At 42.2% G+C, this 58,755-nt stretch overlaps 1 non-coding gene across 1 annotated transcript; it reads left to right on the forward strand.

Annotated features, from left to right (window-relative positions):
- Positions 1–16,323: 16,323 nt before the first annotated feature.
- On the forward strand, positions 16,324–16,395 carry TRNAC-ACA (transfer RNA cysteine (anticodon ACA)). Its single transcript has one exon. It is a non-coding gene; the product is annotated as a tRNA-Cys (tRNA).
- The last annotated feature ends 42,360 nt before the right edge of the window (positions 16,396–58,755 follow it).

Here is a 58,755-nt window from a genome sequence, read left to right on the forward strand (position 1 = left end):
CCCGGCCAGTAGAATACACAGTAGACTAAAACATTTATGTAGAGGGGTCTATCTTTCAGTGCATAGAAGCACAATAAAAGAGGTTAAAAATTTCACCTATAAAACACTTTTGCAAATCATTCCTCACTTAATAGATGCAAAATCCTCCAGTGAAAATAGAAAAGTGTTACCCTACCTCCATATTATATGTATATATATATATATACAGCTCGTTTTTCTTTAAAATGCAATCTCTCTATTGCAAAACTACATTGCCAACGGGTTAAACAATTCACTGTTAACATGAAATTATAACAGAAGTAGGACAAATTATAGGTGAGATTTTTACAGCGTTGAGTTTAAGGATTTCTTTAAATAACCACTGTTATCTACTGACATGCAAAGATTTCTCCAAATCTTATTAGCCAGAATCAATAAGCGGGCACCATCTCCGTTTCTGTGGATTAGGAGCCCGGCGTGGCTTAGTTTGGGGGTTCTGACACATTGCACTGGACGCTACAGTCAGGGTGCCGGCCAGGATGTTGTTATCTCAAAACTCAGTTTGGAAAGAAAAAGTTCCAAATTTGCTCACATGGACCTCCCAGCCTCTCCACAGAGCTTCCTCCTGGGTTTTCCTCCAAGGATAGGGGAGGGGTGACAAAAATCCACAACCCATTTTGTCCTGTAAACTTGGAAATGACATCTCACCATTTTCTCCACATTCTGTTCATCGGAAGTCCCTGCGTTCAGCCTGGGTTCATGGTAACGGCTTACACGGGGCAGGGAGTGGGTTTAGAAAACGTGGGCTGCTTAACAATCTGCAAAAATTGAGCAGCTGGTAAAGAGCTTATTCAGTTCAGTTCATTTCAGTTCAGTTCAGTCGCTCAGTTGTGTCCGACTCACTTATTAAGGGTCTAAATATACAAAGAACTCTTAAAAATAATTATTAATAAGTAACAAAATAATTAATTTTTTAAAAGTTCCCAGAAAACCAAAAGGCAGTTCAGAAAAGAAAGAATTCATACTCCTGTCTGACATATAGGGAAAAAGCATTCAACCATGCTAGCAACGAAAAGGAAAATACTCGTTTAAAAGTGAAATTATGCTTTCCAACATCAGATAGGTGAAAAGGAAAAAAATGTCTAGAGAAAACACATGACTAATGGTAGTACAAACTGGTGTAGCTTTTCTTGAGGAAGCAAGTTACCTATGAGTACGATAAGCTTTTGCTTCCCAGTGGTACAGTGGTAAAGCATCTGCCTGCTAATGCAGCGATATGATTTTGATCCCCTGGAGAAGGAAATGGCAACCTGCCCCAGTATTTTGGGCCTGGGAAATCCCATGGACAAAGGAGCCTGATGGGCTACAGTCCATTGTAGTCGCAGAGTCAGGCACTTTGGAGCCTGTGCGTGCGCGCGCGCGCATGCGCACACACACACAGGGTAAGTTTTTAAAAGTGCTTGCACATGTTATACAGAAATTCTCATTCCAGGCCTTTGGAAGAAGAAAGAAAATGTAGAGGCAGATTCAGCAGAAAGATATTTATCAGATGATGACCCGTATTGGAAGAAAGTGAAAACATTTAAACATTCAACATGAGAAAAATCGATCCTGCAAATGGAAAAGTGACACTCACACCCCTCATCACAATAGGAAGTAAAACAGTGGAGGCACTTGTAAATAAGAGTCTAAGTAAGAAGTCCAAGTGGAGGGAGCCCCTTCTAAGTCAGAGAATATTCCAAGAAGTTGCCCCAGCTCGAATCAAGGAACGACATCGTCCCGAAGATGAACTGTTTCCTAAAGTACGAAGGAGACACTCTGCTTTGCTTCTCACAGAATAGGGACACAGAGTAGGTGAGCATGCAGAAACGCAAGAAAAGGGAAGAGAGATAAATGCTGAAATGCTGAAAAGTAAAGTCTGAAACTGGAGCCTCATATAAACTTCCTCACCCAGGACTTTATTTATGAGCAGTGATATCTGTTGTCAGCCTTGAGGTTGCCTGCATTGTCCACGGGGGACCCCTCCAGCTCCCCAAATCCCCCATCAGTCACACATACAGATGCCTTCCTGGCATTTTTATTAAGGAAAATACCTGAAATTCATATCTGGGTCCGTGTGGCACTGAGGATATCTTATGTGAGATGGTGAGAAGATTCTCAGGGTGATCTGATTTAATTGAAAAGCCTGAACATCCAGTTAGGATGGATGGTGAGAAAATAACACCTCTAGTAATTTACAGAAATCCTGGTGAGGGCACTGAACTTCCTCCCGTCTATCATATGGGGATTTTGGGCCAATCTCTGAGACAGCTTTGAAAGCAGGGTGACTATGATTGCATTTCAATTGCCCAAATCATAGAATTCTACCCAGCCCTTATAAACAAAGCTTTAGAGGGATGTGTAGTGGCAGAGAGGGTGTCTAATATTTATTATTTAGTGAATAAGCCAGTGCAGAATAGAATAGCTAGTATTGTTATTTAATCATACATATACAGAGAGACCGAATATATAAACTGTGCCCAAAGTGCCTATCTGTGGACAGTGGGGTTGAAGTGAATTTTATCATCTCTGTTTATCTGTATTTTATACAATAAAAAGCAGTGCTTGCTATCTGAGATAATCAGATATCCAAGCCCTTGGAAAGGCTGTCTGTGTGTTTATACCTCTTAGGTCAGGCTCCCAAAGAGCAGAGTCTGAAATGGGAGTCCTTTTTTAAGTAATTTACAATGTTTCAGTAGGACACAGTCTAGGACAGGTGGAAAAACTAAGCAAGAAGGCTTAGGCATCTCTGGCATTCCACAATATTCCCATTTCCCTTAAAAACTGATTCTTATATGGTATTAAACTCTGGCATTAGAGGATTTTAATTTACAAAATGAATACATGCTCATGGGTAGTTCAAACTGTTTTGAATTTTTCCTGTGAATTTTCTGTAAGTGGTAACTTAAAGATATGAAAGATACACCCATCTGAATTCAGAGTTTCAAAGAACAGCAAGGAGAGATAAGAAAGCCTTCCTCAGTGATCAATGCAAAGAAATAGAGGAAAACAGTAGAATGGGAAAGACCAGAAATCTCATCAAGAAAATCAGAGATACCAAGGGAATATTTCAGGCAAAGATGGGCACAATAAAGGACAGAAATCGTTTAGACCTGACAGAAGCAGAAGATATTAAGAAGAGGTGGCAAGAATATACAGAAGAACTGTACAAAAAAGATATTCACAACCCAGACAATCACAATAGTGTGATCACTCACCTAGAGCCAGATATCCTGGAGTGTGAAGTCAAGTGGGCCTTAGGAAGCATCACTACGAACAAAGCTAGTGGAGGTGATGGAATTCCAGTTGAGCTATTTCAAATCCTAAAAGATGATGCTGTGAAAGTGCTGCACTCAATATGCCAGCAAATTTGGAAAACTCAGCAGTGGCCACAGACTGGAAAAGGTCAGTCTTCATTCCCATCCCAAAGAAAGGCAATGCCAAAGAATGCTCAAACTACCTCACAATTGCACTCATCTCACATGCTAGCAAAGTAATGCTCAAAATTCCCCAAGCCAGGCTTCAACAGTATGTGAACCATGAAATTCCAGATGTTCAAGCTGGATTTAGAAAAGGCAGAGAAACCAGAGATCAAATTGCCAACATCCGCTGGATCATGGAGAAAGCAAGAGAATTCCAGAAAAACATCTACTTCTGCTTTATTGAATATGCCAAAGCCTTTGACTGTGTGGATCACAATAAACTGTGAAAAATTCTGAAAGAGATGGGAATCCCAGACCATCTTATCTGCCTCCTGAGAAACCTGTATGCGGTCAAGAAGCAACAGTTAGAACAGGACATGCAACAATGGACTGGTTCCAAATGGGGAAAGGAGTACGTCAAGGCTGTATATTGTCACCCTGCTTATTTAACTTATATGCAGAGTACATCATGAGAAATGCTGGGCTGCATGAAGCACAAACTGGAATGTAGATTGCTGGGAGAAATATCAATAGCCTCAGATATGCAGATGACACCACCTTTATGGCTGAAACAGAAAAGGAACCAAAGAGCCTTTTGGTGAAAGTAAAAGAGGAGAGTGAAAAAGCTTGCTTTAAACTCCGGAGTTGACCCAGACTCAGGTCCACTAAGTCGGTGATGCTGCTGTCCTCTTCTCCTTCTGCCCTCGGTCTTTCCCAGCATCAGGGTCACTTCATGGCAAATAGATGGGGCAACAATGGAAACAGTGACAGACTTTATTCCCTTGGGCTCCAAAATCACTGCAGATGGTGACTGAAGCCATGAAATTAAAAGACATTTGCTCCTTGAAAGAAAAGCTATGACCAACCGGGACAGCATATTAAAAAGCAGAGACATACTCTACAAATAAAGGTCTGTCTAGTCAAAGCTATGGTTTTTCCAGTAGTCATTATGGATATGAGAGTTGGACCATAAAGAAAGCTGAGCAGTGAAGAATTGGTGCTTTTGAACTGTGGTGCTGGAGAAGACTCTTGAGAGTCCCTTGGACTTCAAGGAGATCCAACCAGTCCATCCTAAAGGAGATCAGTCCTGAATATTCATTGGAAGGACTGATGCTGAAGCTGAAACTCCAATACTTTGGCCACCTGATGTGAAGAACTGACTCACTGGAAAAGCCCCTGATGCTGGGAAAGATTGAAGGCAGGAGGAGAAGGGGATAACAGAGGATGAGATGGTTGGATGGCATCACTGACTGGATGGACATGAGTTTGAGCAAGCTCCGGGAGTTGCTGATAGACAGGAAGGACTGGCGCGCTTCAGTCCTTGGGGTCACAAAGAGTCAGACATGATTGAGTGACTAAACTGAACTAATTGGTAATTTAAAGACCTATAGCAACTTGTACAGCAGGAATCGTTCAAGACTGACCTCTTGTTCAATGATGTGTGTTGTCCAACACTGAAGGCAGGGTCCAAGCTGATCAGATATTAGGTCTAATGAAGTACACATATTTTCCTGCAAGAATGAAAATGCCATGATCCACGTCTACCTTGGGTGCTAAGTGAGTTTCTCAAACCTTCTCCTCTCTACCCGACTTGTCCAAGCTTGGCAACAGAGGATGAGATAGTTGGATGGTATCGTCAACTCAGTGGACATGAGTTTGAGAAAATTCTGGGAGATAGCAAAGGACAGGGAAGTCTGGCATCCTGCAGCCCATGGGGTCACAAAGAGTCAGACACAACTTAGTGACTGAACAACAGCAACAGCTACACACTGTCCTTTAGTCTTAGCCACCGAAGCACGGGGTGGCTCTTTTTCCCATCTGCTTGGGCCAATTCCTGAGAGTAGACCTGGGTCTCCTTTTTTTGCACGTGTAATTCGGGAGCTGGTTCTACTGACTCTTCCTTCAAATTGCAGGCACGGTCTCCTGTGCTACTCATGTCTCACCACTTGGTTGAAGGCATCCTGGTTTGTGACTTGGGCTGTTGCATTAACCTCCACACTGTTCTCCTCACCACTTGTGGCTCAGCTGGTAAAGAATCTGCCTGCACTGCGGGAGACCTGGGTTCGATCCCTGGGTTGGGAAGATCCCCTGGAGAAGGGAAAGGCTACCCACTCCAGTGTTCTGGCTGGAGAATTCCATGCACTGTGTAGTCCGTGGGGTCGCAAAGAGTCGGACACGACTGAGCGGCTTTCATTGGTCTCCTCACACCGTCACAACGGGCATTCGGTCTCCATAGGCTAATCTTCAAAGAACACAAACATTCAGACCTTCAGTTCAGTCGCTCAGTCGTGTCCAACTCTTTGGGACCCCATGGACCGCAGCACACCAGGCCTCCCTGTCCACCATCAACTCCCGGAGTTTACCAAACTCATGTCCATCGAGTCGGTGATGCCATCCAACCGTCTCACCCTCTGTCGTCCTTTCTCCTGCCCCCAAACTTTCCCAGCACCGTGGTTTGTGTATTACTAATTGTTCTGCACCCTGTCCACAATGTACTTTGGGTCTAGCCTTCATTAACTGGAATATACTTGTGCACACCTTTTAGCAGGAAATTACTCCAGCTTCTGTCCCCTCTTCAGTTCCTATGAATGCTATTACAATGAACACATTTAACATTGAAGCAAATCCAGTGTTAAAAACTAAATTCAGTTGAAACCCATGCAAGAGCATATTTGAATTTTGTTTTAACAAAACACAATTAATGTAGCTAAGCTTTTCTCTTGCTCTTTAATTCCAATGAATTTTTAATATTTCTAGTATCAACTTATATAGACACACAATTACAACATTCAGGTGCAGATGTGTATTTACACTGATACTAGCCTGGTGTTCAGCCTCAGATACAACATTATTCTGGTCTTCATTATACATGAGCTTGATTTTAACCTCCTATTTCTATAAAACAGTGAAAACCATACACGCACTAGAAGTGTACTGTTTGGGCTTTTGTCCTTGGTTGTGAAAGAGGCAGGGCAGTTACAATTGTTATAGACTGAATTGTGCCTCTCTCCTCCAAATTCATATGTTGAAGCCCTAAACACCAGTGTGAACATCTTTGGAGATAATTAATGTTAAATGAAGTCATAAGGGTGGGGATCTGATGTGGTAGAATTGATGTCCTTATAAGAAGAGAAAGAGACACCAAGACTCTCTCTCTCTCCGTCATGTAAGGACACAAGCAGAAAGAAAGTGAACATCTGTAAGAGAAGAAAGTTCTCACCAGAAATAAAAATTTCTAACACCTTGATCCTGGACTTCCAACCTCTAGGGCTGTAGAAAATCACTTTCTATTTTTTAAGCCCCTCAACATGTGCTATTTCGAGATGGCAGCCTAATACCATGACATAAACCTGCTGAGAAAAGTAAGCTGCAGTCTAACTGCAACCCTTGCTATATACCCATGGTGAGGGTGGATGGCATTTTCAGCTTTCCTCGGGAATCCCCTCGGTGGGCATTTGCAGAAGGTGTGGGGTGAAAGGGTTAAGTAATGTTTAACCAGGATGTATACTTAGTTCCCTTTATCTCCCTGAGACTTATTAGCACTCTGAGTATCAATTCACTAGGGATGACTAATACCTTGAATGACATCAGCTTCCGCCAACATGTAGAGGTTACTATGGCAATGGAGAAAGTTTGTCAGAGCACAAAACAAGGACCATGCTTGATATATTAGTCAGCCAGGGAGAGCAGTCACATATAAGCTCCAGCATTCATTCAATGAATAGTCATTTATACAGCAGGCATGTCAGCAATTCCGCTGTGTTTTTCTGAACATCAAAACTTTGGCAGTTGAATTGAGAATCTTGGCGGATTTACAAAAGTGGTAGCACTCATTTTCTGAGCCTAGTTTGTTGGGTTTTGTCTTTTTTTTCATTCTTTATTTCTTGAAACCCATATTTTCTAAAGGTTCACAGGGTTTCAAATCCAAGCGCCAAAGTGAATATTTTCTGCTAGGGTTCGCACCACTGTCCATGACAAAATCAGCACTGCTTTTCCTTCCAGTCATTCAGAAATTACTTTCATTTTATTAATTATATGTGGCCTTGTTTTTTAGTACAATGTTTTATGACACTGCATCTAGTTCTATCAATCATTATTAAACTCCTCTTAATTGGTCTTTTCAAAAAAGGCTATAGAGAAGGAATGAATGACAAAAGTACAACACTACTATAAATAAAATATTAATAAGTAACCAATAAAGACCTCCTGTGTAGTTGAAGGAACTCCACTCAGCACTCTGTAACGGCCTTCATCGGACGAGAATCGAGAAAAGAGTGGATTTGTGTGTGTGTGTAACTGATTCACTCTGCTGTGTAACTGATTCACTCTGCTGCACACCTGAAACTAGCACAGCATGGTAAAGCAACAATTCTCCAATAAAAGTTTTTAAAATAAAATTTAAAAATTAATGACCAATCTAACCTCATCGGGTAAGGTGTAGATCTGATTTCAGTATGTGGATAAGAACTACTTCCTTCCCCGTGAACAGATTGCTTGAAAAAGAAAGTAACCATTAAACCCAGAACCAAAGCAAGTTCTCTAAAACCAAGGTGTACAAGTGAAAGTGTTAGTCGTTCAGTCGTGTCTGACTCTTTGGGACCCCATGGACTGCAACCCGCCAGGCTCCTCTGTCCATGGAATTTCCCAGGCAAGAATACTGGAATGGGTAGCCATTCTCTTCTCTAGAGGATCTTCCCAACCCAGGGATCAAACCCAGCTCTACCACACTGAGGGCAGATTCTTTCCATCTGAGCCACCAGGGAAGACCACAAGGTGTAAAAAACTAACATCATTCATTTTCCTACTAACATTGTTATACAGGAAGGAAAAATCAAAATCATATAGTATATCTTGATTTTAGGGCACTCAATAGTCTCTCAAGGGATTATTTTCCATGAAACTCCCAAATCCTAGTCCCAGTAGGAATTTCTATGCTGAGAAATCTGCAGCAAGCTGAAGCCAAGGTTGGCAAGGTCCAGGCCATGTACTGAATCTGTGGCAAGAAGGCCAGAAAGTTGGTGATACTGGTGGTATGGACAATAACACTTGTTATCAGACGGGCAGGTGTGCAGAGCAGAGCTTGATCTGCCAGTCACTCCATGATCACCCCACTCCCCTGATCTGGACTTGGTGATTATCCAAAACCTGGGGGGACAGGGAGCCTTCTGTCTCCCCACTGTGCTGTAGCTAATGGTTTGGTGAGGGAATGGCCCTAGAAAACTAGAAATGAGTGTTTCTGAGGAGTCTCAGAGGGACCCCCATTGAGATGGATTAGAGAGGGATCAAGCAGTGACTTTTTCCCCTTACACATTTGTTTATTTTGCAATTAACCAATTCCAGCATTTTTGTCAGGAATGATTAAGGGCCACCATCTTTAGACTTGAGTCATCAAAAGAAAGGTGATCTTCAAGAAAGAATTCATACAATTATGCATTTGACTTCCTCTGAACTTTTTTTAATCAAAATATAAGGAATGGCTCTTCAAAAGCAATGATGTACTTGCTGGAGTCATCAGACTCTTCCTTCTTTTTGACTGTACCCAAAGGCAACTCAGCTTTGCTTTTCCTGATCATTTAAGTTTTTAATGTGAGACAATTTAAAACAGCTTTGGTGACCCAATTATTCTAATTTTAATTCCGCAGTGATAGAGCCCATTATTCTACATTTATGCGCATAAGTCATTTGGGAGATTTGCAACTTGTTTTTCTCCAAGAAGGAAACAAATGCAGCAGAGTGATATTTTAAACAGATCATCAATAATGTCTATTAAAGACCCATCTGACAGTTTTGGTTTCAGAACACATCATTATATTCAACTCAGAGTAGAAATAAGTAGAAAAGGCCAAACCACAAAGTCTGGTTTCAGTTCCAGGGCTCACCACAAGAACAACTCCGATGCAGCTGAGGTTACTTTCACTTAGTGTTACGATCAAATGGGTGGATGTACAAAGGCTCCCGAGAGATCCTGAAAACGCAAGTTGTGCGTGAGCTACCTGTGCCCCCTATCTTCCTGACAAATTCTTACCTTATGCAAGACCTGGAGTCCACAGGGCATCGGAGAGCCCTCAGCTCTTTGTTACCTGGAATCTCAGGACAGCCTGGGGATCACGGGCAACGCTGCCTTTTAAACGCTGCAGCTGCAGTAACAGGGAGGGCGTGGGGCGGTACTTGGGGGCCTTCCTTGCTGTGCGCACACCGGCTTTCTTTGTGTTTCAGTTCTTCACTGAGTCCTTAGGGCTGTCCTCCCGGTCAGAGAAAAAGGTCTGGAAGTCGCCTGCCTTATGCATAACACTCAGAAATACTTCCAACCACTATTTATTTAAAAACTGAGAAATAAGTTAAACTAGTAGTCATGAAGCTGTCAGGCTATAGGGAAGAGGCAGACATTATAAACGTGGGACAGAGGAAAAGCACAGCTGAGATTTCTAACTTTCAGAAGAAAAATAAGCAGCACGAGAGTCTAATAAACTTCATGATGCCCCTGAGTTAACCTGTGTAAGAACGGTGTTTGCAAATGCACACCTGAGCTGCAGGACAGGGTCAGGGCACGCTCTGTGCTCTGTGGCCCCAAGGTTCTGCTCCTTAAAATCAAAGTGTCCATGTGCAAGGATCTTCAAATACTCCATGCCTTGGTTTGCTCATCTATATTATGAGCATGACAATGGCAACTGTCTTGAATGTTAAGAGAACAAATGAATGAATACCTGTACAGCCCTCCCAGCATGTCTGGTACAAATTAAGTTTCTAAACTGGTATCATGATTCCTGCAGGATCCCTGGACTCTACATAATGACCTCTAACCTCTCCAAATTCAGGTTGAATTCCTTTGCTGCTTATTCATCCACTACCGAAGACCATTCATTTCCACTGGGAAAGTCTCACTTTTCTTAGCTCTTCCTTTTATGAAATACCGTTTGGATGAAAAGGACCATTTGTTTCCTGTCGAGTCTTGACTGCCAACATCTCTGCTGTTAGAAGAGGTGAAATTAATGAGCAGGTGCAGGTATGAGAATTTCTGGAGGTGAGAGAACGGAACTCAGACATGAGATGGGAAATCCTGAATGTAGACGCAGAGGAATGGCCTTGGTCACGATTTCCTCGACCATCTAGGCAGCCCTCAAGGTCAATGGCAACTTCCCGAAGAATCAAATAGTGGTAAAGATGGTAATCCTAAGAGCAATCACAGAAGCAACCACGTCACCAGGCACTGTTCTAACAGTACCAACAAATGTGCCCACGTTTAATCCTCACATTAGCAGCCGCTATCGTTAATCTTCATTTTATGATAGAAACCAGACCCAGAACCATGCAACTTGCCCAGGGTCACACAGCTTCAGACAGGGCTGGTCAGATGTCAAGTCCACAGCCCAAACTGACTCCCAGTAAGTACTTGAAACTGAGACACACAGCAGGAATTTTATTAGAAACCCTAGAGTCATTGATGAAAAACATCTCCACGTGTAGCCCTTCTATAGATCTGTCTTAGCTTTCTACACAAGATACCATTTGAAAGTACACGTAGCCCTGCTTAGAAGCAATAATTTCGCTGTCACACTTTAGCATTAGCTTCATCAAAAGAAACAAAAACAACTAGTAGAGAAGTTTAGAATAGACTTTCTGTTTCAAAATCAGATTAATGCAATTGCATACTACTGCTTTTTTTCTGCCATTATCACTCTCAAAATATATTATAAAAAGTACTGCTACTTTCAGGTGTCTAAAAGAAGCTGTTTGTCTCTGAATCATGAACAATCCTCCCCTAGGACTTTACTCATAATTCCGCTTCCACAGAAATGCAAGGCCTCTATCTCAGATTGACTGCTTTTGTTGTGACAAAAATAGAACAAGATTTGTGCTGTCCAAGTCACATACTTCAAAGCCAGTTTTCTTTTTCTTGTTATTGAAATTACTCTTCTAGTGAAAGGATTGAAATAATTCAGTAATGCAAGGGATTATCAGGACAGATTTTAAATATCATTTCTTTTTTCATTACATTGCTATGTAATGGTTTTATAAGCACTTGTACGGCCACCTCATGCAATGAGTTGACTCACTGGAAAAGACTCTGATGCTGGGAAAGGTTGGGGGCGGGAGGAGAAGGGGACGACAGAGAATGAGATGGCTGGATGGCATCACCGACTCTGTGGACATGAGTTTGAGTGAACTCCGGGAGTTGGTGATGGACAGGGAGGCCTGGCATGCTCTGATTCATGGGGTCGCAGGGAGTCGGACACAATTGAGCGACTGAACTGAACTGATACAAAGTAGATGGCAACCCACTCTAGTACTCTTGCCTGGAGAATGCTGTGGACAGAGGAGCATGGAGGGCTGCTGTCATGGGGTCGCACAGAGTCAGACACAACTGAAGTGACTTAGCAACAGCAGCAGCATTCGAGGTAGATGGCTTCCTAAGTGGTGCCAGTGGTAAAGAATCCAGCTGACCATGTGGGAGACATGAGGCTTGGGGGTTCGATCCCTGGGTCAGGAAGATCCCCTGGAGAAGGAAATGGCAACCCACTCCAGTCAAGAAAACCGTCCGTATTCTTGATGGAGAATCCCATGGAGAGAGGAGCCCGGCGGACTACAGTCCATGGGGTTGCAAAGAGTCGGACATGACTGAGCACGCATGATGTAAGAGGTAGAAAAGTTGCCTTCACAGAATAAGCATCTTAGTGGAGGAGAGAAGTGAAAGAAAAAAGGAAAGAGAGAAAATGGGGGGTGGGGGTGGGGAGGAAGGAAGGAACGTTAACTTTTTTAGGACTGAGAAAGAAGGCAGTTATAATGAATTGATCAGCACAGATCTACTTGAAAAAAGTTAGTTAGGAAACACCACCTTTAACTGTGAATTAGATTTTGAAAAAAAAATTACATTTTTCAGTGAGAAAGAGAAATTTCATTCATGTGGTCTAGTTCTGATTTACAAAAAAGATATTTTTAAAACATCAGTAATTTCCAGATAGTCTCCAAAAACAAGATTCAGACATGCTTTAGAATATTCCCTCTGGTCCTTTTTTTTTCCTACTCAGAATGGCTTCTGACAAGAGAGCTTAGAGAAACCCTGTCCATCCATTCAGATCCTGAAGAAGCACTGAACTGCTCTTCTTTGGTTTATTTTGTGCATAGTTTTCATGAGAGCAGCTTTGATTCAACGTTGAGTACTTTTCCGTTTTATTTCAATAAAAATTCAAAGAAAATGTTAAGACAGAGCTTTTAAAAATCAAGCGTGCTCACTTGAAATTCGTTTCATAGCTTTTATCTGATGAAGAGCGTCTCCCTTCTAACACAGGCCCGTGGTTCTGACCTTACATATCAATCATTCAGATCCCTGAATAATATCAATGAATATTTTAGAGACAAGCTAATCGTCAGAAGAAATGGTACTTCCTTCTCTGCTGCCTGAAACATGGACCTGTTTTTGTTTTTATCAAACATGAGCTCGGAAATCTTCTATTTACCTGGTTTGCTTTCATTTACAGTCTACTGACTGCCTCTAACATTTCAACTAACAATTAATCGTGCGTGCTGAGGAATGATTTTGATAGTTAAATATTTGGTCACTACCGGAGGCCTGGGAGGTTTAAAGATTCTATGCTCTAAAACAAACCAGCTCCAGCAGCAGATAATTTTACATAGTGAGCTGTGTGCCCAGGTTGTTTCCGAAACTGGGCCTCTTTATTCCCACATGTTATGAAAAATGTTCATTATTATTCTGTTTTATTATAAAAGCAAGAAAGGAATAATGTGGGGGATTTTGGGCAAAGTTAAAGTATCATTTACGTATATCTCCATCACCGGTAAATAATCACATGTACTTTACAAATGATTCTCTTACAAAGTGGAAGATACACTGCTCTTACAAGTTACAATCTCTTGTTTCACTTTAAAATATAAGATTTTTCTTTCGATGTATTTTTAATTTTAAATACCCTCTACGACGATAACTTTTAGTGATTTAGTGAACATTTTTAGAATAAAAATACTAGATTGTGGAATACCCCATAGCATAAATGTACCAAAACTTAAGCGTATTGTTCCATTGTTTGACATTTTTTAAAATTTAAAATTTCCAACACCAAAAACCATTGTTTGACATGTTTGCTGTTTCCAAATTCTGTAAACAGAACTGGGATTGACATCCATGTTATAGAAAGCCCTTAGTGTATGTCTAATCATCTCCTTGGATAAATGACAAATGTGATTAATGAATTAAAAGACATAAAATTTATAGCACATTTTATGTGCACAATCAAATCTTAAAACATGTCCAAACTCACATTCTCCTTAGCACAGGATGACCACGCTTACCCTCACCCTTTTTACAGTGACTGGTTTTAGTTTGCTGAAATCTGGAGAACATGTAGTCTTAGTAGGAAGAAAATACCTATTTGACACGTAACAGAAATTTAAGATGTGGGTTAGGCAGTGCTTACATGAAATTTACTGACCTAAACATTGATGTATGGATGTGAGAGTTGGACTGTGAAGAAAGCCGATCGCCAAAGAATTAATGCTTTTGAACTGTGGTGCTGGAGAAGACTCTTGAGAGTCCCTTGGACTGCAAGGAGATCCAACCCGTCCATCCTAAAGGAGATCAATCCTGGGTGTTCATTGGAAGGACTGATGTTAAAGCTGAAACTCCAATACTTTGGCCACCTCATGCGACGAGTTGACTCACTGGAAAAGACTCGGATGCTGGGAGGGATTGGGGGCGGGAGGAGAAGGGGATGACAGAGAATGAGATGGCTGGATGGCATCACCGACTCGCTGGACATGAGTTTGAGTGAACTCTAGGAATTGGTGATGGACAGGGAGGCCTGGCATTCTGTGATTCATGGGGTTGCAAAGAGTCGGACACGACTGAGAGACTGAATTGAACTGAACTGAAACATTAATGTCATTAGACAAGAATGAATTCAATTAAAATCCACATTTGGAGTAGATCCTGCCAGTCAGCTCTCACGTTGCCGCCCAAGTGTCTTTCTAAACGCAAATTTCATTCTGTCTTATCTGAAATCCTGACTTCATTTCCTGTTCCGAGAGGATAAAATCCTAATTCCTTAGCTTAACGTATAAGGCCCTCACTCATCCATTCGCTGCTTGTCTTTTCAGCCTTAAATCTTAACAGCGCCCGTTCTCACTTGACTCTTAGACAGTACACAAAAGATAATACCTGCTGTTCTCTGTTCCCATGCCTCCAGACTTGTACGCATCCACTCTCAGCTATAAACGACCCCTCAGACCTTCAGTTCAGTTCAGTTGCTCAGTCATGCCCAACTCTTGAGACCCCATGGACTGCAGCATGCCAGGCTTCCCTGTCCATCACCAACTCCCGAAACTTACTCAAACCCATGTCCATTGAATCCGTGATGCCATCCAAACATCTCATCCTCTGTCGTCCCCTTCTCCTCCTGCCTTCAATCTTTCCCAGCATCAGAGTCTTTTCCAATGAGTCAGTTCTTCACATCAGGTGGCCAAAATATTGGAGTTTCAGCTTCAGCCTCAGTCCTTCCAATAATATTTAGGACTGATCTCCTTTAGAATGGGCTGGTTGGATCTCCTTGCAGTCCAAGGGACTCTCAAGAGTCTTCTCCAACGCCAGAGTCAAAAACTTTACTTCTTCAGTGCTCAGACTTCTTTCTGGTCCAGCTTTCACATCCGCACATGACTTCAGTTTGGTTCAGTCGCTCAGTCCTCTCCGACTCTTGGTGACCCCATGAACCACAGCATGCCAGGCTTCCCTGTCCATCACCAACTCCCAGAGTTCACTCAAACTCATGTCCATTGAGTCGGTGATGCCATCCAGCCATCTCATTCTCTGTCGTCCCCTTCTCCTCCTGCCCTCAATCCCTCCCAGCGTCAGTCTTTTCCAGTGAGTCAACTCGTCGCATGAGGTGGCCAAAGTATTGGAGTTTCAGCTTTAACATCAGTCCTTCCAATGAACACCCAGGATTGATCTCCTTTAGAATGGATTGGTTGGATCTCCTTGCAGTTCAAGGGACTCTCAAGAGTCTTCTCCAACACCACAGTTCAAAAGCATCAGTTCTTCGGCGATCAGCTTTCTTCACAGTCCAACTCTCACATCCATACATGACCACGGGAAAAACCAGAGCCTTGACTAGATGGACCTTGGTTGGCAAAGTAATGTCTCTGCTTTTTAATATGCTGTCTAGGTTGGTCATAACTTTCCTTCCAAGGAGTAAATGTCTTTTAATTTCATGGCTGCAATCAGCATCTGCAGTGATTTTGGAGCCCAAAAAAATAAAGTCTGACACTGTTTCCACTGTTTTTCCATCTATTTCCCATGAAGTGATGGGACCAGATGCCATGATCTTTGTTTTCTGAATGTTGAGCTTCAAGCCAACTTTTTCACTCTCCTCTTTCACTTTCATCAAGAGACTTTTTAGTTCCTCTTCACTTTCTGCCATAAGGGTGGTGTCATCTGCATGTCTGAGGCTATTGATATTTCTCCTGGCAATCTTGATTCCAGCTTGTTCTTCTTCTAGCCCAGCGTTCCTCATGATGTACTCTGCTTCTATCCAATTCCTTTCTTTGATGGATGACAGGGACCAAGGGTCCCCTCTTTCAGAAAGCTTCTGTTCTTCTCACTACCCCTCCATCGTCTCAGCCTCCTGGCTCTCCTGGGAGCTCTCTCAGCCCTAGGGTGGGGCATCTTGCCATCACAGGACCATTTTGCTGCATCTTGATGGCCTATTAACTTACTTTTTCCCTCCATCCACTGCTGGTTGAGAATAAAGCATGCATCTTACCTGCTTTGTGTTCTAAGTCCCACCAGCAGTGACTGGTACCTAGTAAGTGCAGCATGGATGTTAACTGAATTAATAAATGAAAATGATATTTGGATTAATTTACTATGGTCAGGATTTCCCTGGTGGCTCAGATGGTAAAGCGTCTGCCTACAATGCAGGAGACCCAGGTTCGATCCCTGGGTCGGGAAGATCCCCTGGAGAAGGAAATGGCAACCTGCCCCAGTACACTTGCCTGGAAAAATCCCATGGATGGAGGAGCATGGTAGACTACAGTCCATGGGGTCGCAAAGAGTTGGACACGACTGAGCAACTTCACTTTCACTATGGTCAGTATTCAGTATTACTGAAGACAATACTCAGAAGTGTGTGTTGACTCTGTAAATAATCATAGTTATTGCTTAATTACAATTATTTGTGAATTGTATATGTGAACTCACATATTATATATGACTCATGACATGAATTATAATAATGTCATAGAAGTCATTTTTCTGACTTTTTAATGAGATTACTAAGGTATAAATGCTCCATGATTTTTTTCAGCTTCCCTAAATTCGCTCACATTACCTTCTGCCTGGAATTCTCTCTTCCTTGTCACTGTTCAAAATCCCTTCTTTCCCTGAAGAACCCCAAAGTTCTATCTCTGGGCACACCTGGAGCCCTATTCTCTGCCAACTCAGGCACCCCCAGTCCCCAGCCGTTTTGCCAAGTTATTTTCTTCTCATTGACCTTCTCTCAATTCCAGTCATCTCATCACACTTCATAGTCTAAGTAGCTAAGAGTTAAATTTTCTGGGAAGGACTCTAGGTCCCGAATCCTGCTGGGTGACAGATAACATCCCCAAGTTTCTCTTCTGGCCTCAGTGACAAAGGAGGACCTGTATCATTTCTCTCTGCATTCATCAGTATTAAAGTCTGCAACTCTTCAGCTTTTGCCTGCTGTTTCCTTTATTTTCCCATTCATAAAAGATATCAAACTTATATAAAATAATAAACAAGAGTAGAATGAGTGCAATGTATTCACCATCCATTTGGAACTATTCTCAATATTTTTATAGTCTCATTTTATCTGCTTCCCTCACACTGAAAGCAAACAGCAGACATCATGCCCCTTAATCTCTGATAACCTTGATCATTTTCTTAATGTTCCAAATTAATTGCTTTTTATAACTCTGTACTGAAATGATGGTTAGAATTAAGAAGCAGAGTGGAAGATATTAGATTAATAAAGTTGCACATAATTTTCCCCATAAAAATTACACTCAGTTAAATTTTTTCACCCCTATGGGCTTTGAAGATAACTGAAGCCCTACAGAGTCTGTTCATTTTAAATCTTATTCATTTCATTATGAACAAAGCAAGTAGTAAGGTTTTATGCTTGGCCCTAACTGACTTGATTAACTCCAGTTCAAAAGATTTATAAGGTTAACATGAAGTCAAGACTATAAAATAAAGGAAAAACATACCAAATCAACTTCTGTTTCTAAAGCTCCAAGTGCTTTCACAACCCTGGACTTGGGTCTAGGAAGACTGCCCAGTAAGGAGGTACCAACCTTGTCACAGCATCACTATGGAAATGCCTGCCTTGGGTTGCCACGGTTGCCATGAGAAAGGGCTGCAGACTGGGTGGCTTACACAAGGGAAATTTTATTTTCTCACAATTCCGGAGACTGGGAGTCCAAGATCAAGTGTCCCTTTGAGGCCTCTCTTCTTGGCTGGTGGATGGGCATCTTCTCCCTGTGAGTGTCTGTGTCTTGACCTCTTCTTATAAGAACAATGATCATGTTGGATTGTGCGTGCATGCTAAATCACTTCAGTTGTGTCCAACTCTGCAACCCCATGGACTGTAGCCCACCAGGCTCCTCCATCCATGGAATTCTCCAGGCAAGAATACTGGAGTGGGTTGCTGCTCCCTTCCCCAAGGGATCTTCCCAACCCAGGGATCGAAGACACACCTCTTGCAACTCCTGCATTGCAAGCAGATTGTTTTCCACTGAGGCACCGGGAAAGCCCCATGTTGGATTAGAATCCACTCATATCCTTCAGTTCAGTTCAGTTCAGTTCAGTCGCTCAGTCGTGTCCGACTCTCCGCGACCCCATGAATCACAGCACGCCAGGCCTCCCTGTCCATCACCAACTCCCGGAGTACACTCAAACTCATGTCCACAGAATCGGTGACGCCATCCAGTCATCTCATTCTCCGTCGTCCCCTTCTCCTCCCGCCCCCAACCTTTCCCAGCATCAGAGTCTTTTCCAGTGAGTCAACTCGTCGCATGAGGTGGCCAAAGTATTGCAGTTTCAGCTTTAGCATCAGTCCCTCCAATGAACATCCAGGATTGATCTCCTTTAGAATGGACTGGTTGGATCTCCTTGCAGTATAAGGGACTCTCAAGAGTCTTCTCCAACACCACAGTTCAAAAGCATCGATTCTTCGGCGATCAGCCTTCTTCACAGTCCAACTCTCACATCCATACATGACAACAGGAAAAACCATTGCCTTGACTAGACGGACCTTGGTTGGCAAAGTAATGTCTCTGCTTTTTAATATACTATCAAGGTTGGTCATAACTTTCCTTCCAAGGAGCAAGCGTCTTTTAATTTCATGGCTGCAATCAGCATCTGCAGTGATTTTGGAGCCCAAAAAAACAAAGTCTGACACTGTTTCCACTGTTTTTCCATCTATTTCCCATGAAGTGATGGGACCAGATGCCATGATCTTTGTTTTCTGAATGTTGAGCTTCAAGCCAACCTTTTCACTCTCCTCTTTCACTTTCGTCAAGAGGCTTTTGAGTTCCTCTTCACTTTCTGCCATAAGGGTAGTGTCATCTGCATATCTGAGGTTATTGATATTTCTCCCAGCAATCTTGATTCCAGCTTGTGCTTCTTCCAGCCCAGCGTTCCTCATGATGTACTCTGCATATAAGTTAAATAAGCAAGGTGACAATATACAACCTTGACGTACACCTTTTCCTATTTGGAACCAGTCTGTTGTTCCATGTCCAGTTCTAACAGTTGCTTCCTGACCTGCATACAGGTTTCTCAAGAGGCAGGTCAGGTGGTCTGGGATTCCCATCTCTTTCAGAATGTTCCACAGTTTATTGTGATCGACACAGTCAAAGGCTTTGGCATAGTCTCATATCCTTATTTTATCCTAATTACCTCTTTAAAAATCCTCTCTTCAAATGCAGTCACATTCTGAGGTGCTGGGGGTGAGGCTTCAACATGTGATTTTGGCGGGGGACACATAACAGTGTGTTAGCTGACTGAGTGTTAGGAGGATTAAATGAAATAAGGTTTGTGAAAGTTACTGGCAAACCACAAAGCACGACACAGTATTTGTTTATTGTTTGATCATAAAAGTGAAAGTGTTAGTCGCTCAGTCATGTCCGACTCTTTATAGCCCCATGGACTGTAGCCCACCAGACTCCTCCATCCATGAAATTTTCCAGTCTAGAATACTGGAGTGGGTTGCTGCTCCCTTCCCTAGGGGATATTCCCGACCCAGGGATCAAACCCAGATCTCCTGCATTGCAGGCAGATTCTTTGCCATTTGAGCCACCAGGGAAGACTGGTTTGATCGTAATGAATATTTTAATCCACCAGAATTTAATTATGTGCATCCAATACATTCAGTAAGGGATTTCCCTGGTAGTTCAGCTGGTAGAGAATCTGCCTGTAGTGTGGGAAACCTGGGTTCAATCCCTGGGTTGGGAAGATCCCCTGGAGAAGGGAATGGCTACCCACCCCAGTAATCTGGCCTGAAGAATTCCATGGATTCTGTAGTCCACGGCATCACAAAAAGTCAGACACAACTGAGCGACTTTCAATCAATACATTCAGTGCTGAGGGAGCTGTTCTCAGAGTCCTAATATTTTAAGGATCCATCATCTCAAAGAGAAATCAAAATGAACACATATTAAATGAAAAGCAGGGTATATACGATCAGTCCAAAGAAGGGGCTCTCATGAGGCCGGCTGGGTGGTGTCTGAACAGTGTTTTGAAGGAGAATTAGGATTGTCTAGTACTCTTGCCTAGAAAATCCCATGGATGGAGGAGCCTGGTAGGCTGAGTCCATGGGGTCACTCAGTCAGACACGACTGAGAGACCTCACTTTCACTTTTCACTTTCACGCATTGGAGAAGGAAATGGCAACCCACTCCAGTGTTCTTGCCTAGAGAATCCCAGGGACAGGGAAGCCTGGTGGGCTGCCGTCTATGGGGTCGCACAGTCGGACATGACTGAAGCGACTTAGCAGCAGCAGCAGCAGCAGCATGGTGGGATGAAGATGCAAAAATGATTTCGTGTCTTCTGGATACAGAATGAAATCTGGCCAGACCCTACACTCTGCTGAGAGGTCATAGGAAACACATTTAAAAGGGCAAAACAGGGCTAGATTAAAAAAGACTTGAAAAACCTGGCAGATGAGGTTCAGGATGATGAAGAAAATTAGATCTAAGCCACAGGTATAATTATTTCTACAGCTATGTGTTCATTCTTGATTTAACTATTTCCTAATAACAAAAACCAGCAATTGAAAGGAAACTCCTGAGTGTGATAGATACATCTGCTGTGATTTTACTCTTTATTTTCTGTTCACAATGATGTTGGGCCAGTGTATTAGGTATCTCTTGCTATGTAACAAATTTGCCCCTGAATCTTAGCAACTTAAAGCAACAGTTATTATCTCACATGCTTCCCTGGTGGCTCAGTGGTAAAGAATCTGCCTGCAATGCAGGAGACCCAGGTTCGATCCCTGGGTCAGGAAGATCCCCTGGAGGAGAGAATGACTATCCACTCCAGTATTCTGGCCTGGAGAGCTCCATGGACAGAGGAGCCTGGAGGGCCACAGTCCATGGGGTCACAAAGAGTCGGACTGAGCAGCTAACACTATTATCGGCATGGTTTCTGAGGGTTATGTCGGGGGCAGTTGCTTAACCTAAGACTTCGGCTCAGAGCTACTGGTTCTGGCTCAGACTCTCTCCTGAGGTTGAAGTCAGGCTGTCAGCTGAGGCCGTGGTCATCTCAAGGGTCCACTAGGACTGGAGGACCTGCTTCTAAGTTCCCTCCTGCAGCCGTGAGGAAGCCGTGGTTCTTCACTGGCTTTGACCGTTTACTGTGACCATTTGACCATTTACTGTTCCTTGCCATTTACTTACAACTTGGCAGCTGGTTTCAACCAGATGGAGGGTTTGAGAGAGTAACAGAGAGAAAAGAGAGAGAGGAGAAGAGATCAGACAGACAGACAGACAAGACATTCCGTCTGACCAAAGAGGGGCCAGCTTGGAGGCTGTTTGCTGGAACCAGTTACAAGGACATGCTCTCGATTTTAAAGTAATAGCTTTTGTCAACATTATACTGAAATTCAGTGTTTATATCCTCAAGGGTTAGTGTGTTCTCACCTATTTCTTTTCATTCTAAGAAGTAAATCAGGGTTAAAATCCTCCAGGAGCTTTAGGTGCTCATCAAATACCTTCTTTGGTGGAATGAATCCTAAATCGAACGGCTGCATTATCTTGCTGTTTATCAATCAAAATGTACTACTTTTGCAATTTTGTAAGTAAAATTTCAGGTATAGAGTAAAAGTGAGGAGTAGGTTCACATAGATTTAGGCAGTTAAAGGAAGCCACTTGCAGCAGACCCACAGCAGATGAAGAAAAGATTGGTGAGATTCTCAAGAATCTTTTGCTTGAAACTGAATAAGATAGAAGGTATTATTTAAAGACTATTTAGCACACAAATTGCAGGAACTTTAAGCACCAAATAACACTCCTGGTGATACAAGTGATGCTTATTATTTCTAGAACTCATGAAAGAAGCAATTAAGCTGGGTAAGCAGTGTTTTGACTATACTGGTAGGAGGTGACCTGAAATGCTAGTTCAAGGGGACAGATGGAGAATTCATGACTCCGTGAAATGAAGTGGAAAGCGAAGAATCTGGAGCAATTGTCACTTTTAACTTCTTGGATGTGAACTCTGAATTTGATATCAGGCACAAACACAAGGACCCGATATAAATAAACACTTTTATGAAAAATTATGAATAGCATCTCTCAAAATATACAAGGAAATAAACAAGAAAAGAATAAATCTGAATTTTCTTGATTTGTGAAAATTAAGAAATATGCATATGAATAGAAAACCATCAGTTCTCTGTCACTGGTGTTTCTGAAAAAGATAAACTGTTGGAAACTCTGAAGCAAATGACTTGTAAGTTCCCAGCATTGGTGACATACATGTCCTGTCAACCTTAGAAAGGAGAAATCTATGGCCTTAGGGCAGGAACCAAGAGATTTGTGTGGACAGGGCAATATAGTGTGGGAAAAAATTTTTTTTTGTGTGTGTGTGTGTGTGCGCGCACGCGCGCGCAAGGGAGGGTCAACCAAGGAAACTTGGGAAGCCTGAAGCCAGATTTTATGTAAATGTGTAAAACTGTAAGGGCTCCTGTGGTGGCTCAGTGGTAAAGAATCCACCTGCCAAATCAGGAGATGCAGGTTCGATCCTTGGGTCAGGAAGATCCCCTAAAGAAGGAAATGGCAACCCACTCCAGTACTCCTGCCTGGAGAATTCCTTGGACAGAGGAGTCTGGCGGAATACAGTCTATAGGGTTGCAAAGAGTCAGACACAGCTAAGCCACTAAAGAACACCAACATAAAACTGTAAACCATGGAGAGATGTAGGTTTACGCTGTATCTGAGGAATGATTGTTGAGTCATAAGTAACTACTTTTCAAAACAAAATGCAAATGTGGGTTTTGACCTCATATACCCTTCATCCAATGTCATTGGCATGAAATTCTTAATCAGATGGGGACAAAGGGCCCCTCTTTCTATTTTGCACTCAGTCCTGCAACCCATGCAGCTCTTCTGGGCCCCTGGCTTCACGTTCTTTCTGTGGCTGACGCAGTACAGCCTTGAGAGAGTCACTGGTCCCACCTGCTGCCGACGTGCCTGCGGTGAGAGACCCCATCTTCTGTGCCCCTAAAATGGGGCTGGTGACAGGTCCACGTCATAGCATGCCCTGAACAAGGATGGGCCTGGCACCCATCACAGCCTGGCATGAGTAAGGGCGTGTGCATATTAGCAGCTCTTGTTTTATTTGCGTTTCATTGGTTCATTGGTTTACTGCAAAACTGTTAAGGGGAAAAAAACCCAGTCCAGACTGCCAACCACTTTGTCCAAGAAACACTCAATCCAGCCCAGCCACACATGTGAAAGCGACACAACAAACCCATCACAGACTCAAGGTCACTTCATGACTAGTTGGTCACTAACGTGACTAGTTGGTCAAGGTCACTAACGTGACCAGTTGGTGATGAACGTTTCAGATAAATCACACACACCCACGCACACTCATGCACACATGCACACTACTACTATTTAAAGCTGTGAGAGGACTTAAAATTAGTTATGTCTTTGGAATACAGACAGGGGTTTGTTGTGTTCGAAATAAATACTAACCATTAAAGATAAACTCTTTATCCAATTATGAGCAAACCTGAATGCAAGAAGGGACCGAACCTGAGGGTTTTGGAGGAAGAGCAAGGGGGCAGTGGGCAACGACAGGGGAACAGGAAAAGCATCACGAGCAAAGGCACATGGTGCTGTGGAGACAAAACCGCCCTGCATATCCTTGAGCAGCAGTAGTTTTTTCAGGGAATCCATGGACCCATAATCCCATCAAGCATCCCCAGGGGAGTAATCTAGGTCACCCCCATTTCCTTCAGCTCTCAGTTCCAAAGAGAAAGCATTCCATGGAGATAACTATGCTTTTGAAACAGTAAAAGCGTAAATTCAAAGTCCTTCCACATCCTCCTGCAAATGAATAAAGCATGTATAAGAAAAATCCCACACCCAGAGTGAATACATAAGAAGAAGCCACTTTCTGCTCATGTTTGAAGGACAAAGCTCATTTAGAGTCTACCTTCTTTAAATGCCCTCATTGTCAAGGTGCTATTCAGGAAAACTCATATGGTTATTGCAAGCCCTGTGAACCAATACATAGGGGATTGTGAGCCTAACTATGATACAAGATTTTTTAAAACTTGAACTAATTTGAATCATAACATTAGCCAGTTTGCACACCCCTAATGTCACCCTTCCCTGGCAGAGAACAGCAAAACAGACAACCCGCCTGATGGAAACACGGCACGTAATGAAACTGGAGGAGGGTCATGGGTCCCCCGGGTGACAGGTGTTATTAAAATTTGAAAGGACATTATTGTTACAGTTGGGCAGGGAATTTAGAATGTTGGCATTGCGGGCCATTAAGGCCATCTGTCTTGTGCAATGTGCCTGGTGATATTAAAGAAAACAGGAATGAGCTGCTATAATTTGAAATAAGGCACAATACTTAAACCACTTATCTTAAAACGCACACATTCTAAATAGGATGCCATTTCTGAGTGTCTAACATTGATGCTGCCTATACACAGGATCAGCCTGTTTTCCTTCTCTGTTTACATTTTTTAAGTGGAGGTTTCATGGCTAGAGAGAGGAATGCAAATTCCTCATACTGAGTTGGGATCTATCATTCGCCTGCAATTAGATGACTCGCATAATACTGTGCTCTTGGGAAAACATCCCCTGAAGGATTTCTTCACTATTTCTTCCACTACACAAAAAATACGGGGCTAGAGCACTCTTGTAGACAGCGTTCCTTGAAAATGTCTGCTAAGTAAATTCCCGTCTGCCTCCGATGTTCACATTTCTGGATCCTCTCAAATGTTATCACATCTTTATGCCTCTGAGGGTTTATGCCTCTGAATGTCTGTCATAGAGTTCGCTTCTGTCTGCTTAGAATCTTCCGGCTTCACTGGTATGACAGGTGGAAGGATTATAAGACCTCGGGGTACAATGATTCCTTGGTTACAGCCGAAGTCACCCTGAATTTGCCTGCTCGTCGATTCAAATCTCTATCTGTTTTGCGGTCTAACAGGTCTTTCCCAGCCCTCCAGCCCGTGACCTTTTAAGTATTTGCCCTCCTGATGGATGGTGATCCGAATTGCTGGTCTCTGGATCCGTGAACTCACATTATTAAGGCTAAAAGTTACCTTGTTATTTCCCGTGTGTATGTTTAACTTCCCTTGTTCTATTTTAGATATTAGATTCCTCTCCTTGGTGATGCTTACAACACTTACCAAATTGGGATCAGTTTAGAAATAACAAAGTAATTGCTGTTTGTCCTCATTTCCCCAGCCAAAAATAAAGATGCACAATAAACTCAGTGCAGTGTTAACCCCTGTGGGCCTTCAATGGTAATGTGTCTTGAAGTCAGTACACTATAATTTAGTTGAATTTGTCAGTGCTTGCTTCTTTCATAGAACATAATTGTGAAATAATTTCAGTTCTTTGTCTCCTTACAGAGAATGAGGTAGCTTTGAAAAGAAAAATTTTGTTTTCAACTTACAAGGTACTTTGCACCACGTTCTTGAAAAATAGTGAAGCTTGGTGGCTCAGCAGTAAAGAATCTACATCTCCTGCATTGCAGGCAATTGAATTCAATCCCTGGGTCGGGAAGATCCCCTGGAGGAGGGCATGGCAACCCACTCCAGTATTCTTGCCTGGAGAATCCCATGGACAGAGGAGTCTGGCATACTACAGTCCATGGGGTCACAAAGAGTCGGACACGACTGAGCCCTCACACATACATTCATACGAAGTATCAATTCATACAGATTCCCCTGTAAATTAAGAAAGAGTTTAGGAGAAAATTCTCGTGCCACAAAGGGACCAGTTTGATCGGCCTTTGTGTTCATTCGTAATGTTTCACTAGGAAAACAGGAGCCGAGAAGGTGCATGACTAAGCCAAGCCCTCCGTGGTGTCTGTAACGAGTCCTCCAGTAATTCATGCACAGGATTTCTGTTCTGAGCTGCTCCATACTAAACCTGACAGGCTGGGGTGTGTCCAATGGAGCGGCTTCAGCTGTGGGAGTATTGCAAAAAGGGGCTTTTTGAGGAAAGCTGAAGGAAAGGAGAATGGTTAGCTTGAAAGTGAAAGCTGAGAGAAGCGTCCTAACTGCCTTGTGTGTGCTAGCGTGTCATGTTTTATGCAGGGCATGATGCTTAATTGTGTTATTTCAGGGGACAGAAGAGGAAACCACAGGACTGCCAAAAAGAGTGGGGAGGCTTTCTAATAACCAAAGATAAGAAAACTGAAATGGACATCTTTGGAAAGACTTGAGTTCTCTGTCATGAAAAATCGTGCAAAGGCTGTAGAAGGTTAGGATCTGTTAATAAGAAAAAGAGCTTACGGACAGTTTCTAACAAGAACGGCCACTGCCAACTCCTCTGCTACAGCAGTTTCCTCTGCACCTGGGTCACGGGAGTGGCAGCACCTGGTGACACTCTCTGAGTTGTTGCAACACAAAGAGACCCTGTAGCTAATTAGCCACCCAGCCGGCATGGCCTTTAGCTCAGCTCCTCAAGAAGATACAAACAATGGTGATCAGACATGCCTTCTGACAAAGCTTGATGGCGACCATCTCAACGCATTTGCTCTAAATCTAGATTTCTTCACCTACTGGTCCTTGCCGCCACGTCTGGAGCCTGGAATCAGTCATAGACAGTACACAGTGAGCGTGGCTATGTGCCAATACAGCTTTAGCTATGGCCATTAACATTTGAACTTCATGTAAATTTCATGTATTATCAATTCTTCTTTTGATATTTGCCAACCATTCAAAACTGTAGAAATCTACTAAGAGCTCACAGGCCATCCAAAAAAAATTGGGATTTGGCTTGTAGGCTGTAGTTTGATCTAGCATGTTCTAAAATCTACTGCCTTACTTAGAAACGGTTTGGGGATATATGGCCACTCTGAGTATTCAGAGATAATTGTAATGATTGTGATCTTTATTGTGTATGCTGGTGGAAAGGTGATTTTTCTTTGCCTTGTTTTAGAGATTTTTACGTGAACTATTTTTGAAGTCTTTATTGAACATGTTACAGTACTGCTTCTGTTTCCTGTTCTGGTTTTTTGGCCAAGAAGCATGTGGGATCTTAGCCCCCTGCTGTTAAGTCACTGCTGCTAAGTCACTTCAGTCATGTCCGACTCTGTGTGACCCTATAGACGGAAGCCCACCAGGCTCCCCCGTCCCTGGGATTCTCCAGGCAAGAACACTGGAGTGGGTTGCCATTTCCTTCTCCAATGTGTGAAAGTAAAAAGTGAAAGTGAAGTCGCTCAGTCGTGTCCAATCCTTAGCGACCCCATGGACTACAGCCTACCAGGCTCCTCCATCCATGGGATTTTCTAGGCAATAGTACTGGAGTGGCTTGCCATTGCCTTCTCCGCTTAGCCCCCTGACTAGGGATCAAATCTGCACCCCCTGCAGTGGAAGGCAAAGTCTTAACCACTGGACCGCCGGGGAAGTCACTGGAAAGGTGATTTTTCAAAGGGCACGCACAGAGCTTACAGAAAAGCGCCGTGACTGGCTGCTGTCATTGCTGTGCAATAGCCAAGTCTCGGACTATAATACAAGCTCTAGCATCTCTCACAGCTTACTTGTCTGAGACACAACTGCTCTGGCTCCTGGAGACAGGTGGGCTGAGAACAACCGCCTGTGGGATGCAGTTAAGGACAGCATAGTTTCATCTGACAGAAAGGAAGTTTCAGATTTCAAAGTCCAGCTTAATTGGAGGAGTGAACCATACCTCCTGCTGCTGCTGCTGCTGCTGCTAAGTCGCTTCAGTCGTGTCCGACTCTGTGCAACCCTGTGGACGGCAGCCCACCACGCTTCTCCTTCCATGGGATTTTCCAGGCAAGAGTACTGGAGTGGGGTGCCATTGCCTTCTCCGGACCATACCTACATGACAGCAAAGAAGCCTGTGATCACCTTTGATCCCACAGAAAATCTGAAAATAGCTTATCAATCTTGTTTAAATAGAATCTGCTGAAGGTACTCTAATAGTGGCACAATTCAGTGTAGACACTGTGTTTACTTCCCTGACATTGGCACGGTCCATGAAGGACGATGGTGACTCTCACTTATTCACTGCTGTTTAGAATTAGGTAATGGAAAGTGACGAGGTTATCTAAACACAAATTCAGTGTAGGCTTAATCTCATTCTTTTATAATAGAAATTTCAGCCAGGAGCCAGTCTGCTCTGAAAGATGCCTTTCTCTAAGGCTGTGGCTTCTACTCCAACCTATGATTCAGCTATCAAAGAAATGGAAATTAACAACCAACTCCAGTATTCTTGCCTGGAGAGTTCCATGGCCAGAGGAGCCTGGCAGGCTACAGTCCATAGGGCTGCAAAGAGTCAGACATGACTAAAATGACTTAGCATGCAGGTACATCTATAATAACACATACTTATGTTTATAAAATAAAATGCCATAAGTTAAAATAATGCAGAAACTTGGGAAAAATATAGAGCAGCTAGCATTTCCAAGCCATCTAGAGAAACTTGAGATATATTAATAATTGAAAGCCAAACAGAACCAGTGGTTCATCTGCTGACAAATCAGTGGAGTTCATCCCAGTTTCAGGATGGGCATGAGAACTGAACCCATTCACAGACAGTTTATTCAAGGGCAATTTAGACCCGAGCCAAAATAATTCTATCCCAAAAGAGTCTGGTCTTCCGTACCCATGGCAGAAGTTCAAGTTGGGCAATATCCTATTTCCAACCACAAAATAGCCTGGTCGAGATAGATGCTTATTAGTTCAATCTTGGATGCTTACATTCTTAGCTTTTCTAAATTCTCACTAGTATCTGTTGGCATTATTTACCAATTTTCTTCCACTTATTATAGTCTTAAATATGCTTCTGTCTTACCTTAAAACAAAATAGAAATAAACATGCTTTCTTAATAAATCAAATGTGGGCATTTCTTTGAGATAATACTCAATGCAATGATCAAGAAGTGGATGATGAATAAGGTAAAAATGGGAGCATGATTCCATGAGCAAATTCTTATTAAAAAAAAAAGATAACTTACAATACTCATTCTTTGAACCAGCAATTTATTTCAATTTTAAGATTTACCCTAGGGAAATTATCAGATTTTTCTTACTAGAATAGATGTTGAAGCATGACTCATCAAAGGAAAATTGGAAATAATTTAAGTAACTATTGCTTTGAGTGAGCTTCTTCAATTTGAACATCCCTTTAAGAAAAACCTAACTAGTATTTTGTTGTTCCTGAAATGAGCCATTAAGCCCATCAAGGCATCTGGCTATTTCATGCTTCACTAAATTAAACCAACGTAGGCTCTTCTGCTTCTACAACTGTAGAAATGCCAGGTAGCTGTTAGAAGGGCAATCAAATTAAAATGGAAAATCCTGTACAAAAAGAAAGCGGTGCAGTCAAGTTATGAGAAAAAATCAGTAGGGAAAAAGTCCTAATACCAAAATCAAAGAATGCTTTGAAAGATGTTATATTCAATTGAATATACCCAGTTGAAATAACTTTTTAAAAAAACTCTGCATATTTTTATTCAAGGCAATTTGCAAGAATAAGATTTCATTTCGATGGGAAATAGAATAACACCCCAGATGAAACCGTTTACATTTTTTCTGATTAATTGCCATTCAATATAACATGTATTGTTTTGGACACAGCCCTCAGCTGCGGCAAAGACTTGAAGGTTCGAAGAGTTTGCTTGGATTGTGTTCAAGGGGCTTTGTGCCCACATCAGAGAACCTGATTATATGGTTGCTTTTCATGTCCTGTCATCTGTCACAGAAAGCTTTTCTTTCATATAAATTGTTTACTGAGATTATCTTGTAAACCACTTATTTTCAATGTTATGGGAGAGAGGAATACATTTCAAGAAATCCAGTAAATCATGAAATTCCAGTAAGACCAGGGAACTTTCCCAGACTGTTGTTCAGTCACTAAGTCATGTCTGATTCCTTGCAACCCTGTGGACTGCCGCACACCAAGCTTCCCCATTCGTCACGATCTCCAGGAGCTTGCTCAAACTCACATCCACTGAGCCAGTGAGGCCATCCCATCCTCTGTCATCCCCTTCTCCTGCCTTCAATCTTCCCCGGCATCAGGGTCTTTTTCAGTGAGTCGGCTCTTCCCATTAAGTGGCAAAGTATTGGAGCTTCAGTTTCAACGTCAATCCTTCCAATGAATATTCAGGATTTATTTCCTTTAGGATTGACTGGTTTGATCTGCTTGCTGTCCAAGGGACTCTCAAGAGTCTTCTCCGGCAGCACAGTTCAAAAACATCACTTTTTTGGTGCTCAAAGTAAAAAGAGTAGCAAAGCCTAGAGAAAGCTGTATTTTAATCAGGAGATGGTAAAGTGCCAGATGCTACACAGAAAACAGAAAAGAATGCTTTGAATTTAGCAACAAGGCGGTCACTGCAGAATTCAGGGAGGGATGAAGGCCGAAGCTAGAGATCATGAATCTTCTTTATTATTCTTTCTCCAGCACCTGGAAGATTGTAGAAAATCAATAGATTTGTGGAATTAATAAATGAATATATTGACAAACAAATTAATTTGAGAGGAGGAAGAGATTAAGAGAGATTCACTTATTCGACAAAAAAGTACTGAGATGATCTGTATGTGGCCGGATCTACTGTAGGTGCTGCTGTTGAAACACTGAACAAAGCAGAGAAGTTTCTGTCCTCTCAGGGAGCTGCGCATTAGTCGTGTGGAGCTGCAGGATGAATAAATCCGCGGCTGAACAACAGCAAAGTTTCCTCTTCATCTCTGGCCGCTTCCCGGCCTCCATCGCTGTTTCCTCTCTTCTCCCTCAGCTCTGCAGCTGGTGGTCCTGAGACTTGGCTCAAACCCTTCAGTTTTTCTTCTGAATGCTTTACCTGGGCAACTGTACACATCTCCATTTAAAAGAAAAATTATTATTTACATGTTGATGGCATCAAGATTTCTGAACTCGGCAAAAATCTCTCCTTATTCTCTTAACTATCCCCAGTTCCCAGAACAAAGGCCAGCACATGGTAGGCTCTTAAATTTGTGGACTCATCTGTTAGATGGCTCTCTCCCCTGAGCTTCAGGATCAAAGCTCCTCTGAGCGTCTCTGCTTGAATATCCCATAAAACAGGCTCCTAGAAAGCCCAACACTTCCTCCACCAAACTCCCAGCTTCCATGCTTCTTCCTCATTGCGTGGAGTTGCCATCAACATGGTTGTCCACGCTAGTTCAGTTCAGTTCAGTCACTCAGTCGTGTCCGACTCTGCGACCCCTTGGACTGCAGCATGCCAGACCTCCTCCATTGCCAAGTCCACACTACACTTCCACGCCATTCTTGGCTTCTTTGCCTCAGCCCTCTACATCCAACTGGCCACTAAGTCCTCTTGTTTTATCATTTAACGGTCTTTCAGTTGCCACGAAGCAGAGACATCAGTTTCATCTTCAGTGAAACTAGGAGATCCTTCAATCGCCCAACCCCTCCCCTCTCCAAAAGCAGATTGCTGCCCAAGAGATTTCAGGGGGATGCAAACCACCTGCTCTGTACGTACATACTAAGGCCATTTCCCGGTGTGGTGCAGTGGTAAAGAACCCGCTGTCAATGCAGGCGATGCAAAAGATGTGGGTTCGATCCCCAGGATGGGAAGATCCCCTGGAGTAAGAAGTGGCAACCCACTCCAGGAGTCTTGCCTGGAAAACCCCATGGACAGAGGAGCCTGGCAGGCTCTAGTCTATGGGTCACAAAGAGTCCAACACGACTGAGCATGCACACGTGTACATACTGAAATGACCAATACTCTATTTGCATCCAGCAACTAGAGGTTTTTAAGTGATTACACTAACTCTGACTTAGGAAATATTGAAAGTTAGTATTATCAGAACAAACAAATCATATATATCCCAAAATGGCTATTTGAATGCAACTATTATTAAATCTTAGAAAATATATACACCTTTAATATATTTCTGCAATCAGAATTACCTTTTAAAAGCACTAGCCATCCATTTATTTTTAAATGAATAGAAATTCATTTTACTTAATAGTTCTAAAAGTGAAAAGAAAAAAGGACAAAATAGGAGTGTTGATTTCCTATTGATTTTCCATGGACACAAATAAAACTAAATACTATTGTGTTTGGGGATAAAAGAGTTCTTTTTAAAATAATGGGTGGAAAATATCTCAAAACAACACAATTTTCAGTAATACTAGCTTCAAACTCAAGAAAAATAGGGGCAAACATAAGGTGGCTGATTTTTCACAAGACTGAACAACATTTAAACCACACAAAAAGCCTTTTAGATGAATCAGAAAAAAAGAAAAAAGACTTCACAGAGAAAAGTAGAGTGTGTGTCAAAATTTTCAGTAATATAGGGAATGTGTACAGCAGTTTTTTACAAGATGACTTCAGGATGTATTTAAATGAAAAATGACATACAAATAATTTAGAATGTTAGCTTGTCCAAAATAGAGAGCATTAATTTCACAAATATTGGCAGAGCTACTAATATGTTCCAAACACTTTTCTGGGCACCAAGAATTGAGTGGTGAATAAGACAAAGTATTTGCTCAAAATCTTCCACAGCCTCAGAAGGTGGTCTGAACCTGGGGCCCTGACCGGAAGTGAGGGGGAGTCCCGCCCCCGTGCGTCACGTGGGGCTCCTGGGGCCCTGACCGGAAGTGAGGGGGAGTCCCGCCGCACGTCATGTCAGGTAGGGTTCCTGCAGCATTTGCTACCTCAGAAGCAGGTCATTTCTACCTCAGCTCGTGAGTCGTTTTGCCCAGTCTTAACAATAGTGAATAAACACTGTGCAAACCAACCAACCAACAAATCTCCTCTGGACCCTCTTTTTGCATAATTTACCCTGGTGGTAAATCATTATTATTATGCGACTGTTACATTTGCTCTTGGAAAAGGAAATGGCAACCCACTCCAGTATTCTTGCCTGGGGAATCCCACGGGCAGAGGAGCCTGGCTACAGTCCATGGGGTCACAAAGAGTCAGACACGATCGAGCAACTGACATTACATTTGCCCACATAAAGAGCAGAAGATTCTGGTATAAATGAAGCCTTCTTACAGTACACGTATACTGGAAATGATGAGAATATGCCATGAAAAGACTCTCAAGTCCTAATTAACTACAGGACTCCTTTTAAGCATTTCTCAAATCGATTAATTCCTGTTGAATGATCACTGAGACACATTCTTTATTTTAAAGTATTATCTATACTTGTAAACTATCTTTGTAATCAGCTTATTTTTCAAAATTTTACCCGAAATGTCTTTATTTTGCTTTCCTTTTATTTTTACACATTTTTTAAAGGTTAAAGTTTACTTTCCATTTACAATTGCTACAAAATATTGTCTATGCTCCCAGTGTAGTACAATATATCCTTGGTCTATCTTTTACCCAATAGTTTGCTTCTCCACCTCCCCACCAACCCTGCCCCACTGGTAACCACGAGCTTGTTCTTTATATCTCTGAGTCTGCTGCTTTTATGTTATATTTGCTTGTTTGCTGTAATTTTCAGATTCCAAGTGATATTATAGTGTGTTTCTCTTTCTCTAACATTTCACTTAGCATAATGTCCTCCAAGTCAATCCATGTTGCTGCAAATGGCAAAATTCCATTATTTTTGTGGCTGAGTAGTATTCCAGTGTGTGTGTGTGTGTGTGTGTGTGTGTATCACATATCATATTTTTATCCATTCATCTGTAGATGTACAGTGAGGTTGTTTCCATGTCTTGGTAATTGTAAACATGTCTGCTATAAACATTGGGGTGCATGTATCTTTTTTAATTAGTGTTTCTTTTTTCAGACATATACTCAGGAGTGGAATTGCTGAATCATATAGTAGTTCTAGTTTTAGTTTTTTGAGAAACCTCCATACTGTTTTCCTCAGTGGCTATACCAATTTACATTCCCACAACGATCTTCAGGGGTTCCCTTTTCTCAGCAACCTCATCAATATTTTCTTATTTGTGAACTTTTTGATGATAGCCATTCCTACAGTTTGTGGTTTTGACATTCATTTCCCTGATGATTACCACTGAATCAGTTTACTGAAAGGTGTGGTAAATAATAGGCAATACCTGGTCACTTACGCACAGGTCCAGAGGTTTGTAACAAGACCTGAAAGGGGTATATGTTCCCCTTGGCTCTACACAGAGACTATAAAGTCAAGATGAAAGACTCAATACACCCGTATGGCTGTCCTTAATAAACACCTTGATTATAAATCTTTCAGAACACACTGTGAAAAATTGTTAAATTTCTATCTTAAACCCTTTCACCAGCCAGGTATTGGAAATATTAGTTACAAAATAGTTTTTTAAAAGATAAAAATGAAACACTTTAACATTAGTATGTTCTATTACTATTTTGGAGAGGGAAATGGCAATCCACTCTAGTATTCTTGCCTGGAGAATCATGTGGACAGAGGAGCCTGGTGGGCTGCTGTCCATGGGATCGCACAGAGTCGGATACGACTGAAGCGACTTAGTATGTATTACTAGATAAGATATTTCTAGTTTCCTGTTTCACTTGCCTTGGAACAAAGAGTTTAAAGTGTATAGAAAACACTCACACATCAAAGTCCAGCTTCAGCACTATAATGAGGTCCTTTTTATACAAAGAATGATAAAGCTGCTGCTGGATTGGCTGTGTTTGCTGTCTTATGTAAAGTATGTTTTAGTTCAGCACTCTCTAAGCGGCAGAGAAAAAAAGGGATTTTATCATAATCTGTACTGGCTGTATCAATTAGCTTTTTGTAAACCTGGATCCAGAATTGAGCACCTATTGCCTCATCTTTAAAAAAGGAAACGATAACAAGTGAAAAGAAATGTAAATTTGATTTATTGTATGAAAGATAATTATTCTTTTACATTTATAATGCATTCAAATTCCACATGAAGAGGAAACTAATTTTAGCTAAAATCTTAAAAAAAAAAAAGGCACAAGCATAACTCCTTAAATTAGTAAAAATCCTACAATAACAGCTTACCTCTTTAATCAAGACATGACAGACTTATTTGGATGTTAATACCAAATGGGTTCTTAGTCAGTATTTGAATATGCTTTCCATTTTTATGTGATTTTACTCTTTTGTTCTGCTTACAGTTTTCTGTGAATCAAAAGAAAAAAATGTTAATCCTCCTACACTGTTGGTAAGAATGTAAGTTCTTACCACTATGAAAAGCAGTACGGAGGTGCCTTAAAAAACTAAGAGTAGAGTTCCCATATGATTCAGCGATCCCATTCTGGGCATATATCCTGAAAAAACTCTGATTAGAAAAGGTACATGCACCCACAAACATTCATAGCAGCACTGTTGACTATACCAAGACATGGAAGCATCCTAAATGCACATTGAAAGAAGAAGGGATAAAGAAGATATGGTGTATATATATATATATATACACAATGGACTATTACCCATAATAAAAGAATGAGATAATGCCATTTGCAGGAGCATGAACGGACCTAGATATTATCACGTTGAGTGAAGTAAGTCAGACAGAAAAGGGCAACTATCATTTGATCTCACATGTGCTTAGTCATTCAGTCGTGTCTGACTCTTTGTGAACCCATGGGCTGTAGCCCGCCAGGCTCCTCTGTCCCTGGGGATTCTCCAGGCAAGAACACTGGAGTGGGTAGCCTATCCCTTCTCCAGTGGATCTTCCCGACCCAGGAATCAAACCGGGATCTCCTGCATTGCAGGCAGATTTTTTACCTGCTGAGCTACCACGGAAGCCTGGTATCACTTATATGTGGAATAAAATAGGATACAAATGAACTTATTTACAAAACTGAAACAGACTCAAAAACATAGAAAACAAATATGGCTATTGTAGGGGAAGAGGGGTAAATTATAAGCTTGGGGTTAGCAGATACACACTACTGTATATAAAATATATATTAAGGATCCTATGTTCAATATCTTGTAATAACTTCTAATGGAAAAGAATGTGGAAAAAAAAGAAACAAGAAAAGATATTCAAGAGAAACAGCGCTCGTTTCCTGCTGCTGCTGCTGCTAAGTCGCTTCAGTCGTGTCCGACTCTGTGCGACCCCATAGATGGCAGCCCACGAGGCTCTGCCATCCCTGGGATTCTCCAGGCAAGAACACTGGAGTGGGTTGCCATTTCCTTCTCCAATGCGTGAAAGTGAAGTCACTCAGTCGTGTCTGACTAGTAGCAACCCCATGGACTGCAGCCCACCAGGCTCCTCTGTCCATGGGGTTTTCTAGGTAAGAGCACTGGAGTGGCTTGCCATTGCCTTCTCCGCGTTTCCTGCTAGGTCTTTCTAAACATGAGTCAGTTTATCATAATGAGGCAAACACATTTATCCTCAGAAACACAGAGGTACGGCAAGAAGCAGACAGCAGTGCTTCCTGGTGGGTCCCCAAGAGCTGGGAAATCGGCATTGTTGTACAGTCACTCAGTCATGTCCAACTCTTTTGAGACCCTTTGGACTGTAGCCCATCAGGCTCCTCTGTCCATGGGATTCTCCAGACAATACTGGAGTGGGTTGCCATTTCCTGCTCCAGGGGAACTTCCCCACCCAGGGATCGAACCCGCATCTCTTGTGTCTCCTGAATCAGCAGGCAGATTTTTCACTGCTGAGCCACTAGGCAAGTCAGAAGCAGGCGTGAGGTGCTGGCAAAAAGACCCAGAGATCAGCTCTCCTGAGAAACATGATAGCGAATCAGCTGCGTTGGCAGGCATTTCAGAGGTTGAGGGGCGGTGTTGGCAGGAGGGTCTGTGTCTCTCCAGACCCTACCACCCTGCTCTAGACCCAGCCAGGACTGACAGGACAGCTGCAGGAGGAACTTGCCATCTTGATTAGAAACCAAACAAATTTCCTTATGGAAGACTAGAAATTAAAGCCTTAATTGCACACAGCAAATGAAACCAACAACAAAATGAAAAGGCAACCTACCAGATGGTGGAAGTATTTGCAAATCAGGTGTCAGGAGTTATCATGAGTTGTGTGTAAGGAGTTTATATCCAACATTTATGAAGAACTCATGCAACTTAAAAACAAAGAACAATCCAATGTAAAAATGGACAGAAGATCTGAATAGATATTTTTCAAAAGAAGACATACAAATAGTCAGCGGGGACCTAAAATGACAGATGCTCAACATCACCCTTCATCAGGAAAATGCAAGTCAAACCCATAATGATGTATCATCATACCTGTTAAAATGCCTTTTATCAAAAAGGAAAAGAGAGTCTCTTTTGGCAAGGATGTGGAGAAAAGGAAATCCTTGTGCACGGTTGGTGGGAGTTCAGATTGGTGCAGACACTGTGGAGAACAGTGTGGAGATTCGTCCAAAACCTGAAACTACCATGGGATCCAGCACGTCCACTTCTGGGTGCTGAGATGTGAAAGGAAGGCAGCTTACGGATTCCGGCTGACGTTTTCCAATGTGGGGAAGACGCAGGGATAAACACGGTTGCTCTTCTTGAAAACGAACTTGATGGAGAAGGCGATCACGAGGCACACAAGCTTTCTGTTAATCCAGGACTCTGGCGGTAACTGTCAATTCACCCCACAGTTGGGTGAACTTAATCTGTTTGGGCAAGCCACTGCCGTGGAGAGCTGGGCATCTTGAGTGGTGTGAGAACAACTTCCTGCTTGGTTGGCTGAGCAGAGGGCATCCTCCCCACCCCCAGCTCCTTTCTTGGTGTTGAGGCTCCAGTGGGCTTGCAGACCCTCAGGACAGGGGTCCGTGCCAGGCAGCTTTGTGTGCAAAGAAGCCTCCGTGCTCATCTGCAGGTCTGACATCATCTGTTAGTTGGTTTCCTGGTCTTCAAAAGGCTTGTTTGCCATTCTCTTTCAACTGGATGCTATGGTTTTATTTGCAATTTGATTCTTAATTAGACAGCCATTCTGTTTTCTCTGATACTTTTGTGCCCTTAGCATTTTCATAGCGGTTCAAATTTGACTTGCTTAGATCGGTTTTCATTATGGGCCTGAGAGAAGTTATTCACAGAGCACGTTGTCTCAGTATTTCCTGTAATTTTCTTTCTTCTTGTTGCAGACAAGGAGCCAGGATCTGTGATTCTGTCATGAATTCCTCCTCCCAAGCTTTTGGCCAGGATGGAAGCAAAAGCGGTCCGTGTCCCGATTTACTGTAAAATGCTCAACCTGCTGGGGAGATGACCCTGACTTTCCTGGAGAGTCCTGGGCAGGAGGGAGCCCTGAGAGACAGGAGATGGGTTGGGGTCCCAGAACACCTGGGAGGGGGTGAGATCCATGGGCCCTGAGAAGTGGGCTCCTGCTGAGGGGCTCTGCTGCCTCTGTGCCTCCTGGGCTGGCGCATGGGAGCCCCTTCAGGTTACTAGGACTAATGTTTCTGTTACTAGGGCAGTGGGGATGGCGGTCCCTAGGGCCCCTGGATTATCTGCCTGGCTCATGGAGACCAGGAGCGTGTGTGCTGGATAGATCTGGGTGGGCTGGTGAGCAGGAAGTCTCCATGGCCTTGATGCTGCTTCAGAGCCTAAAAATGAATGAAGTTCTGATCTTCTATTTTCTGCTTGGAATGCAATTTTTTCATTTACAGTTGATCCTTGAACAAGATGGGGGCCAGGGGTGCTAAGTCTCCTGACTGAGGAAAATCTAAATATAACTTATGGTCAGATCCCCCCATTCAAGTCTCCTCCAAGCCCCCTGATCCACTGGGGATTCAACCAACCCCAGACTGAGTAGTTCTGCAGTCCTGACAGTGGAAAAAAATTTGTGTGTAGAAGTGGACTGTCGGAGTTCAAACCTATGTTGCTCAAGGGTCAACTGTGCATGCGCGTGTGTGCGCGCACGTACACACACACAGAGCACGGGTGATTTTCATCATTGATCTTGATTTTAGTATATTTTAACTCTAAAAATGGTAAACTGCAACCACATAACAAATGATATCTAATCTTTCTGAGAGGTAATCACTCTTAAAATAGCATGCATATTCTAAATTTATTTATTTGCATGGAAATACATATGCACTTATTAATAAGCTCACTCTATACTTAGTTAATATGGCTCCTTGGCCATATTTCATGACCACCCACCAGACTCCTAATTGATTAGCTACCCAGTATTTATTATTGTGTAAAATGATTGTTCTTTAATTTGTAGTTCCACATCTTTATTGATAGGCATATAGTTGAATCTAGAAGTGGATGGAATTCCTGGCTCAAGAGATACATACTTTTAAAAAATTTTTGGTTGCTTTTGCCAAATTAACCTCCTTAATGTTAGCACAATTTGGTGATCAAACACTCAGTCGTGTCTGACTCTTTGTGACCCCATGGACCGTAGCACACCAGGCTCCTCTGTCCAAGGGATTCTCCAGGCAAGAATACTGGAGTGGGTTGCCATTTCCTTCTTCATGGGATCTTCCCCACCCAGGGATAAAAACCACCCATAAAAAAATATTAAAATCACACAGGTGATGTGAATTCAGTCTCCATAGACACAGGAGGGACAGCCTGTGGTTACAGGTGCATTTGAGGGAATGTATTTGGGGTGTGGCTCAAGCTGCTGGCTCATATTTCTATATACTTGGTTTTGACAATTTTAATACTTGAAAACTTTTAGTACTTGCTTGGTGTTTAGCCATGCATTTAAAAAAAATGTCTGAAAGTATTATCCAGCATTTTTTAGAGTTAATATCATATGGCTTTCCTGATTGGCCATATTGTCATTTCTGGCAGCTTTGTCTCTATTTTGTTTCTGATCTTACTTCTATACACAAGTTGTAAGTTATTATGAAGTCAAGTTTGTCAATGTTTCATTTGATAGTAAAGGTTACAACTGGTGGCATTTCTATTGACCAATGTGATACTTTTAACAGGATTAAACAGAATTGTTTTGAAATTGTGGTTCTGGAGAAGACTCTTGAGAGTCCCTTGGACTGCAAGGAGATCAAACCAGGCAATTCTAAAGGAAATCAACTCTGAATATTCACTGGAAGGTCTGAGGCTAAAGCTGGAGCTCCAATATTTTGGCCTCCTATTGCGAAGAGCCAACTCATTGCAAAAGACCCCAGTGCTGGAAAAGATTGATGGCAGGACGAGAAGCGGGTGATAGAGGATGATTGGATGGCATCACCAACTCAATGGACACTCTGGGAGATAGCTGAGGACAGGGAAGCCTGGCTGCAGTTCATGGAAGCTGCAAACGGTCAGACATGACTTAGCGACTGAACAACAAAACAGAATTCGACAGGAAGCAGGGAACCCTTGTCTCTGTGACTTTGGGTTCTTTGTCGTTGTTGTATTTACCTAAAAGGATAGAATAATGTGCTTTTTTGAGCTCAGAAAACACCTAAACGCCTATGTAAGTGTATGTGTAACTTTCTAGTTGAAAGGGAACATAGAAACTATAAAAGTAATTTTATTAAAATGGAATCAGTTTATGTTTGGCTCTTATTTCTTCTTGGCTCCAGTGCATAACAGTTTACATCTCTAGAATTTTTTTCACCACTAAAACAAATGGCCACCAATTAGACAAATTCTGTCCTGAACTTTTGACTATTAAAAGCTCAACTCCATCTATTTAAGCTTGTGTTTAAAAATGCTTCTCTGAAGCATTATTACCCTTAATTTTAGAAGATGTACCCAAATGCAAGGAGATCCAACCAGTCCATTCTAAAGGAGATCAATCCTGGGTGTTCATTGGAAGGACTGATGCTAAAGCTGAAACTCCAATACTTTGGCCACCTCATGCGACGAGTTGACTCACTGGAAAAGCCTCTGATGCTAGGAAAGGTTGGGGGTGGGAGGAGAAGGGGATGACAGAGAATGAGATGGCTGGATGGCATCACCGACTCTGTGGACATGAGTTTGGGTGAACTATGGGTGTTGGTGATGGACAGGGAGGCCTGGAGTGCTGTGATTCATGGGGTCGTGGAGAGTCGGACACGACTGAGCGACTGAACTGAACTGAACCCAAATGTAGTATCAACACATCCTAAAAATAAAGCTAAATTGATCTAGAATTTTCTTTGTCTGAGAAAGCAGGATATTAACATAACAAATTTAAAAGCCAGAGATCAGTAAGACAATTGGGTTACTGATTATCACAGTGCCAAGCAAATAACTCTATGTTTTAAAGTCAGATCTGCCATTGATCTGCTGAACTGACCAAATTGGTGGTAGTCAGCATTTTAAATCAGAACACTTTATTACATGACTGAAGTTTTATGAACACCTTAAAACTGGAAATTAGGTTATCACATTGCTTAATCAATTAATTGGTGGAGTGAAGAGTCATAGGGAAAAATATGGTGATGTCATAAAAATCAAATAAGAATGTGATGCAGTAGTGTGTACATGTTAATCTCAAAGTCCTAATTTATCCCACTGTGCCCCCGCTGCCCCTGCCAAACTTTCCCCTTTGGTAACCATACTTTGTTTTCTTAGTCTGAGAGTCTATTTCTGATGTGTAGATAAATTCCTTTGTATATATATATATATATATTTCAGTTCAGTTCAGTCGCTCAGTCGTGTCCGACTCTCCGCAACCCCATGAATCACAGCACGCCAGGCCTCCCTGTCCATCACCAACTCCCTGAGTACACTCAAACTCATGTCCACAGAGTCGGTGATGCCATCCAGCCATCTCATTCTCCGTCATCCCCTTCTCCTCCCGCCCCCAACCTTTCCCAGCATCAGAGGCTTTTCCAGCGAGTCAACTCGTCGCATGAGGTGGCCAAAGTATTGCAGTTTCAGCTTTAGCATCAGTCCCTCCAATGAACATCCAGGATTGATCTCCTCTAGAATGGACTGGTTGGATCTCCTTGCAGTATAAGGGACTCTCAAGAGTCTTCTCCAATACCACAGTTCAAAAGCATCAATTCTTCGGTGATCAGCTTTCTTCACAGTCCAACTCTCACATCATGACCAGGGGAAAACCATTGCCTTGACTAGACGGACCTTGGTTGGCAAAGTAATGTCTCTGCTTTTTAATATACTATCAAGGTTGGTCATAACTTTCCTTCCAAGGAGCAAGCGTCTTTTAATTTCATGGCTGCAATCAGCATCTGCAGTGATTTTGGAGCCCAAAAAAATAAAGTCTGACACCGTTTCCACTGTTTTTCCATCTATTTCCCATGAAGTGATGGGACCAGATGCCATGATCGTAGTTTTCTGAATGTTGAGCTTCAAGCCAACCTTTTCACTCTCCTCTTTCACTTTCATCAAGAGGCTTCTGAGTTCCTCTTCACTTTCTGCCATAAGGGTAATGTCATCTGCATATCTGAGGTTATTGATATTTCTCCCAGCAATCTTGATTCCAGCTTGTGCTTCTTCCAGCCCAGCGTTCCTCATGATGTACTCTGCATATAAGTTAAATAAGCAAGGTGACAATATACAACCTTGATGTACACCTTTTCCTATTTGGAACCAGTCGGTTGTTCCATGTCCAGTTCTAACTGTTGCTTCCTGACCTGCATACAGGTTTCTCAAGAGGCAGGTCAGGTGGTCTGGGATTCCCATCTCTTACAGAATTTTCCACAGTTTATTGTGATCCACACAGTCAAAGGCTTTGGCATAGTCAATGAAGCAGAAATAGATGTTTTTCTGGAACTCTCTTGCTTTCTCCATGATCCAGCGGATGTTGGCAATTTGATCTCTGGTGCCTCTGCCTTTTCTAAAACCTGCTTGAACATCTGGGAGTTCACGGTTTACATATTGCTGAAGCCTGGCTTGGAGAATTTTGAGCATGACTTTACTAGCGTGTGAGATGAGTGCAATTGTGCGGTAGTTTGAGCATCCTTTGGCATTGCCTTTCTTTGGGATTGGAATGAAGACTGACCTCTTCCAGTCCTGTGGCCACTGCTGAGTTTTCCAAATTTGCTGGCATATTGAGTGCAGCACTTTCACAGCATCATCTTTCAAGACTTGAAGTAGCTCAACTGGAATTCCATCACCTCCACTAGCTTTGTTAGTAGTGATGCTTTCTAAGGCCCACTTGTCTTCACATTCCAAGATGTCTGGCTCTAGGTCAGTGATCACGTTATCGTGATTTAGATTCCACATATACAAAAAAGTGATATTATATGTTTTTGTCTTTCTCTGTCTGACTTTCTTCACTTAGTATGATAATCTCTAGGTCCTTCCATGTGCACTATATATAAAATATATCAGCAATCAAAATAACCTAGAAGGGAAAACAATTTGAAAAATAATAGGTCCATGTATATGTATAAGTGAATAGCATTGCTGTTCATGTCTGACTCTTTGCGACCCCATGGACTGCAGCATGCCAGCTTCCCTGTCCATCACCAACTCCCAGAGTTTACTCAAACTCATGTCCATTGAGCCAGTGATGCCATCCAACCATCTGACCCTCTGTTGTCCCCTTCTCCTCCCCCCTTCAATCTTTCCCAGCATCAGGGTCTTTTCAAATGAATCAGTTCTTCGCATCAGGTGGCCAGAGTATTGAGTTTTAGCTTCAGAATCAGACCTTCCAATGAATATTCAGGACTGATTTCCTTTAAGATGGACTGATTGGATCTCCTTGCAGTCCAAGGGACTCTCAAGAGTCTTCTCCAACACCACAGTTCAAAAGCAACAATTCTTCGGCCCTCAGCTTTCTTTATAGTCCAACTCTCACATCCTTACATGACTAGTGGAAAAACCATAGCATTGACTAGACGGACCTTTGTTGACAAAGTAATGTCACTGCTTTTTAATATGCTGTCTAGGTTGGTCATAACTTTCTTTCCAGGACCAAGCGTCTTTTAAATTCATGGCTGCAATCACCATCTGCAGTGATTTTGGAGCCCAAGAAAATAAAGTCTGCCACTGTTCCCCCAACTATTTGCCATGAAGTGATGGGACCAGATGCCATAATATTAGTTTTCTGAATGTTGAACTTTAAGCCAACTTTTTCACTCTCCTCTTTCACTTTCGTCAAGAGGTTCTTTAGTTCTTCGCTTTCTGCCATAAGGGTGGTGTCATCTGCATATCTGAGGTTAATGATATTTCTCCCGGCAATCTTGATTCCAGCTTGTGCTTCTTCCAGCCCAGCATTCCTCATGATGTACTCTGCATAAAACTTAAATAAGCAGGGTGACAATACACAACCTTGACGTACTCCTTTTCCTATTTGGAACCAGTCTGTTGTTCCATGTCCAGTTCTAACTGTTGCTTCCTGACCTGCATACAGATTTCTCAAGTGGTAGGTCAGGTGGTCTGGTGTATCCACCTCTTTCAGAATTTTCCACAGTTTATTGTGATCCACACAGTCAAAGGCTTTGGCATAGTCAATAAAGCAGAAATGTATGTTTTCTGGAACTCTCTTGCTTTTTCGATGATCCAGCGGATGTTGGCAATTTGATCTCTGGTTCCTCTGCCTTTTCTAAAACCAGCTTGAACATCTGAAAGTTCATGGTTCATGTACTGTTGAAGCCTGGCTTGGAGAATTTTGAGCATTACTTTAGTAGCTTGTGAGATGAGTGCAATTGTGCAGTAGTTTGAGCATTCTTTGGCATTGCCTTTCTTTGGGATTGGAATAAAAAGTGACCTTTTCCAGTCCTGTGGCCACTGCTGAGTTTTCCAAATTTGCTGGCATGTTGAGTGCAGCACTTTCACAGCATCATCTTTTAGGATTTGAAATAGCTCAACTGGAATCCATCAGGTCCACTCGACTTCACATTCCAGGATGTCTGGCTCTAGGTGAATGATCATACCATTGTGATTATCTGGATCGTGAAGATCTTTTTTGTATACTTCTTCTGTGTATTCTTGCCAGCTCTTCTTAATATCTTCTGCTTCTGTTGGGTCCATACCATTTCTGTCCTTTATTGAGCCCATGTTTGCATGAAATGTTCCCTTGGAATCTCTAATTTTCTTGAAGAGATCTGTAGTTTTCTCCATTGTATTATTTTCCTCTATTTCTTTGCAGTGATAAGTGAAGAAGGCTTTCTTCTCTCTCCTTGCTATTCTTTGGAACTCTGCATTCAAATGGGTATATCTTTCCTTTTCTCCTTTGCTTTTCACTTCTCTTCTTTTCTCAGCTATTGTAAGGCTTCCTCAGACAGTTGTTTTGCTTTTTTGCATTCTTTTTCTTGAGAATGGTCTTGATCCCTGTCTCCTGTACAATGTCATGAACCTCTGTCCATAGTTCATCAGGCTCTCTGTCTATCAGATCTAATCCCTTGAATCTATTTCTCACTTTCACTGTACAACCATAAGGGATTTGACTTAGGTCATACCTGAATGGTCTAGTGGTTTCCTCTACTTTCTTCCTTTTAAGGCTGAATTTGGCAATAAGGAATTCATGATCTGAGTCACAGACAGCTCCTAGTATTGTTTTTGCTGACTGTATAGAGCTTCTCCATCTTTGGCTGCAAAGAATATAATCAATCTGATTTTGGTATTGACCATCTGGTGATGTCCATGTGTAGGGTCTTCTCTTGTGTTGCTAGAAGACGGTGTTTGGTATGACCAGCGGGTTCTCTTGGGAAAACTCTATTAGCCTTTGCCCTGTTTCATTCTCCAGACCACCTGACCTGCCTCTTGAGAAATCTGTATGCAGGTCAGGAAGCAAGAGTTAGTATTGGATATGGAACAACAGACTGGTTCTAAATAGGAAAAGGAGTATGTCAAGGCTGTATATTGTCACCCTGCTTATTTAACTTATATGCAGAGTACATCATGAGAAACACTGGGCTGGAGGAAGTGCAAACTGGAATCAAGACTGCCGGGAGAAATATCAATAACCTCAGACATGCAGATGACACTACCCTCATGACAGAAAACGAAGAAGAACTAAAGAGCCTCTTGATGAAAGTGAAAGAGGAGAGTGAAAAAGTTGGCTTAAAATTCAAGATTCAGATAACTAAGATCATGGCACCCAGTCCCATCACCTCATGGCAAATAGATGGGAAAACAGTGGAAACAATGGCAGACTTTATTTTCTTGGGCTACAAAATCACTGCACATGGTGACTGCAGCCATGAAATTAAAAGACCCTTGCTCCTTGAAAGAAAAGTTATGACCAAACTAAACAGCGTATTAAAAAGCAGAGACATTACTTTGCCAACAAAGACCTGTCTAGTCAAGGCTGTGGTTTTTCCAGTGGTCATGTATGGATGTGAGAGTTGGACTATAAAGAAAGCTGAGTGCTGAAGAATTGATGCTTTTGAATTGTGGTGTTGCAGAAGACTCTTGAGAGTCTCTTAGACTGCAATGAGATCCCACCAGTCCATCCTAAAGGAAATCAGTCCTGAATATTCATTGGAAGTTCTGATTCTGAAGCTGAAACTCCAATACTTTGGCCACCTCATGCAAAGAGCAGACTCCAGGAGTTTGCGATGGACAGGGAGGCCTGGCGTGCTGCAGTCCATGGGGTCACAAAGAGTCAGACGCAGCTGAGCAACTGAACTGAACTGAACTGCTTCATTCTGTACTCCAAGGCCAAATTTGCCTGTTACTCCAGGTGTTTCTTGACTTCCTATTTTGGCATTCCAGTCCCCTATAATGAAAAGGACATCTTTTTTTGGGTATTAGTTCTAGAAGGTCTTGTAGGTCTTCATAGAACTGTTCAGCCTCAGCTTCTTCAGCATTATTGGTCAAGGCATAGACTTGTATTACCATGATATTGAATTGTTTGCCTTGGAAACAGAGATCATTCTGTCATTTTTGAGACTACATCCAAGTACTGCATTTCAGACTCTTTTGTTGACTATGATGGCTATTCAATTTCTTCCTAGGGATTCTTGTCCACAGAAGTAGATGTAATGGTCATCTGAGTTAAATTCACCCATTCCAGTCCATTTTAGTTTGCTGATTCCTAAAATATCGATGTTCACTTTTGCCATCTCCTGTTTGACTACTTCCAATTTGCGTTGATTCGTTGACCTAACATTCCAGGTTCCTGTGCAGTATTGCTCTTTACAGCATTGGACTTTGCTTCTATCACCAGTCACATCCACAACTGGGTATTGTTTTTGCTTTGGCTCCGTCTCTTCATTCCGTCTGGATTTATTTCTCCACTGATCTCAATCCTCTACCCCTTGGTTCATGGCCTGGAATTGAGTTTACTTCAGAAATAAGTTCCATAAAATGGAAGGGCTCAATACTAATCAAATGAATAACATGGCAGCATTGGAATGACTTTCCCATATAGAAATCCCTCAGTAGTGAAACTACATATCTGGCAATATCTAGCCAGGATTTTTTTGCTAATGAATTCATTAATAAAAATGCTGCTTTTAAATAAAAGCTGTACAATTTAATATAATTTGGATTTAACAGAAGAAAAAGAGTGAAACTAAAAAACATTTTTGAATGTCAGATAAATGTTTCTTTACCACAGAGATATGGATTTATAATATATCCTATTAAGGATATGCAAACAATATGACAAAAATATTAAAAAACTTGGAGTCCTTCTCCTCTTGGCTTTTTAAAACTATGCTTTAATATCAGACACTATTGATTGATTTCCTTGTAGAAATTAAAATGTTTCTTTCTATATAAAACTCCATGAAGCTATACTTACTTTTATAACTTTATTGCTTTATTAAGGTTTGTAACTGTATTTTTTTAAATTCAAAACTACAGTTCTCAGAGGTATTATCTTATTCCTATATTTAAATAATTGTTATGCCCACCCATTTTCTTTCTCCAAAGCTTCTCTAACTTTGAATCATGCCACTGTGTCTGTTTTCATCCATCCATCCATTAATCTATCATTTATCCATAATTTTGTCTATTATCCAAAGAGGTAATTTTCATCTTTAGCTCATTAGTTTGTTTCTCCAGAACTGTCTCTAATTATTACAAAAACTATATATGTCATGATTGATTACTTTTTCTTGCTTGCATTATCTGTTTTTATTGTTTTATTAGCTGTATGTTATAAATTCTAAAATAGAGTGTCAAAAATCTGCATCCTTTTTTTTGGCATCACGAACTTTTGCAGACCTCTTGAGCTCTTGAATCTCCTATTTTTTTCTTTCCCACATCTACTACCTGTCTCTTATTGTTTTATGTTCCTTCATCATTACTCTAAAAGGGATTGCTACTGCTTCAATCCAGTTACTGATTCCACTTTGGGCATTGATCCCTTATTTTCAAAGAACACATTCTAAAGTAAAGATTAATAGGAATCAACTTTCTGAGTCCTTTAAAAACTATCTCTTACTTTTAAATTTTGTTTTACTGAAATTCTTTCTGCAACAACGTTCTAAGTTAAAATTTTTTATTATATATAATTGTGAAGGTGTTAATCCTTGAAATTGAAATTTTGTGGTTATCAATGTGAAAACCCAATTCTTTTCTGACTCTCATCCCTTTGTGAATAGTGAAAGCCGCTCAGTCATGTCTGACTCTTTGTGACCCCATGGACTAAACGGTCCATGGAATTCTCCAGGCCAGAGTACTGGAGTGGGTAGCCTATCCCTTCTCCTGTGGATCTTCCTGACCCAGAAATCAAACTGGGGTCTCCTGCAGTACAGGTGGATTCTTTACCAACTGAGCTATCAGGGAAGCCCTTTGGGGTAACTTTTAGTCTGGACATTTTAGGAACTTCTCTTTAAACTCCCGTCCAAGATGAACTTAATTGATTATGACCTAATTTTGTGTTTGTGTATATGTGTATGTTTATACATGTATAAATACATATATGTGTGTGTATGTTTTTGGTTCACTTGCTTGTGTTTTGTCTCTTTGTTCTGACAAAGTCTGGGGGTAAATATTATGTTTATGGCAATTAAGCCTTTGCATTTCTAATACTCCAGGTATAAATATTTAATGCATCCTTATTAAGCACATGAATAAGGTTATATATGGACTCTCCTGGGCCGCATATGGCCCACAGACATGTTTTGTGTGGCACACACAGTTCTGCAAACATTGTAATGACTCCCATATAAAAATGCAGAGATTCCGTTTTATGAAAAACTCTGACTAGGCTTCCTGGAAGTCATATTCTTCCTCATCGACAATGCTGGTCTAGCTTCTAGTTTCCCTCTGGGGCGTGTCCTGTGGGCTTCGCGTGGCTGCCGTCTTCCACACTGCTGACTGCCGTTTAGTCATTGATGACATCTTTCCATCGCCTGTGTAGACGGGAGTGTGTCATCTCTGGAGTGATGATGAGAACATCTTCATTTTAAATATATTCTCTTTTTTTCTGCTCTTACATATTTTGTAATTCTTCTTTGTAGACATTATTTGCTCTGTACATGTGTGTGTGTAGAATGGGAGCTAGAAGAGGTACCAGATTCCTGCCATAATTTCAAGTGCACGTAACGGAACTCTGAAAGGCACAGAGGGTGGAGGGATCTTCCTTATCCTTGGTAGTCACGGGGCCTTCTCTGAGAGCGATGCCAGTCTCAGGTGTTGAAGTTTGTTCATCTCACTTTAAAGGAGAAGAAACACGTGACTTGCCTGGTGGTCCAGTGGCTAAGAGGCTGCACTCCCAATGCAGGGGGCCCAGGTTCCATCCCTGGTCAGGGAACTAGACCCCACATGCCATGACTAAGGGTTTCCCAGGTGGCGCTAGTGGTAAAGAACCTGCTTGCCAAAGCAGGAGATGTAAGAGACCCAGGTTCAGTCCCTGGGTCTGGAAGATCTCCTGGAGGAGGGCATGGCAACCCACTCCAGTATTCTTGCCTGGAGAATCCCATGGACAGAGGGGCCTGACGGGCTACAGTCCATGGGGTCTCAAAGAGTCAGACATGACTGAAGCGACTTAGCATGCATGCATGCTGAATCTAAAAAGATCCTGTAAGTCACAATGAAGGTCCTGTATGCCACAGCTAAGACCCAACACAGCCAAATAAGTATATTAAAAAATAAAAATATCAAACAATAAAGAAGAAATGGACTCAGAGGTGGTAATAAACAAGGTAAAATTCACAGAGATATGAAAGGCTGGATCTTAGGCTTATTTTTACATTCAGCCAAGTGTCACATCTTACTTTTGCAATTTTGGATAGCAATTTTAACTCTTTTCACTATTTTAATATGTCTCTAATCTATTTCAGAAAACCAAGCTCCCCAAACCACTCCCAGCATATTTTGAGTCATTCTGACTAGCTTTGTGTTTTACTGGCATACAAGTGAAAACGTGGGACTCAGTTCACAGTGATCTAGTCTAATTTCTCAGCTCACTGACTATTCTAATTATCTAAAACTTAGCACCATCTATTCAATACCCTTCACTGAGTTGGATGTAACATGGTGAGAATTTGTGTGTGTTACACAGAGTGTGCACATTTAATAAGTAAGTTCCACTAACCAGAATATCAGGGAATCTTGTCAACCAGCCATCTTTCAGAAGAATGTGTATGCCAATGTCCTAAAAGAAGTTAATTTTTTCAAATAAGCCTCACAGTAATTTTAGTAGTCTATATAAAACTGCTCTTACATAAACACCAAACAGAACAAATTGCTTTTCACTCAGATATACTCTTAAAGAATTATACATTAAAAGTATAAGTTGTTTAAAGTAAATGTTACATTTATATTCATTTTCAATGATTATAATAAGCCAACACACGAGTTTTATGATGTATGGGTTTAAATTATATTTTTAAAATGTATATAAGGATTTCCCCCCATTAATTTAAATAAAGCCATTATTCTACATAAACACATTTGAATTGAATTGCCTTTCTAAAAGCCAAAGTATTCAGTTGTAAAATATCTATTTAATGCATGATATAATTCATTATTAATATCCAAGTTTAAAAGAAGAAGAAAACAACCACTGCAAGCTAATATCTTCTGGAATGTGGAGGGATGGTAATGAGTTAAAATGACGGGGAAATTTTGATTTAATTTTGGTTGCTCAATTTTACTTTCATTATTTTGATTGCTCAATAAAAACTTTGCAGTAATCTGCTCATTAAAGTTGTTTCCTCTTAAAAGAAAAGTTTTGTGGGAGAAATTGGGCTTCTCGAGTGACAGATTTTTTGGTCACCCCACCAGGGAAGGATCGTTAGAGGGAAACTAACAGTGTAAACACCCAGTTCCAGGTCTGGTGCTCGTCTTGGCAGGTCTGGGGAGTTGATGGCCGGCACGTGTAGAGGCTAACATGTCCCAGCACGCTGATGTCACTGAAACTCACACTTACATAAAGTGAGTTTATGTTACATCTACCGGGTGCATGGGGGCTGCCCAGGTGGCTCAGTGGTGAAGAAGCCTCCTGCCAATGCAGAGACCCAGGAAATGCAGGTTTGATCCCTGGGTCAGGAAGATCTTCTAGAGAAGGGCATGGCAACCCACTCCAGTATTCTTGCCTGGGAAATCCCGTGGACAGAGGAGCATGGAGGGCTACAGTCCATGGGGTCACAAAGAGTCAGCCGTGACTGAGCACACACACACAGGAATATGTTACAGGCTGTTGTTGGGTCGCTCAGTCGTGTCCAACTCTTGACGACCCCATGGACTACAGCACACCAGGCTTCCCTGTCCTTCACCAGCTCCCGGAGTTTGCTCACACTCACGTCCATTGAGTCGATGATGCCTTCCAGCCACCTCATCCTCTGTCGCCCCCTTCTCCTGCCTTCAGTCTTTCCCAGCATCAGGGTCTTTCCTAATGAGCTGGCTCTTCACATCAGGTGGCCGAAGTATTGGAGCTTCAGCTTCAACATTTGTCCATCCAATGAATATTCAGGGTTGACTTCCTTTACGATTGACTGGTTTGATCTCCTTGCAGTCCAAGTGTTATATAGATTACAAATATTCTGTTCCAATTTATTTTCACTCTATTTGTGTTGAGTGTTGGCAGCAGTTTGAATTTCTAATTTTACTTAGACCAACTTTATCAATCTTTAATATTTAGTTTTGTATGTATATGAGTTTTACTTAATAGACACTGCAGAAACAATGACATACATCCTCTATTTTCTTCTATGTTTGAAGTTTATTTTGTATTAAAAATCTTAATCTAAATGAAAGCATGTGTATGTATGTGTGTGCACGTGTGGTTGAGATAAAGATCTAGTTTTATCGTTAGTATTTGTAGAGTTAGTGATCTTAGTAGGTATTCTGAGGGGTTTATCGTATTTCTCGGCTTCCCTGGAGGCTCAGTGGTAAAGAACCCACCTGCCAGTGCAGGAGACTCAGGTTCGATCCCTGGGTCAGGAAGATCCCCTGGAGAAGGAAATGCAACCCTCTCCAGTATCCTTGCCTAAAGACTCCCTTGGACAGAGAAGCCTGACAAGTTACAGTCCATGGGGTCGCAAAGGGTCAGACATGGCTGAGCGACTCAACAACAACAACAGCTAGGTATATAGGATACTTGGCTTCCCCAGCAATCAGCTGTGCCTATCCCTTTGTGGGATGTCACGGAAACCAGATTACAACTGAAGCTGGTCAGTGCTCTCAGCGGTTCTGGTTGGGATGCTGAGATAATGCATTTCCTCTTCTCCTGGTTACACTGTTGCCACTAACCAGATATTTGTATTCATCCACAGTAAAAACTTAAATACTTTTTAAATACCTTAAATACCATTTAATGTACTTTATGCTATTATTTATTTTTGTATTTAATTCTCAATATTTTTTGCACTCACTCTTGTACAGCTTACACATGTGTTGGTTTATATCTCATTATTATACTGGAAGATCTTTAAGTTACATGAAAAATGGAAATGCTAAGGAAGGTACACTTTTCATCTTTTCACATGAAAAATTCATGAGAAAATGGTTTCATCAGCTATGTATTGATTTATATAACTTAAGGATTTAAAGAACAAGGTGTGTTCTGAATATATATTATTTTATTCAGTTTTTATCTGCATTTTTTATCTTAAGCACAAGAGATGGTTTATTTTTTATAAACTTGCACATAATTTTCAGGGTATACAAGTGCATCAGAAATATTATAATAAATATTTCAGTAACATTTGGGGACATCAATACATCTTAAATTGAATCTGTCAGTCAAGGTAAGAAAGAATTCATGCATTCATATAACAAATGTTCATTAAACTCTGTTTTGTTTTAGATACTACAGGAAACACAGAGATAAGTGGATATGGTTCCTGTTCACAGGAACCTATAGACAAGCAGATAGAGAGACATGGGAAAAAATACTGTATAGTAAAGCGTTTGCCTACGTTGGAGAAGGGAATGGCAATCCACTCCAGTATTCTTGCCTGGAGAATTCCACGGACAGAGGAGTCTGGTGGGCTACAGTCCATAGGGTCACACAGAGTCGGACACGACTGAAGTGACTTAGCACTGCACTTGCCTCAGTTCAGTTCAGTTCAGTTGCTGAGTCGTGTCCGACTCTTTGCGACCCCACGAACCACAGCACACCAGGCCTCCCTGTCCATCACCAACTCCCGGAGTTCACTCAAATTCATGTCCATCGAGTCGGTGATGCCATCCAGCCGTCTCATTCTCTGTCGTCCCCGTCTCCTCCCACCCCCAATCCCTCCTAGCATCAGAGTCTTTTCCAGTGAGTCAACTCATCGCATGAGGTGGCCGAAGTATTGGAGTTTCAGCTTTAGCATCAGTCCTTCCAATGAACACCCAGGGTTGATCTCCTTTAGAATGGACTGGTTGGATCTCCTTGCAGTATAAGGGACTCTCAAGAGTCTTCTCCAGCACCACAGTTACAAAAATCTGCACAGTTGTAAATATGAAACTTTGGGATCCGCTTGAGGCACCTAGAAAATGCAGCACCAGAGCAGAGATTTGCAACCGACAAGTTGCCCAGAACCTCCAAGCCTAAGGGATCATTGTCTACCAAGACAAAATCGTGAGCAAATGTAGGAGATTCTGGTATCTCAAAGTAGTTTACTGGGGCTGGAAGCAGAAATGAACAAGAAGAGCAGCCAGTTCTGAAAGGGATTTCCAACCCCTGAAAATATTTTAGGATCTTATAAGGAAAGAGGCAGTGGTATTCTTTCCTTAGACTTCATGGTCAGATCATCGGAGTTTTGCAAGAAATGCTAAGAAATAAAGATGGTCTTATTTGCAAAGCAGAAATAGAGACACAGAGGCAGAGAACAAATGTATGGATCCCGAGGTGGGATGGCAGGGCTGGGGGTGGGGGGATGAACTGGGAGATTGGATTGACACACACACTGCTGTTGTTGTTTAGTTGCTCAGTCGTGTCTGATTCTTGGCGACCCCATGGACTGCAGCCCTCCAGGCTCCTCTGCCCACGGGATTCTCCTGGCAAGAATACTGGAGTGGGTTGTTATTTCCTTCTCCAGGGGATCTTCCCGACCCAGAGATCAAACCTGAGTCTCTTATGTCTCCTTCACGGGCAGGTGGGTTCTTTACCACTAGCGCCACCTGGGAGTGAGTGGTGGATACAGTGTTTAAAACTATTAAATAATAGTAGATGGACCAGGAACGCAAATCTCCATCCTAAGCATCACATCTTCTTTCTGTCCGGCTCCCAGAAGAGCCCCCCGTAAGGAACATGGATGTTTAACGTTGTCCAGGCAATTGAACATGAGGGCAGGCCGAGCCCTGCCAAACCGTAGTGCAGTTTCCGAACCAGGGTGTCTCGGGCTTTCTTGTGCACGCAGATCCCCAAGGGATCGTGTTAACCTGCAGCTTCTGATTCAGTCAGCCTGGGGCCCCTGGAGTCTCACTCTGGGAAACAAGGCTATCAGCACTAAGGTCTTGGCTGCTCATCGGTGGTACCTGGAGAGGTCGAAATAGTCCCCATGCACTGCGTTGCTGCCGGAGAGGCTGGTTTCAGCCACCCTGGTCTGGCATGCAGTCTGGGTATCGGGGTGGCCGTGGTTCAGCCTCCTACTTGTAAACTAGGACCCCTGCCCTTCTCATGGTGATGCAGGACCTATAGCAAGCTCCGGGGCGGGCCGCCTGAAGATGAGTGTGGCAGCTAAGGACTTGTCCTAGAGATCAGATGTTATTGGAACCTTCCTGAGTTGTGCCTAGCAGCGGTGGATCAGAACACAGCCGTTCTTTAGCAGAAGGGTGTAGGTCATATAGTGGAAAAACTGGGTAGGGCTATTTTGTGGAGCTCCTGATCCCGGGAGTAGGGCCAGGCTCAGCTGAACATGTCAAGTAAACAGCAGCAGCGCATCCTGGGTGGTAGGGTGGAGGGGTGTTCTTTCGGCTCCGGGTCATCAGCATCGTGGTGTGGTACCTGCCAGGGCCGAGAGTTTAGGATCCACAGGGAAATGGAGAGCACAGTTTCGTGGGTCTGAATGCCCGAGACACAGCCTTCCAGGCCGATCTGGAGGGAGCCAGTGACTGGTCTGTGCCACCCTCAGATCCAAGGGACATAAACTCCCGACTTTGCATGCTCGCATGCTCAGTCACTCAGTCATGTCCAACTCTTTGTGACTCCATGGACTGTAGCCCGCCCGGCTCCTCTGTCCATGGGGATTCTCCAGGCAAGAATACTGGAGAGGGTTGCCATTCCCTGCTCCAGGGGATCTTCCCAACCCAGGGATCGAACCCGTGTCTCTTGTGTCTCCTGCATTGGCAGACGGGTTCTTTACCACTGGGGCCACCTGGGAAGCCCCTCAACCTTGCAGTTGCTTCATAAGTCAGAAAAAACGTTAGGTCCACACATGTGCACGGCCCTGACAGCCCTGATGCAGATGCCAAAGTGAAACAGGTGGCCTTGGAGAAACACAAAACCATGGAATTCATTTCCAAGGTGCCATGACTGTGGGCTAGGAGGCCTCAGTCCACAGCGGGGGACACCTAACAACCTGGAACAGTTTTTTTTGTCAGAAACAATAGTGAACATTTGGTAAACCGGGACTAGTTGACAAAGAGTGTCCTAAGAGTTGAGCTTGTGTTACTGTTAGTCACAACCAGCACGCCGTGTCACAGGTGACATCTCCTTTTGGCACAAGTGGAAACAAGGCACACAGCTGTTCCACAGATAGCCAAGGTCACACAAGGTCATCCAAGTGCCTCCACCAAGACAGCTGTCCCCAGAAGCTGTATTTCTGAGCGCTATGACTGCACGCTCATAGCACAGCCTGCCCCTCCCTGCAGAAGCCTGCTGCTGCTGCTGCTAAGTCGCTTCAGTTGCGTCCGACTCTGTATATCATCAGATTGCCAGCAATGGTAGTTCTTTCCACCCTGCTGCATGACTGGCAAGTGATTGCAACCCCTGAACTTTGCATTTTACTCCCTTTACCTGGGACTTAAGGGGCAAACACCAGAGCCTCGGTAGGCTCATTCTTTAGCAACAGCTGTGGCTCCATATGTTAAGTGAATTTTGGTCTGATTGCTCTCCTGTGAACTGGGAGCGCTAAAAACAGTGTAATTGGAAGCTGGAGTTAATTACTAAGACTTGAAAATTTTCAGAAAAGAACGCTAGGGGAAAATGTGTCCTTTTTTAAAAAAAAAAAGACCTTGGCCTATGGTTAGTTGGCCTTAACTTACAGGATCCCTGATTTATACCAAGAATAATTTCTGGGTGATAGTCTCGCTTTGCTTTATAAACGGAATTGTTGTAAATGTTTCCCAAGAGTTATGATGCCCTGGGTTAATGTCATCTTCTCATGTATAAGTCACAGTAGACCAGTGAAATATTCAAATTCTCACAAACTATCTCATATTATATGTTTTCCATGATAAAATTATGAATCGAAAGAAACCTCAGTTTTATATATTTCCACCTTCCTTCTTCTCCTTAAGTTAAAGACAGGAGAATTGGAAAGTAAGTTCCCTTGCAGTTTATAGATGAAAAAGTCGAGGCCAAGGGGTGAGGTTGGCTCAAGGTCAAACCAAATGTCAACTGCAGATAGAGAATTATGATAAGAATGATGCAGGGGTTTCAACTCTAGGACCAATTTAGCAAATTGGCAATCAGTTTACTGCCCTGGGGGCTGACAGACTCTGAGCTTAGCCATCAGGCAGGCTAGTGCGGTGATTGGTTGGTAACATCTGCAGGGGCTGGTGGTAGAGTAAGGATGAAAGATTTGCTGACCCTTGAAAAGAAGAGGGCCTCACAGACTTTCAGCATCCCAATGGTATTCCATCAGTTCAGTTCAGTCGCTCAGTCGTGTCTGACTCTTTGCGACCTCATGGACTGCAGCATGCCAGGCCTTCCTGTCCATCACCAACTCCCAGAGTTTACTCAAACTCACATCCATCGAGTCGGTGATACCATCCAGCCATCTCATTATCTGTCATCCCCTTCTCCTCCCACCTTCAATCTTTCCCAGCATCAGGGTCTTTTCAAATGAGTCAGTTCTTCACATCCAGTGGCCAAAGTTTTGGAGTTTCAGCTTCAGCATCAGTCCTTCCAATGAATATTCAGGACTATCTCCTTTAGGATGGACTGGTTGGATCTCTTTGTAGTCAAGGGACTCTCAAGCATCTTCTGCAACACCACAGCTTAAAAGCATCAATTCTTCAGTGCTCAGCTTTCTTTATATAGTCCAACTGTCACATCCGTACATGACTCCTGGAAAAATCATAGCTTTGACTAGATGGAGCTTTGTTGGCAAAGTAATGTCTCTGCTTTTTAATATGCTGTCTAGGTTGGTCATTGCTTTTCTGGAAGGAGCAAGTGTCTTTTAATTTCATGGCTGCAGTCAACATCTGCAGTGATTTTGGAGCCCAAGAAAATATTCTTTCACTGTTTCCCCATGTATTTGCCATGAAGTGATGGGACCGGATCCACAATCTTAGTTTTCTGAATGAAATGACTTCAAAATAACTGGAAAAATAAATTCCGTAAGTGAAATGCATAAAATTGTAGCACTGAATATGAAGATGATGTGTGATTCTAAAATAAAATGACTCGAATATTTTTGACACGGTTCCACAAATAGCTGCTCTATAAAAGTCCATTGAGTTCAGCATAAAACATAAATAGACAATATCCAGAAAAATAAACTTGTCTTTACAGAAAAGTAAATATTTTATGGCAAAAATAAATTGCAGACATAAATAAATCTGACATTTATGGGCAGTGAATGATTTTTATGTCATCCATGCTTATAAAGAGAGACGGCAGCATTCAAGAGATTATATGGCATTGGACAGGTCAGTACATCATTTAGTATAAATGTCAGTGCATTTTATGGCTCACCTTCACCGTGTTGATTTTGACATGATTTTTCTGAAACATGATTTTTTATCTTTAGTTTAACACACTTTGTTTCCAATTGAAGTCACTAACTGCAAACACAGGTTGCAACTCAGTTACTAAGATCTAACTCAGTCTCAACGGGGGAGGGGGGACAGGGGGAGGGCGGGGGGTGCGGGGGGGTTTGCTGCCCACCCGTCAAGGACAATTAGCAATGTCAGGGGACATTTCTGAACGTCAGGACTGGTTGGGTAGGAAGGGGGTGTCACTGGGTGGAAGCCAATGATGCTCTTAAGCATCTTATAATGCACAGGACCGTCCCGCCTACAAAGACTTATCCAGCCTGAAATGTCAATACCACCATGATTGAGAAACCCTGATCTAACTGGATTACAAATCTGAATGAAATTATGTAAAATCTTTCGATTTCTTAAAATATAAGCTAGCTATTTAATCACTTAACAGGCTCCAACCTCAGGCACCAGCCTAAATACACTTCACAAAGTAGCCAGTAAAGGTTTCAAGGGAGAAACTTTTCAAGGAGGATGTCATGTCAGGGAAATAAAATAGTATGCATTTCCATCCAATTTTCTGACTCATATTATCCAGGCACTGCAGTTCTCAGGAAGTGAAACTGTCCTCCCATTAAAGT

Source organism: Moschus berezovskii, chromosome 13 (assembly GCF_049115385.1).
Source record: "Moschus berezovskii isolate FMDL1 chromosome 13, NW_MosBer_1.0, whole genome shotgun sequence".
In the NCBI taxonomy this organism is placed as follows: Eukaryota; Metazoa; Chordata; class Mammalia; order Artiodactyla; family Moschidae; genus Moschus; species Moschus berezovskii.